Source organism: Oryx dammah, unplaced genomic scaffold (assembly GCF_014754425.2).
Source record: "Oryx dammah isolate SB20612 unplaced genomic scaffold, SCBI_Odam_1.1 HiC_scaffold_19, whole genome shotgun sequence".
In the NCBI taxonomy this organism is placed as follows: domain Eukaryota; kingdom Metazoa; phylum Chordata; class Mammalia; order Artiodactyla; family Bovidae; genus Oryx; species Oryx dammah.
This window is the reverse complement of record NW_024070203.1, coordinates 33,717,943-33,790,031: the sequence shown is the minus strand read 5'-3', so window position 1 is coordinate 33,790,031 and position 72,089 is coordinate 33,717,943.

Genomic DNA, 72,089 nt, shown 5'->3' with positions numbered 1-72,089 from the left:
TGTCCACAGTGCAGATGGAGAAGTGATGAGAAGGAACATCCTGGAAGCAGACTTAGCCTGGCTTCCAAACCTTGTACACCCAACCACGCGGCATCCTTTCTAAAGAATTTGTTGCTGCTTAGTTGCTAAGTCATGTCCAACTCTTTGCGATCCCATGGAATGTAGCCCATCAGGCTCCTCTGTCCATGGGATTCTCCAGGCAAAAATACTGGAATGAGTTGCCATTTCCTCCTTCAGGGGATTTTCCTTACTCAGGGATCAAACCCACATCTCTTGCATTGCAGGCAGAGTCTACCACTGAGCTTCCTGGGAAGACCTCCTAAGGAACAGAATACACAGATACTAAAGCTTCTAAGAAACTCATCTTAGACCCCCTCCCCTCCAACCACCACTGGACCAGAAGCAGCAGACAATGAATATATGAAAGACCTCTCAGTGTCAGGAGATAAAACAGCAGTACTTTTATTAGTAGTGGAAATCATGATTGCAGGCATCTTATAAGAACACAGAGACTAAGTTTCATGTAGAGATGTTTCCCTTTCACAGTCATTTGCAGAAAGTAAGTTTCATTGTATATTATCTCAGATTTCTAAATATTATTGTATCAAATTATACATATGTCATCACTGACTACATTGTAGGAAAGGTGAAGACGGTGGGTTTGTAAGCCAGAGCAATCTGAATTTGGAATCACCTGCATTAACTGGCTTGATGACCTTGAACATGTTATTAAACAGTTCTCAGTCCTGGCTTCTTTTTGCACTTAAAAAAAAAAAAGATGAAAGTGTCCACTTTGTTAATATATTATCAAGTTAGATTGTTTGAATTTGGATTCAGAAGTCAGAAACACAATGAGATATGTACTTTGGGGTACAATGGTGAATATATTTCCCAAGACAAATTATATAATGTTTAAAAGACTGAACAACACAGCAAAGAGCCCATAATTATATGTCCTCAGAGTGGTGGCATTTACTTGTTCTGAGTCAGTGGCAGGTGGGGCACTAGGCTACAGGACTAGAAATGAGAGCAGGTTATTAAAGCTTTTACAGGATAAGGAGGCCAGGAGGGCTCACAGTCCACTCTCTAAAACTCAAAATGTTTTGAGTTTAATGTACATGACTTTCCTTTAAGACTGATAACAGGTCTTTCAGGCAAACATAGAAGGTGAGGTTGGGGGGTGGGAGGAAGAAGTTGTATTTCCACTGTTCTCAGTGAAAGAGAAGCAGTAACTCACTTAAATGCCGGGAAGCATTTACTTCATGACCTGATGTGCATATCTGTTTATCTCTGTACACACAGGCACACACACATACTCACACACTCCAACTGTGCCTCCAGTATGATGCACAAACTTCAAATCCTCCCACTCTCACTGTTGAGCAAAGAGCTCCCGAGGCTGGCATGCCCCTGCTACCCACAGGCTGTGAGGTGCTGACAGGGCCTGGAGGTGGCTGCCACCCCCACCCCCGGGCTTCCATCGGCAGGGTGGTATGCAGGGCAGTGGGCCCACACCTTGGGGGAGATGTCGTGAGCAGGGGCCTGGGCCTGAGGGAGACCCTGGGATCCAGGACTGGACCCTCATTCTTGGCTGTTCCTCCACTGCAACAAAAGTGTGCATGGGAAATCCAGTGATGAATGAGCAATGCAATGGCTTCATGGGAAAGAAATCCTAAAACTCCGTGAATGGTCTGAAAATAACTAAAATGACTTGAACTTACGATGGGGTTGCCAAGAGTCAGATGCAATTGAGTGACTAAACACACACACACAGTACCTTTGAAGGCCCTTAATTTTCACTGATGAAAGTGAAAGAGGAGAGTGAAAAAGTTGGCTTAAAGCTCAATATTCAGAAAAGTAAGATCATGGCATCTGGTCCCATCACTTCATGGGAAATAGATGGGGAAACAGTGGAAACAGTGTCAGACTTTATTTTGGGGGGTTCCAAAATCACTGCAGATGGTGATTGCAGCCATGAAATTAAAAGATGCTTACTCCTTGGAAGGAAAGTTATGACCAACCTAGATAGCATATTCAAAAGCAGAGACATTACTTTGCCAACAAAGGTCCATCTGGTCAAGGCTATGGTTTTTCCAGTGGTCATGTATGGATGTGAGAGTTGGACTGTGAAGAAGGCTGAGCACCGAAGAATTGATGCTTTTGAACTGTGATGTTGGAGAAGACTGTTGAGAGTCCCTTGGACAGCAAGGAGATCCAACCAGTCCATCCTAAAGGAAATCAGTCCTGAATATTCATTGGAAGGACTGATGTTGAAGCTGAAACACCAATACTTTGGCCACCTGATGAGAAGAATGGAATCATTTGAAAAGACCCTGATGCTGAGAAAGATTGAAGGCGGGAGGAGAAGGGGACGACAGAGGATGAGATGATTGGATGGGGTCACCGACTCAATGAACATGAGTCTGAGTAAACTCTGGGAGTTGGTGATGGACAGGGAGGTCTGGCATGCAGCAGTCCATGGCGTCACAAAGAGTTGGACATGACTGAGTGACTGAACTGAATTGAATTTTCACTGCAAACAAGAAGGTGTGAGCAATAGTCACAAATATTTTATTCTGGAGTAAACCTAATCCTTGCCCCCATCTTTATTCCTCTCAGATTTCCTGTGACCAACTTGGAGGGGAGTAGGGGGAGTTGGAAGCCAGCAGGGAGAAGCATCAGCTTTTTCCTGGAGGCATTAGTCCTCAAAACAGGTATTTTTGTCACTCAGAGCTGGGCTGAAAATGGTGCAGCTGGAAATGCCCTTGATTGGGAGAACAGGGAGTGGTCCTGCTGGGTACTTCTGAGTGGTTTCTTAAAAAAAAAAAAATCATTTCCTGAGAGTTACTTTTCCTCCTAAAGCTTTTCTCCTACACTCCTGTGTATCTAGTCTACACTGTGATAAATGTTCATTTGAAAATCGAGAGTAAAATAGTAAAGCAGATGAAAGTGTTAGTCACTCAGTTGTGTCCAACTCTTTGTGATGCTGTGGACTGTAACTGCCAAGCTCCTCTGTCCATGGAATTTCCAGGCAAGAATACTGGAGTGGGTTTCCATTCTCTTCTCCAGGGGCTCTTCCCAACCCAGGAATCGAACCCAGGTGTCCTGCACTATAAGCGGGTTCTTTACCATATAGCCACAAGGGAAGCCTTATTAAAGCACATATTATGGGCTAAACTGTGCCCCCACCCACACAAAAGTTCATGTGGTAAAGTCCTAGCCCCCAGAACTTCAGAAAATGACTGTATTTGGAGATAAGGCCTTCGAAGAGGTGCTTGAGTTAAAATAAAGTCATTAGGGTGACTCTTAACCCAATGCAGCTGGTGTCTTTATAAAGAGAGGAGATGAGGATTCAGACAGACACACAGAAGACAGACCCTGCAAGAACACAGGGAAAAGACAGCCATGTGCAGCCAAGGGGACAGCTGACCCTGGTGATGCCTTGATCTCAGACAACTAGCCTGCAAAACTGTGAGAAAACACATTTCTGTTGTTTAAGCCACTCAGTCTATGGCACTTTGTTATGGCCGCCCTAGCAAACTAATACGGAGAAGGCAATGGCACCCCCCTCCAGTACTCTTGCCTGGAAAATCCCATGGATGGAGGGAGGAGCCTGGTAGCTGCAGTCCGTGAGGTCGATAAGAGTCAGACATGACTGAGTGACTTCACTTTCACTGTTCACTTTCATACACTGGAGAAGGAAATGGCAACCCACTCCAGTGTTCTTGCTTGGAGAATCCCAGGGACGGGAGAACCTGATAGGAGGCTGTCTATGGGGTTGCACAGAGTCGGACATGACTGAAGCGACTTAGTAGCAGCAGCAAACTAATACAGTACATAATAGATCTCAAAATATTTAACTTATAAATAGCACTCTTCAATTAGAATTTAAATGGAAACAAGACTATACAATCAAACCGTGGGACTTTTAGAAAATTCCAAATTTTATCAGGTTTCTTTCCAACAAAATATTAACATTTTCCCCTCAACTTTATGCAGATGTAATTGACATATAGAGTTTCCCTGGTGGCTCAGTGGTAAAGAATCCGCCTGCCAATCTAGGAGGTGCTGGTTCAATCCCTGTGTCAGGAAGATCCCCTGGAGAAGGAAATGGCAACCCACTCCAGTATGCTTGCATGGTGAATTCCATGAACAGAGGAGCCTGGCGGGCTACAGTTCATAGGGTCACAAAGAGTTGAACGCAACTGAAGAGACTGAGCAAGTATGCCTAGGTCTAGGTCATCATTGTAATCACCATGGTGAGGATTGCCAGGGTATTTGCAGCTGTCTTAGACGATGACAATAGCTGCATTATTAAGTGCTTTTGGGTGCCAGCCACTGTCTAAGCAGTTTCTATGCATTAGCTTGTTTAACTCCATGTAGGCCAACTATGTAGGCAATACCACTGGTCTCATTTCTTAGGTGAAAGATTTAAGATTTCAGAAGGCTAGACAACCTGTACAAGCTTATGCTCTGGGGCCCAGTGTCAAAGTTTTATGCAGAGAGCTGCCTCTATCCTTTTTTTTTTTTTTTTGGCTGCACTGGGTCTTTGTTTTCATGTGGGCTTTTCTCTAATTGTGGCACGCGAGCTTAGTTGCTCCACAGTGTGTGGGATCTTAGTTCCCTAACTAGGGACCTTCCCCTGAATTGGAGGGTGAATTCTTAACCACTGGACCACCAGGTAAGTCCTGAGCAGCCTCTGTTCTCTGAAACTTTAATCAACGAGGGTGACCCAGATCCAGAGTCTCACAGGTCCCATCCGGGAGGACACCACTGGTCCTGGGGAGAAGAGCCTTGAGGCCCTGATTGTATTCCATGGCTGCCCTTTACCATGGAAAAGTGTTCATTCCTGAGAATGAGGAAGGGTCTGCATGGACTAGCTGTTGCTGGAGCCCCCGCCTCAGAGGAAATACTTGCTTCTTTCTCACTCTTGTACAATGACCTGAGAGCAAGAAGAAAACCCATCACTCATTGGTTTCAACTATGTAGAAATCAACCTTCAAAAGCACTATCTTCCTTAGATGCTCCCTGATTTGATTCTGGGACTGCCAGACAAAGTACCACAAAATGGGGAGCAGGAAACAACAGGAAATTTGGACTCGGTTGGGAGACTAGAAGTGTGAAGTTGGGATGTTGGCAGGACCAGGCTCCCTCTGAAATTCTGGGAGGCTCCTTCCTTGTCTCTTAGTTTGTGGAGGTGGCTGGCCATTTTAGGTATTCCTTCCTATGAAGACTCCAATCTCTGCCTTGGTCACATGGCCCTCTCCCTCTGTGTCTTTTCTGCCTTCTTGCTCCCCTTGTAAGGACATCAGCACACCAGCAGGTCCACTCTAAAGCACCACCACCCCTTCTCAGCTGGATCTTAACATATGCAAAGACCCTATTTCCAAATTAGATCATATCTGGGGTTTGGGGTGGATATGAATTTTAGGGAGACACTATTTCAGATAAGTAGTTAAATAAATATTTGCCCCAGAATTCTGCGGCGGAGCAGAGCCAAAAGTCTGGGGTCAATTCTTCCCTGTCACAGCAAAGGAAGGGCAGCCTTGGGAGTCAGATGTCAGTTCTTTGCCTACCCAGCTGATGACGCTTGCAAACCAAACCCTGACATCTGACATGGATGGAGGGAGCAGAGAGCAGCAGCGTCAGTACCCGGGTATACTCAGGCTCAGGTTGTCAATGTTTTCAAAGGTTACATTTGAAAGGAAAGGTTGGCTAATTTCCACTCTGATGCCAGTCATCTTGAGAAAGCTGAAGATTTTATTTGGAAATCTGAGACACTTCAGGTCCTCTCAATGCTTGGATATTTTTAACTGTTAATATTCAAAAACAATTGGCAGTATTTCTGTTGCCAACTGTTTGTTGGTTTGTCACCTGTGGTTATATATAAAAAGCAAAGCATCTGTATGGATTTATTTTCACAGTCAGTGACCTGATGAAAAAAGTGAAAAAGTGAAAGTGTTAGTCACTGACTCATGTCTGACTCTTTGCGACCATATGGACTGTAGCCTGCCAGGCTCCTTCTCTGTCCATGGAATGGGTTGCCATGTTCTCCTCCAGGGGATTTTCCTGGTCTGGGGATCAAACCCAGATTTCCTGCATTGCAGGCAGATTCTTTACTGTCTAAGCCACCAGACTTGATAAAAGCATAACAAACAAGGAAACAGGGGGTCATGGCTGAAGTTCACTTGATTCTGTGTTTGAGTCACAAGCCTGTTTGATATTGCTGTGTACATTGTTATTCACTCTCTTTTCAAAAGTCTATTTTATTTAATAAAAACAATGTTTGTTTATTATCTCCAGATTTTTGTGGGTCAGGAGTCCATGCAGATAGCTGTGCCCTCTGCTCATGTTCTCATGAATCCACAGTCAGAGTGCTAGCTGGTCTGCACTCTGGTCCAGAGCCTGAATGAGGAAGAATCCATTTTCAAACTCTTCCAGAATTCACTTCCTTGTGTGTGATGGAGCTACTGAATTTGTTACAATATTGCTTCTGTTTTACCTTCTGATTTTCAGGCCTCCTCCAGCCATGTGGGATCTTAGCACCCTTACCAGAGATCAAACCTGCACCTGCCCCCCTCAATTGGAAGGGGAAGTCCTAACGACTGGACTGTCAGGGCATAGAGCCTTCTCTTAGAAGGAGTTGGTAGGCAGCTTTTTAACATATCAAACAAAGGGAGTTTTACTAGTAGATACAGCTCTTAATCCCATGGACAATATGCTCTCATGAAACCCCTCTCAGTTATCCATTGCATATTGATGGAAAAAACTCATTACAATTTGGTAGAAACTTTTGGTAAGGTCTCTGTCTAGACAACACGTTTGATAAAGAGAAAATCAGGAAAAGCAATGAAATATATATGTCCTAAGAATCTCTACACATTTTCTACAATAAAAAAAGCACATTCTCAGACTCTCTGAAAATGTATTCATTTTCAAGTGAAGTTGAGTTTTCCTGGAACTAGAAGTCTGAAACAAGCCCATCATCTTTTCTGGATTGCTCCTAGTTTCTGTGAGTAAGAGCAAAGTGTTTGCCCTCACTACTGTGAACAACAAAGAGATTTTCTGAGCAAAAAAAAAAAAAAAGAGAGAGAGAGAGAGAGATTTTTACTGCAGAAAGATTTTTAAAAGTTATTTATGTTGAAAGGTCCCTTTGGATTTATGGATAAACAGACTGCAAATTAAACAACTTTACTAGACATGGAAAGAATGTCTACATTTGCCCCCGCATCTCTGTAGACTTGGCTTGGCCTGATGTGTGTTTATTCTTATATAAGCATCACAGTGTGTGTAAGTCGCTTCAGTCTTGTCTGATTCTTTGAGAACCCATGGACCTTAGCCCACCAGGCTCCTCTGTTCCTGGGAATTCCTAGGCAAGAATACTGGAGTGGATTGCCATTTCCTTCTCCAGGGTATGTTCCCAAACCAGAGATCAAAGTCATGTCTTCTGCATTGGTAGGCAGATTCTTTTTGTTTGTTTGTTTAACAGAGGATAATTACTTTATAATATTGTGGTGGGGTTTTTTTGCCATACTTCGACATGAATCAGCCATGGGTGCATATGTGTCCCCCCATCCTGAATGCCCCTCCCTTCTCCCTCCCCACCCCATCCCTCTGGGTTGTCCCAGAGCACCAGCTTTGAGTGCCCTGCTTCATGCATCGAACTTGCACTGGTTATCTATTTTACACATGGTAATATACATGTTTCAATGCTAGTCTCTCAAATTATCCCACCCTAGCCTTCTCCCACAGAGTCCAAAAGTCTGTTCTTTATACCTATGTCTCTTTTGCTACCTTTCATATAGGATCGTTGCATAAAGAATCATCATTACCATCTTTCTAAATTCCATGCGTATGCGCTAAGTTGCTTCAGTTGTGTCCGACACTTTGCGACCCAATGGACTGTAGTCAGCCAGGCTCCTCTGTCCATGGGATTCTCCAGGCAAGACTACTGGAGTGGGTTGCCATTTCCTTCTCCATCTAAATTCCATATATATATGCGTTAATATACTGTATTAGTGTTTCTCTTTCTAACTTACTTCACTCTATATAATAGGCTCCACTTTCATCCACCTCATTAGAACTGACTCAAATGCATTCTTTTTTATAGCTGAGTAATATTCCATTGTGTATAAGTACCACAATTTCCTTATCCATTTGTCTGCTGATGGACATCTAGGTTGCTTCCATGTCCTAGCTATTGTAAACAGTGTTGCAATGAACACTGGGGTACATGTGTCTCTTTCAATTCTGGTTTCCTTGGTGTATATGCCCAGCAGTGGGATTGCTGGGTCATATGGCAGTTCTATTTCCAGTTTTTTAAGGAATATCCACACTGTTCTCCACAGTGGCTGTACTAGTTTGCATTCCCACCAACAGTGTAAAAGGGTTCCCTTTTCTCCACACCCTCTCTAGCTTCTATTGTTTGTAGAGTTTTTGATGGCAGCCATTCTGACTGGCATGAGATGGTACCTCATTGCGGTTTTGATTTGCATTTCTCTAATAATGAGTGATGTTGAGCATCTTTTCATGTGTTTATTAGCCATCTGTATGTCTTCTTTGGAGAAATGTCTCTTTAGTTCTTTGGCCCACTTTTTGATTGGGCTTCCCTGGTGGCTCAGAGGTTAAAGCGTCTGCCTCCAATGCAGGAGACCTGGGTTTGATCCCTGGGTCGGGAAGATCCCTTGGAGAAGGAAATGGCAATCCACTCCTGTATTCTTGCCTGGAGAATCCCACGGACAGAGAAGCCTAGTAGGTTACAGTCCACAGGGTTGCAAAGAGTTGGACACGACTGAGTGACTTCACCTTACCTCACCTGTTTGTTTTTCTGGTATTGAGGTGCATGAGCTTGTATATTTCAGAGATAAATTCTTTGTCAGTTGCTTTGTTTGCTATATTCTCCCATTCTGAAGGCTGTCTTTTCACCTTGCTTATAGTTTCCTTCATTGTGCAAAAGCTTTGAAGTTTAATTAGATTTCACTTGTTTGTTTTGGTTTTTATTTCCATTACTCTGGGAGGTATGTCATAGAGGATCTTGCTGTGATTTATGACAGATGTGTCCTGCCTATGCTTTCCATCTAAAAGTTGTATAGTTTCTGGTCTTACATTTAGGTCTTTAATCCATTCTGAGTTTATTTTTGTGTATGGTGTTAGAAAGTGTTCTAGTTTCACTCTGTTACAGGTGGTTGACCAGTTTTTCCAGCACCCCTTGTTAAAGAGATTGTCTTTTCTCCACTGTATATTTTTGGGTGGATGGATTCTTTAGGGGAAGCACTTTATGCTGAAGGGAAATGTTTTTCCTTGTCTCTTGAGGCCTCTGGTAGCCCTAGACTCTCCTTGGCTTGTGGCAACATAACTCTAATCTTCACACAGTTTTCCCAGTGTGCATGTCTCTGACAACATTTCCCCTTTTTATAAGGACCTCAGTCACACTGGATTAAGGCCCACCCTAATGACCTTATTTTAATGTACCTGGTGGTGGTTCAGTCGCTAAGTTTTGTCTGACTCTTGCAGCCCTGTGGACTGTAGCCCATCAGGCTCCTCTGTCCATGGGATTCTCCAGGCAAGGATACTGGAGTGGGTTGCCATTTCCTTCTCCATGGGATCTTCCCAACCCAGGGATGGAACCTGGGTCTCCTGCATTGCAGGCAGATTCTTTTCCAACTGAGCTATGAGGGAAGCCCTTTTAAAGGACCTACCTCTGTAGAAACTGTATTTCCAAAAAAGGTCACATCTTTTGGTCCTGGGGCTTAGTGCTTGAGGTTGTCTTTATGAGGGAAATAATTCAACCCTGTAGCAGGTAATGCCAGCTATTCTGTCTGAATTCCTATACACACAGTGTTTGCCTTCTCAGCTGCTCACTGTATGAGTTCCAAAGAGGCAATTAGAAAGTCAAGTGCAAGTACAAATGAGATGCAGTAATCATGACATACGGATGACTAACCAGCTCCTTCCTAACAGTCGCTTTCTTCCGTTGTTCTCTGGCCAGATTTCTGGAACTTCATGCAAAGGCCTGAAATAGTTTTAAAACAATACATTCTTCTTCTTTAATTAAGTTTCATCCTTGGGAGAATGTCTTCCATAACTCAAGGTTGTTTACTCATTCTCTGTGCTCAGTGATGGCTCTTAAAGACAGTCCATTAAAGAAGTAGACCTTCACGGCATTCATGACCAGGGACCATGTGACTTTTAATTATGTGGTAATTGCTATCGTATAGGCTTCAAGCTGCTCTGTAACTCAGAAGTCTTATTTTAAATTTAAAAAATAGTTCATCTTTCTATTTCTAAATGAAAGTCAACATGTTGGAAAAGAGTCAAATGAAATCTTTTCATGCCTAAAATGTGCACATAGTCATTTTACATTTTTGAAAATCATTTTAGTCCTGGTAGATGTTTTAACTATAAACTATTTCAGAGTGCATTTTATAGACAACAGAATTCTGGAGGAACAGGATTCAGAAGGTCACTAAATCCATTTTTCTTCCTTTGGGCAGAGTCACCTTGGCTAAAACCTACCACCATGATAGATGATTTTTAAGGTCAAAATGTAAACTCAAATTGCATGGTAATGAACAAGGTCTTACTCCAGAGCTTTGGTCTTCTATGTGTTGGCAGAAATGTGACCTTTGGCATGGCTCTGTGGCTGTGCCTTGAAATAATAAAGACTTTGGCTCCAAGACTCGAAACTATTTTCCTTAGTAGAGGCATTTTTATGTTTCTTCCTTCAAATAGACCTCAAATGATTCTCAAGGAAGGGAAACAAACAATGAAAAAATTCTGAAATATTAATATAGTCCTTATTTTGTGTTGCAAAAGTCATCTTAGGCTTGTGCAACAATGCCTTTCTATAACAGTTTGTGGTAATAAAAGCACCATAAACTACATTATCTCCTTTCGTATGTCATCATTTTCCTTGTGAATATTATCATGACCATTTTCTAAAGGTGGGCACTCTGCTTGTGGAGACTAAGCATGGTTTTGAAGGGCTGACAAAAAATCAGGGCTAGACCTGTATTTCTGGAGTTGTTCTATTATATCTGTAAATTGAAGAAGTATACTCAACTCACAAAGTGGCTGAGATGAATAAATGAGTCCCTAGGATCTAAAACATTACTGGCCATCACAAAGGTGCTCCACAAATATTTGTTGAATAAACAGAATGAATGAAAAAATAATTATTAAGCCTGCCAGGCACAGAGTATGTACTCAACAAATGTTAGCCATTAATATTAAGGACAGATGAAAAACCACTATTTCTTTAAAAAATAAAAACCTTTATTTTGTATTAGTATATAGCTGATTAACAAACAATGTTGACTTGTTGTTGAAAATATGTTCAATAACCATGAGTTGCACTCAACTTTGGGTGGGGCAGAAAAGCCAAGAGAGAGAGCCTCAGTCACGTGCATTCTCCAGTGACAATGTCTTTAGATCAGACGGTCCACGCATCTCCCACAACTGCACTGGCAGGGCCAAGCCTTCTAGCCCCACCTCCCTGTAAGGGTGAAGTGGAACCTCAGTGTTGGAGAGCCCACTTGTCAAAGCCATAGGGAATCATAGTCACAAACGACCCCAATCTCCAGGACCAGTCACAGGAAAGGTGCTCTCCTTATTCACGTTGCTGTCAAGTGCAGTCCAAGTGGATCGTGGCTTGTCTCCAAGCAGTGACTCAGGGACTCAGCAGCTCCCACACTTCAGCTCTGCCCCCAGCCCAGAAGAGGAGCCCCTGCTATTAGGTGAGCACTGGCAGTCTTTTTCACACTACCTAATATTTATTCCAGACTCAAGATGAAAGGAGGTGAAAACATCAAAGTATGATTTATTGTGAGTTATCAGCAGATTGAAATATATTCCTTCTGTTGTTAGTTTAAGTGGCCAAGTGGAAACATTGCTTTATACTTGATACCACACACCAAATACTTAAATTGATCTCAGTGGTCAGTTCTACAAGTATTTGGTTTGTGGAGGTTATACTGAAATGTTGCTGTTGCTATTGTTTAGTTATGCAATAGTGTCCGACTCTTTGCAGACCCATGGACTATACCCTCCAAGTTCCACTGTCCATGGGATTTCCCAGGCAAGAACACTGGAGTGAATTGCCATTCCCTTCTCCAGGGGATCTTCCTGCCCCAAGGACTGAATCCAGGTCCCAGCACTGCGGGAGGATTCTTTACCATCTGAGCCACCAGGGGAGCCCATAGATACCACACAATTAAGGAATGTAGTGTAAGACCTTGCTGAGCCTCACTGAGGGATATCCAAGGTCTGATACTGCACCAAGGGGCCAAAAGTGTATGTTTAATGACACATGAGCTTCCATTCACTCTTAAACACAAATGGTTTGCAACCTTTTATAATAATAGTAGGGCCTTATATAGAAAAATGATATCAAAGAAAAGTTTTTCTATTACTCTACAAAGCTGAGGACAGAAGAAAGAAAAGCTCTTCATTATCTTTCTTTATCAGATGTTGTGATTCATTGCAGCTACCAGCTACAACCAATACTTTCCTGCATTTAAAGAAATTCTTACTTGGTGTAAATATCCAACATTTAAAATTTTCCATTCTGTTTCTTCTCTTTAAATCTTCCGTTCTGTCTCTTCTCCTTTGTTTTTAAACAAAGTTTGTGTCAATTTGAAAATATGGTATCATTAAACCAGCCACTGGATTTCATTGAGAGTTTTTGACATCATAATAACTTAATGGAAAGAATATCAATCAAATGTTTATCAGTCAGCTTAATTTAGATATTGTGAAAACTCAGTGAAAAATAAAATACAGTATTATAAAGTAAAATAAAGTAAAAAAAAATTAGGATGTGTCTTTTGTTGGCTGTCTTTATTGAACAATTGTACAAATAGGCATTCATTGTGGTGGCTGAAGAAACCCTGAATTATCGGAAAAGATTGTGTTTAGGTGGAACCACTTAGCAAATAAATGTCAGGCCAGTTCAGTATGGTTTGCATTGTCTGTCCCATTAGGTTTCAGATACTTTGACATCTACAGACTTTGAGAAACTTTGTCTTACTTTTGTTGATATTTCTGTAGAACCCAGAGTAGAGTTTGTGCATGGGTACTGAAAACTATAAAACACAAACATGAATGGAAACAAGATGTTTTGAATCACAATTGTTTATTTGGAAACACAAAGCATCTAGTTCCCATTTTTATTTTATCTCATCGTCAGACCCAGGAGGTTTGGTGTTGAGAGCGTCTCTGACAATTCTGTTATGTGTACATCTGACGCACAATTTCACACCCAGAAAATGAAAAACTGTTGTTTATTAAGTACGAGACAATGTGTTAGAAATTTTCACGCGTGTTATCTTATTCAATCATTAGACATTTGATGCTAAAATGTTGGTAATATTATTCTCCTCACTTGAGGGGGAAACTGAGTTTCAGAGAGTTTAAGTAAATTTCCTGAGGTCACAGAGATAATTGGTAAATCGGAAACTGAGCATGGCCTCTAAAAACCAGTTCTCAGTTTCTAAACATTCTCTTGTCTTGAGACTGTTCTCCCAAGGCATTTCTGACTGAACTATTTCCCCCCGCCACATCCATAGTCTTCCCCTTCACCTCAGTCTCTGTCTAGATGTCATTTGCTCTGAGTAAATTTAACAACCCCCAAGATGGGCACGTGGTGTGGTCAACATGGAATGGACATGTGGCTTGGAAGAGAAATAAACTTCTGCCACCATGAGCCACTGAAGTGTTGGTGTCATTTGATATCAAAGCATGATTTAGCCTGTCCTGATGGATAAGAAAGCTCCTCATATCCACACAGTGGCAGATTTTGGATTCCAATACAGATCTACAAGAATCCAAAATGAATGCTCTAAATCCTATAAATGAAGCTATGAGACGAATCAATTTAGGGCCTTTGTGATCTCTCTTGTACCCTAGAAATTATATTGGTAATTTCGATAGTGTCAAAGAGGTCAAGACTGTGAGTAGAGTTATGAAAACCAGTTAATCATAGTGATTCTCTGTTTAACAGCTAATGGCCAAGATCGATTCAAAACGACCTTTGTTTTGAGTGTGAAGAAATTTAGACGTTTATTTTGTGCGAGTGTGATTCTGTAGGAGAATTTTCACCTTTAATTGTTTACTGTGCACGTGTGCTCAGTCACTTCAGTCATGTCCAGCTCTTTGTAACCCCATGAACTATAGCCCACCAGGTTCCCCTGTCCACAGGATTCTCCAGGCAAGAATACTGGAGTGGGTTGCCATGACAAATTCCAGGGGATCTTCCCAACCTAGGGATTGAACCTGGGTCTCCTGCATTGCAGGTGGATTTGTTACCAACTGAGCCACCAGGGAAGCCTTTGTATCTCAAGTAAATAGCATTTATGATAGTAGGTTATTAAGAAAATAATGGTACAATTTTGATGAGTTGAAAATTGTAAATTTAGGATTTGTAGCAAGAATTTATAGCCCTATATCAATCTTAGAATTAAACTAGATCTTGAGATTCAAATACCAGTCCCTTTCACTTAATAATATGATTTAAGGATGTTTCTCAACTCCTATGACTCAGTGCCTTAAATTGCAAATTTGTAATTGGATAATATTATGTATTGTGTACTTGTAAGAGTAAAAAGAAAGAATACTTAGGAAAGCACTTTTATATTGTAAACATTATGAAAGCAGTAAAGTTGTATATTAAAATATTTTCTTTAGACTCAGAGACATAATAAAAAACACTCCCAAATTTCAGTCTAAAATGGAACTGGAAATAAGAAATGAATCTCAAGCATTTGCCCACAGGAAAATGAACTTTATTGAAATGTAATTTCCCCTAAATGCCTGACTTATGGAAAACTGGAACATAAATATCCTGACTACTGAGCATCCAGAAGAATCTCAAGCCATCCTCACTCAAGTCTATGAATTTGCTACTTGGACCCCTAACTGGGTTCTTTGCATGCCTTCTGCAATAATACAACCCTCTTCAAACCAAACAGCTTGTGTTTCCCAAACTACAATTCCTCTGCTATTCCTGAAAAAATTCAATTTCTGGTAATTTGAAACAAATGAACAAAAAACCCTCCCTGAGAGTATGGAACAGTGGGAAAATTAGAAATGTTGAATAAAAAGAGAGAAATGAGAAGATGAAACTGAAGAGATGAGGCGCAATCAAATCTTCGTTCCTCACAGTCACACGGAGAGGTCTGGGCTACATCCTGAGTACGTAGGTACTTCACTGAGGGTCTCTCTTCTGGCCCTGTTGGGGCCACAGGTCAGATTCATGTTTTCTGAAGTTTATTCTAACTGCACAGTAGAGAATGGAGTTGCTGGCTAGTGGCTTTCTCTATATGTTGGGTCTTCTTTGCTATTGCACTCAAATCGGACAAGTGGTAGTTTCTGAAATGTTAGTTACAATGTGGAATCTGAAATCATTTCAAACATTTATACTCTCTAGTATTGAAATTTATCACACTTTTAATGGCAAAAGACTAAATTCAAACCTCTATTGATATACATAGACCCATGGTTTACCTCCAAGCCTATTTAACTTGAAAAGCACAAACATGAGAACAGAGTGATGGAGTTTGGAAGGACATTTGACCATCAGAGTAGCCCCAGCACCTTGGCTTGAGGACCTTCCACAGTGTGAAGGTGGCTTTACATCCCTTCGGTGTGTGGAGGCCCAGGTGAGAACCACCAAGCTCATCACACTTATGAGAATACAGGTTACAAAACATGTTCCACTTATTCATATCTGTGCTGTCTCTCTCTGTGCAGCTGACAGTCTGGGTATGGACTCCACAAGAATCCCCCCAAATACCTGCCCCACACCTGGCAAAAACACCCACATTGTATGCGCTATCGGCTTGTTTCAGCCACTCCAAACCCATACCTGAGAGCATAACGTTTCGATCCTCTCAAAGGAATAGCACATCATTAGTGCACTTGATGATCTTGTTGATACTTTCATAGCTTCCAACAGCAATGGCAAATGGATTTTTAGAAACAAAATGTTCCCCACAGACTATGACTATCAATCACTTCATTTTAAAACCTAAAAAAAAAAATCGTAATACATTCTCCGGCTTAGAATTTTGTCTTTTAATTATAAGTAAGTAAACATCAGCTAATGTTGACCAGTCCATACATAGCTTTGAACAAATAGATTCTGTTCAGTTTAGTTTAGTCGCTCAGTTGTGTCCGACTCTGTGACCTCATGGACAGCAGCACGCTTCCCCATCTATTACCAACCCCTGGAGCTTGTTTAAACTCATGTCCATTGAGTCGGTGATGCCATCCAACCATCTTATCCTCTGTCTTCCCCTTCTCCTCACGCCTTCAATCTTTCTCAGCATCAGGGTCTTTTCTTTTCTTTTTTTAAAAAATATAAATTTATTTATTTTAATTGGAGGTTAATTACTTTACAATATTGTATTGGTTTTTCCATACATCAACATGAATCCGCCACAGGTATACACGTGTTCCCCATCCTGAACCCCCCTCCCTCCTCCCTCCCCATACCATCCCTCTGGGTCATCCCAGTGCACCAGTCCCAAGCATCCAGTATCATGCATTGAACTGACTGGTGATTCATTTCATATATGATATTATACATGTTTCAATGCCATTCTCCCAAATCATCCCACCCTCTCCCTCTCCCACAGAGTCCAAAAGACTGTTCTATACATCTGTGTCTCTTTTGCTGTCTCGCATACAGGGTTATCATTACCATCTTTCTAAATTCCATATATATGAGCTAGTATACTGTATTGGTGTTTTTCTTTCTGGCTTGCTTCACTCTGTATAATAGGCTCCAGTTTCATCCACCTCGTTAGAACTGATTCAAATGTATTCTTTTTAATGGCTGAGTAATACTCCATTGGGTATATGTACCACAGCTTTCCTATCCATTTGTCTGCTGATGGACATCTAGGTTGCTTCCAAGTCCTGGGTATTATAAAATAAGTCAGCTCTTTGCATCAGGTGGCCAAAGTATTGGAGTTTCAGCTTCAACATCAGTCCTTCCAATGAATATTCAGGACTGATTGATTTTAGGTTGGACTGGTTGGATCTCCTTGCTGTCCAAGGAAATTTCAAGTCTTCTCCCACACCACAGTTCAAAAGCATCAATTCTTCAGCTCTCAGCTGTCTTTATAGTCCAACTCTCACATCCATACATGACTACTGGGAAAACCATAGCTTTGACTAGACAGAACTTTGTTGGCAAAGTAATATCTCTGCTTTTTAATATGCTGTCTAGGTTGGTCATAGCTTGTCTTCCAAGGAGTAAGCGTCTTTTCATTTCATGGCAACAGTCACCATCTGCAGTGATTTTGGAGCCCCCCTTCCCAAAAAATGTCTGTCACTGTTTCCCCATCTATTTGCCATGAAGTGATGGGACTGGATGCCATGATCTTTGTTTTCTGAATGTTGAGTTTTAAGCCAACTTTTTCACTTTCCTCTTTCACTTTCATCAAGAGGTTCTTTAGTTCTTCTTCACTTTCTGCCATGAGGGTGGTGTCATCTGTGTATCTGAGGTTATTGGTATTTCTCCCAGCAATCTTGATTCCAGCTTGTGCTTTATCCAGCCCAGAGTTTCTCATGATGTACTCTGCATATAAGTTAAATAAGCAGAGTGACAATAGACAACTTTGATATACTCCTTCCCTGATCTGGAATCAGGCTATTGTTCCGTGTCCAGTTCTAACTGTTGCTTCTTGACCTGCATACAGGTTTCTCAGGAGGCAGCTCAGGTGGTCTGGTATTCCCATCTCTTAAAGAATTTTCCACAATTTGTTGTGATCCACACAATCACCAGGGTTCCCTGGTGACTCAGATGGTAAAGCTCTGCAATGCAGGAGACCCAGGTTCGGTTCTTGGATTGGGAAGATCCCCTGGAGAAGGAAATGGCAACCCATTCTAGTACTCTTGCCTGGAAAATTCCATGGATGGAGGAGCCTGGTAGATTACAGTCCATGGGGTCTCAAAGAGTTGAACACGACTGAGCAACTTCACGTTCCTTCATTCACACAATCAAAGGCTTTGGCATGGTCAATAAAGCAGAATTAGACGTTTTTCTGGAACTCTTGTTGCTTTTTCTATCCAGTTGGATCCAATACCTTCCCATGGACATTGGCAATTTGATCTCCGATTCCTCTGCCTTTTCTAAATCCAGCTTGAACATCTGGAAGTTCACAGGTCACATACAATTGAAGCCTGGCTTGGAGAATTTTGATTGCTCTGTTGTAAATTTAATATGAATGTAACTATTAGTGAGAGGGAGCAGATTTTTTTTAAACTTTAACATTTTTGTTACAGAAGAAAACAATGCTTTTAATATAACTTTACCCAATCATTCCCTTTAAATTTTCTGTGATAACTTATTTTTAGTGGGTTTCTTGTAAATAGTCTGAAATTAGATTTTTCTTTTTGTTCTGTTTTACCCTGTATTGCCAACTTTGTTTACAAATGCGAGGGTGTATTATATTTTTAGTGGTGCAAAATATGCCAAAAATAAATAAATAAGTAAATAAATGAAATAAATTCACTGTAAAGAGATCCAAAAGAAAGATCAAGGCTTCTGTGAGATACATGGAGATATGCCTCATGGGTCACTTTCAAACTCTTAATCAACTTCTCAGTCTGTAATGTATGAAGACTTCCTGAATTTGCTGCTCTTACATCCATTTTCATGTCAAATGAAAGCAACAGCATCCTTCTTGTTGTTTTCTCAGCCCTTGGACTCATTTTTAAATCCCCTTTTCATCTCATCCCCTCCATCCCCTCTGCCAGATAATCCTCCTGGTTCTCCCTGGAAGTGTTTCCCAACTCTAAGCTTCTAATCTCTGTTCCTACTTTGATCCTGTCCACACCACCAGCACCTCTCACCTGTGCTGCTCTATCACGTGGTCGGCCACTCTTTCTACCAGGACTCTGTTCTCACCCTACCTCTCGGGGGTCTGTTCTCTACACAACAATCTTTTAAAAATATAAGCCAGAATCATGTTGCTCTTCTATTTAAAACTATTCATAGATCTTATTTTGTTCACTTAATTGTTAAATTGCTCTTCAACTGCTAAAATATAAATCCAGGAGAGTGGAAATGTGCATTTCTTTTGTTCTGTGGGGCTTCCTAGAACAGAACAGTGCCTGTCACATAGTTGGCACTCAAGAATATCGGGTCAAGACCTTGATAGTCAGTTGTTAGTGTGAAACGCTGTTAAGAAGCACTCCAAATATTATCAAAAGTGTTAAAAGAATTTGAACTGCTGAGTCATCAATTGACTTTAACATTAATATTAAAAGCAAAACTCAGCCTTAGAACTCACTAACATGGGTTCCCAACAATGTGGGCAGAGAAGGACTACTACATCACCAAGTACCCTAGGGGTGGGAAAGCACTAGGGCAGTATGTTTCAGAAGTTTGATTCCAGAAAAATATTCTAAAATGATGACAGCTAAGGAAGCCAGTGTTTGCTATAACCAGAACATGAGCTTGGAGCAGATCTATATTCAAATTGCAGTGATACTGATCAGCTGTGTGATTCTGAGATGGTCTTTCACATCTCGGCATTCGTATCAGGCTTCTAGTCAACTCACCAGTTTTAAAGAGAATTTCTTCCTTAGAAAGAGGCAGAGAGTTTCAAGGACAATTTTGAAAGTCCTCAATTCCAATCACAGTTTTCTTTGTAAGGCAGCTAGGAAATGAGATGTAAACAACAGCAAATTCAAACTACCATTCGAACAAAAGAAGTGGCCTGAATGGAAACTGTAATTGCTAGTGAAAACCTTCTATTAAGTAAATATGCTGCTTTGTCAAAATAACATAGCAAAAAGATTTAAATATTTTCTTTCTTCTTTTATTTTGAAATCTCATAGTTAAAAAAATTCAAACTATTACCAGATGAATAACTGAAAAACATTCTCTGAAAGAGATGATATTTCATCAATCTGATGAAAATTTGAGCTCCTATAAATAAGTTCCTTAGCTGGGATAATAGGCATTTTAGGAGGAAAGCTTAGCTAGGAGATTTGATAGTTAGAAAGCTTGACTGTGAACAAAATTATTTTTGTACAATTAATTTTCTCTGTATTAAAAAAACTCTGCCTACTAATATGATTCAGGAACTCCTAACTATAAAAGAACTAATCTTTGCCAAAGTTCTTTTAAAAGTCAGCTTGGGATGTGAAAGACATTTTGTTCTAGAAAATAGTTACATATCTATAAAACTCACAGAAACATATGTAATCACTTGAATGACTTATGTTAAAATTTTTTTTAATGTACATGTTATTCATCTCTGTGGTTAAATTTATTCCTTTTTATTCTTTTTGATACTATTATAATTGGAATTTTTAAAATTTATTTTTCAGATAAAAATGTATAGAAACACAACTGATTTTGTATGTTGATTTTTATCCTGCAACTTTACTGAATACATTAACTAGTTATAACAGGTTTTTTGCAGTGTCTTTAGAGTTCTCTGTATATAGGATCATGACTCCTGGATGTTGCAGGGAAAGTCTTAGGTGTTGTGTTGGACTCCTACCTGGGTATTTCCTGAGGAGATAAGGGTCAGATTTACGATTAACACTTTATCATGGAGGGTGTCATCTCACACACTAGAAAAGTAATGCTCAACATTCTCCAAGCCAGTCTTCAACAATATGTGAACCGTGAACTTCCAGATGTTCAAGCTGGTTTTAGAAAACGCTGAGGAACCAGAGATGAAATTGTGAACATCAGTTGGATCATCAAAAAAGCAAGAGGGCTCCAGAAGTCATATATTTCTGCTTTATTGACTATGCCAAAGCCTTTGACTGTGTGGATCACCACAAATTGTGGAAAATTTTGAAAGAGATGGGAATACCAGACCACCTGACCTGCCTCTTGAGAAACATATATGCAGGTCAAGAAGCAACAGTTAGAACTGGGCATGGAACAACAGTCTGGTTCCAAATAGGAAAAAGAGTTTGTCAGGGTTGTATATTGTCACCCAGCTTATTTAACTTATATGCAGAATACATCATGAGAAACTCTGGGCTGAATGAAGCACAGCTGGAATCAAGATTGCTGGGAGGAATATCAATAACCTCAGATATGCAGAAGACACTACCCTTATGGCAGAAAGTGAAGAGGAACTAAAGAGCCTCTTGATGAAAGTGAAAGGGGAGAGTGAAAAAGTTGGCTTAAAGCTCAACATTCAGAAAACGAAGATCATGGCATCTGGTCCCAACACTTCATGCCAAATTGATGAGGAAACAGTAACAGACTTTTTTTTTCGAGGGGGTGGGGAGCGCTCCAAAATCACTGCAGATGGTGATTGCAGCCATGAAATTAAAAGATGTTTACTCCTTGGAAGACAAGCTATGACCAACCTAGACAGAATATTAAAAAGCAGAGACATTACTTTGCTGACAAAGGTCCATCTAGTCAAAGCTTATGGTTTTTCCAGTAGTCATGTATGAATGTAAGAGTTGGACTATAAAGAAAGCTGAGAGCCAAAGAATTGATGCTTTTGAACTGTGGTGTTGGAGAAGACTCTTGAGAGTCCCTTGGACTGAAAGGAGATCCAACCAGTCCATCCTAAAGGAAATCAGTCCTGAATATTCATTGGAAGGACTGATGTTGAAGCTGAAACTCCAATACTTTGGCCACCTGATTTGAAGAGCTGACTTATTTGAAAAGATCCTGATGCTGAGAAAGATTGAAGGCAGGAGGAGAAGGGGATGACAGAGGATGAGATGGTTGGAGGGCATCACTGACTCAATGGACATGAGTTTGAATAAACTCTGGGAGTTGATGATGGACAGGAAGGCCTGGTGTGCTACAGTCCATGGGGTCACAAAGAGTCAGACACAACTGAATGACTGAACTAAACTGAACTGATAGAGGGTGTTCCATTCTGAGCAAAAGTGACTTTGTAAACCAGAGTATCTGGAGAACTTAGTCAAAATCAGGAGAACAAGTGTGATTCCCAAATATGTCATAAAATTTTCCTCTTTATCTTCATTCTGATAAGCAACAACAACAACAAAACTGAAGTAAGTGCTTCACAGCAGAGTGACCAAAATAGGGCTTTTTCCATTTTGGCTCCCTGATGTATCAATACAGAAACAATACAGGCTCTCAATAAACACTTGTTAAATGAATGAATGATTGAATGAATTTCTTCAACATCAACCTTAAGTCCTGTATTTTTAATCTAAAAGAAGATTGAAAAATGCACAAAGTCTAGAATATATGTGGAGAACAAAGTGCATCAGTGGGGTGTAACTGGTATAATACAACTCTACAACGCAAATTTAAATAGGGAGTAAGGATCTGAATTGGAGAAGGAAATGGCAATCCACTCCAGGACTATTGCCTGGAAAATCCCATGGACAGAGGAGCCTGGTAGACTACAGTCGATGGGGTCACAAAGAGTCGGACACGACTGAGCAACTTCACTTTCACTTTCAAGGATCTGAATGCTAGAGTTTACCTACATTATTTTATAAATGTAGTCAGTCAGCTCACCAAGACTCTAAACACACAGAAGTTGATGTAGAGAGATGTATGGAAACAGACATATACACCATTTCTGCCCCCCCAAAAAAGTGGACTTGCTGACCACCTTGAGATGGTTGAGACCTGAAGTTACTACATAGTTTTTTTTTTAATTAGGCTGTCTTTTTTTTGTTATTTATGGTAGATTTTTAATGTACAGTCTGGATATGAATCCTTTGATGAATGGCTATGTAGTTCTTGTTTAGTTGCTCAGTCATGTGTAGCTCTTTGTGACCCCATGGACTGAAGCCTGTTAGGCTCTTCCATTCATGGAATTTTCCAGGCAAGAATACTGGAGTGGGTTGCCATTTCCTTCTCTAGGGGACCTTCCCGACCCAGGGGTCAAACCTGCATTGGCAGATGGATTCTTTACCACTGAGCCACCTGGGAAGCCCCATAGCATTTTGGACCGAAAAATCTTAATTAGTCAATTTTTTGTTTGTTATTGCTTCAGTCAGTTCAGTCGGTCAGTCTTGTCCGACTCTTTGTGACCCCTTGAATCTCAGCACGCCAGGCCTCCCTGTCCATCACCAACTCCTGGAGTTCACTGAAACTCATGTCCATTGAGTCGGTGATGTCATCCAGCCATCTCATCCTCTGTCGTCCTCTTCTCCTCCTGCCCCCAATACCTCCCAAAATCAGGGTCTTTTCCAATGAGTCAACTCTTTGCATGAGGTGGCCAAAGTATTGGGCTTTCATCTTCAGCATCAGTAATTCCAATGAACACCCAGGACTGATCTCCTTTAGGATGGACTGGTTGGATCTCCTTGCAGTCCAAGGGACTCTCAAGAGTCTTCTCCAACACCACAGTTCAAAAGCATCAATTCTTCAGTGCTCAGCTTTCTTCACAATCCAACTTTCACATCCATACATGACCACTGGAAAAACCATGGCCTTGACTAGATGGAACTTTGTTGGCAAGGTACTATCTCTGCCTTTCAATATGCTATCTAGGTTGGTCATAACTTTCCTTCCAAGGAGTAAGTGTCTTTTAATGTCATGGCTGCAATCACCATCTGCAGTGATTTTGGAGCCCCAAAATGAAGTCTGACACTGTTTCCACTGTTTCCCCATCTATTTCCCATGAAGTGATGGGACCAGATGCCATGATCTTCATTTTCTGAATGTTGAGCTTTAAGCCAACTTTTTCACTCTCCTCTTTCACTTTCATCAAGAGGCTTTTTAGCTCCTCTTCACTTTCTGCCATAAGGGTGGTGTCATCTGCATATCTGAGGTTATTGATATTTCTCCCAGCAATCTTGATTCCAGCTTGTGCTTCTTCCAGCTCAGCATTTCTCATGATGTATTCTGCATATAAGTTAAATAAGCAGGGTGACAGTATACAGCCTTGACGTACTCCTTTTCCTATTTGGAACCAGTCTGTTGTTCCATGTCCAGTTCTAACTGTTACTTCCTGACCTGCATATAGATTTCTCAAGAGGCAGGTCAGGTGGTCTGGGATTCCCATCTCTTTCAGAATTTTCCACAGTTCATTGTGGTCCACACAGTCAAAGGCTTTGGCATAGTCAATAAAGCAGAAATAGATGTTTTTCTGGAACTCTTTTGCTTTTTCCATGATCCAGCTGATGTTGGCAATTTGATCTCTGGTTCCTCTGCCTTTTCTAAAACCAGCTTGAACATCTGGAAGTTCATGGTTCATGGATTGCTGAAGCCTGGCTTGGAGAATTTTGAGCATTACTCTACTAGTGTGTGAGATGAGTGCAATTGTGCGGTAGTTGGAACATTCTTTCGCATTGCCTTTCTTTGGGATTGGAATGAAAACTGACCTCTTCCAGTCCTGTGGCCACTGCTGAGTTTTCCAAATTTGCTGGCATATTGAGTGCAGCACTTTCACAGCATCATCCTTCAGGATTTGAAATAGCTCCACTGGAATTCCATCACCTCCACTAGCTTTGTTCATAGTGATGCTTTCTAAGGCCCACTTGACTTCACATTCCAGGATGTCTGGCTCTAGGTGAGTGATCACACCAGCATGATTATCTGGGTCATGAAGATCTTTTTTGTACAGTTCTCCTGTGTATTCTTGCCACCTCTTCTCAACATCTTCTGCTTCTGTTAGGTCCATACCATTTCTGTTCTTTATCGAGCCCATCTTTGCATGAAATGTTCCCTTGGTATCTCTAATTTTCTTGAAGAGCTCTCTAGTCTTTCCCATTCTGTTGTTTTCCTCTATTTCTTTGCATTGATCGCTGAGGAAGGCTTTCTTATCTCTCCTTGACATTCTTAAATGTATTCAAACAAACCAAAAATCAAAGGATGGAACCATTTATTAAAAGAAAAACAAATTTCTGTTGACTTTGGCAAACAATGTATTATATTAATGGCACAACAGCCCTTACCTGTAAGAAGGCTGCATCTGGGCTGTGTCAGGGCAAGGTCTCCACCTGTTTGCTTTTTCTAGACACATTCTGGCTGTGAATGTGTCCATTTTCTAGCCATTTATTTTTATTTTTATTCATTCTTATGAAAAATGCTTTTTAAAAATACATTTTTATTTGGCTGCACTGGGTCTCAGTTGTGGACCCTTGCATTGTGAACTTGGAGTCTTATCCTCTGAACCACAGGGAAGTCCCTCTAGCTATTTATTTTTCAAGTATTATCACATTCAGTTAGCAACTCAACTGATGGGAACATGGCATATTCATTTGAATTCCATCTGCATAATTTACTAACCAAACTATTTTTATGCAGTGATATAAACTTTTGCTTGAAAATAATTTGAATTCATTATAAAACTGTTTATTGAATTATACAAATACATTAAGTTTAAGACCAAAATGTTTATGGCCAATAAAACTGATTATTATTTCCATATCAGTTTAAGGTAATGCATATCTTTTAGAGAAAAAGATAATAAGTCATTTTTATGACCTTTCAAATGTTGTATAATGTACATTTTGATGGAGAGTCTGTCCTACTAACAATCAGTGCAACTTCAATCAGAGAGCTTAATCCTGCCTCCATTCCTTCTCATCACCACCCCCATCAAACAGCAACACGAAGATTAGCTTCATTATTAATTTTATTTAAAGTCCCTGAATGCATTTTTTCCAATGATAAGGTTTTAAGAGAGCAGTATGAAGATTCAGGTTTCAAAATCACCCCTCTTTTTTTCCTGGGAGCCATTAGCTCTTTTCATAGTATAATAATGGAAAATTGCCTTAGTGACATACATCTCTGGGAATCTGTGTCCTTAGAATTTTAATATTATTAGGGCACAGAACATCACAACCAAATATTTAGGGCTTATCTTTCCATCCAGTATTCAGTTTTCTTAGTGAAGTCTTTGTGAAAAGTGAACACGTTCAAAAAGATGTATCTTTTTGCTGAGAAGAGAGACTAGTGACAAAATCTTCAAGATCCTGTGTCAAAATGATACTTTAATCTATCCCCTGTTGGACTTATAATAATTATATATTTCTGTCCTTTATAGAATGAAATATATCCTTATTTTTAATGCATATATTTAAAAATCTGATACTACCAATTAATGATATATTCCAGACATGCTTAAGACATGCTCAAGAATTGCTCTTGAAAACAACCTGAAAAATAAACAAGATGCCTTTTAAAAAAAAAAACTGGAAAATACCTGAAACCCTGAAAAGTTATTGGAAATGTGTAGTAATAGTTTAGAAGTATGGAAAAATGCGACAATAGCATAACTGTATCAGAGAAGTTTTGGAACAGAACTGACAAAGTTTACACCCAGAAGTGTAAAAGTATATACACCTATGTGAAAACCCCAAATCTCTTGCTTGCCAAAAAGGGGACAGGATGTTCTTTGGGACACATTTTGGCTCCAGGAAGCCAAGGACAATTAGGATGCATGAAAAATCACACAGTTAAGTCACATTTGCAGGAATCACATATCTGTTTGTCCTGATGAGAGAGGCCAAGAGACACATTCACGATGAACGGCATGTATGGAGCTCACCGAATTGCTGTTCAGTTGTTGCTGTTGTTGTGAGAACATCAAAGCTCCATTCTCATAGCAACTTCAATGTACAATGCAGTGCTGTTAACTGCAGTTGCACGTCCTGCACCAGATCCTGGAACTTAGTCATCTTATAACTGAAAGTGGTACCCATTGACCTACACTCCCATTTCCCTCACCCGTAGGTCCTGGCTATCACCATTTACTTTTTGTTTTTGAGTTCTATGTTTTGTTTTGCTTAAAATCTTTGGTTTTGGCTGCACTGCACAGCGTGTGTGATCTTAGTCCCGTGACCAGGAATTGAACCTATGCCCCTGGCAGTGGAAGCTCAGAATCCTAAAAACTGGACTGTCAGGGAATTCCGTCAATGTTTTTTTTTTTTTTTTTTTTTTTTACTTCACACATAAGTGAAATCATGGTGAATTTGTTTCTCTGTCTGACTTCTTTCACTTACTATAACATCCTCAGGGTCCAGCCACATTGTTTCAAATGACAGGATTTCTTTTCGTCTTCTGGATTAATAATTATACTCTGGGGTGGTCCTAAGATGGCAGAGGAATAGGACGGGGAGACCACTTTCTCCCCCACAAATTCATTGAAAACATTTGAACGCTGAGTAAATTCCACAAAACAACTTCTGAATGCTGGCAGAGGACATCAGGCACCCAGAAAGGCAGCCTATTTTCTTCAAAAGGAGGTAGGGAAAAATATAAAAGATAAAAAGAGAGACAAAAGAGGTAGGGATGGAGCTCCGTCCTGGGAAGGGAGTCTTTAAAAAGAGAGAAGTTTCCAAACACCAGGAAACACTCTCACTGGTGAGTCTGTGGTGAGCCTTGGAACCTCAGAGGGCAACATAACTGGGAGGAAAAATAAATAAATAAATAAATAAATAAATAAAACCCACAGATTACGTGCCCAACAGCAACGCCCAGCGGATAAGTAGTGCAGATGCTCACATCCACCACTAGCAAGCGGGGGCTGGACAGGGAGGCACAGGCTGCATTGCTTAGGGTAAGGACCAGGCCTGAATGCCCTGAGGGCAATCTGAGGGAGCTAACTTGAGACAGCAGCCCAGACTGTAGGATAGCTATCCCATGAAAAGCCCTAACCTAAGACACCACCAGGCCCATTCACAGAACAAAGGACTGAGCAGAGCTAGACAGCTGCGGACTGGCCCATCCCCCACCGGAGACAGGCAGGTGAGGGCAGCCAGAGTCAGAAGGGGGCAACCATGGCCCCAGAGAAGCATCCTCTACCAAACTGCAAGCAGGCTTCGTTGCTAACCAAGACTTCTTGGGATTCTGGATGGACAACATCCGCCAGGTGGGTTGCAGCCAGGGATCAGCTCCCCAGAAGAGACACACGGCACACCTGAGAAGGCACGTTGGTTGTACACCCAGAAAACCGAGTGACAGGAACCAGGGAGGTGATAAGTCTCAACCTCCGACTGGGGGTGACTGTGCTCGCCAAGCACCTGGTCACCTGAGCTGCTAGGACCTGGGAAGGGCACAAAACGCAGGCCCAACCAAGTCTGCACCTCTGTGGAGTACCTGAGAACCTGAACCTGAGCGGCTTAGACCTGGGAAGTGCATACAACTCAGGGCCCACCTCAGACAGTTCCTGGCAGAGCAACCTAAAGCCTAAGCAGTGTAGACTGGGAAAGCATACATGCCGTGAGCGGGGGCAAACCCAGTGCGTCCCAGACACTGCAAGCACACGCCAGTGATATTTGTTTGCAGTGTTCCTCCCTCCCCACAGCACAACTGAACAAGTGAGCCTAAAAAAGTGACTACCACCACTCCCTTGTGTCAGGGCAGAAATTAGACACTGAAGAGACCAGCAAACAGAAGAAGCCAAAACAAACAGAGGGAATCGCCTTGGAAGTGACAGGTGCAATAGATTAAAACCCTGTAGTTAGCACTGACTACATAGGAAGGAGCCTATAGATCTTGAGAAGTATAAGCCGGATCAAGGAAATATCTGAAAATGAACTGACCCCACTCTGTCCACAACAACACCAGACAAAGTCTTAGATATATTTTTACTATTATCATTTTTTAAATTAAAAAAAAATTTTAAGTCCTCTATTATCCTTTATTTTCATTTTTATAACCTACTATTACTTTGCAAAAAAAAAAAGACTGTATTTTTTAAAGCAAACTTCATATATACATATATTTAATAATTTTGTGACTTTATTTTTTTCTTTAATATTGTATTTTAGAGAATCCAACCTCTACTCTAGATTTTTAATCTTTGCTTTTTGGTATTTGTTATCAATTTTGTACCTTTAAGAACCCAATCTTCAGTACCCATTTTTACTTGGGAGCAAGATTACTGGCTTGACTGCTCTCTCCCCCTTTGGACTCTCCTTTTTCTTTACCAGGTCGCCTCTATCTCCTCCCTCCCCCTTCTCTTCTCTACCCAACTCGCTTAATCTCTTTGTATGTTCTGGACTGTGGAAAACACTTAGGGACCTGATTACTGGCTAGATCTGTCTCTCTCCTTTGATTCCCCCTTTTATCCTCCTGGCCACCTCTGTCTCCTTCCTCCTTCTTCTCTTCTCTGTGTAACACCATGAACATCTCTGAGGGATCCAGACTGTGGAGAGCACATAGGGAAGTGATTACTGGCTAGCTTGCTCTTTCCTCTGATTTCTCCTCTTCTCCTCCTGGTCACCTTTATCTCCCTCCTCCCTCTTCTCTTCTCCATGTAACTCTGTGTACCTCTCCAGGTGTCCCTCACTGTGGAGAGACTTTTCATCTTTAACCTAGATGTTTTATCATTGGTGCTGTATAGATGGGGAAGTCTTGAGGCTACTGTAAGAATAAGACTGAAAACCAGAGGCAGGAGGCTTAAGTCCAAATCCCAAGAACACCAGAGAACTCCTGACTCCAGGAAACATTAAACAGTAGGAGGTCATCAAATGCCTCCGTAACACTGAAACCAAGCACCACCCAAGGGCCAAGTTCCAGAGCAAGACATACCACGCAAATTCCCCAGCAACACAGAAACATAGCCATGAGCTTCAATATACAGGTTGCTCAAAGTCACACCAAACCCACTGACATCTCAAAACTCATTACTGGACACTTCACTGCACTCCAGAGAGAAGAAATCCAACTCCACCCACCAGAACACAGACATAAGCTTCCCTAACCAGGAAACCTTGACAAGCCACTGGTCCAACCCCACCCACAGTGAGGAACCTCCACAATAAAGAGGAACCACAAACTGCCAGAATATGGAAAGGCCACCCCAAACACAGCAATATAAACAAGAGGAAAAGGCAGAGAAATACCCAGAAGGTAAAGGAACAGGATAAAGGCCCAGCAAACCAAACAAAAGAGGAAGAAATAAGGAATCTATCTGATAAAGAATTCCAAATAATGATAGTGAAAATGATCCAAAATCTTGAAAACAAAATGGAGATACAGATAAATTTGTAACTCCAAAATGAAGTTACAGCCTGTAGACAAGAATTGAGAAGATGCAAGAAAGGTTTAACAAGGACCTAGAAGCAATAAAAAAGAGTCAATATATAATGAATAATGCAATAAATGAGATCAAAAACACTCTGGAGGGAACCAACAATAGAATAACAGAGGCAGAAGATAGGTTAAGTAAGGTAGAAGATAGAATGGTAGAAGTAGATGAAACAGAGGAAAAAAGAAAATGAATTAAAAGAAATGAGGACAACCTCAGAGACCTCTGGGACAATGTTAAACACCCCAACATTCGAATCATAGGAGTCCCAGAAGAAGACAAAAAGAAAGACCGTGAGAAAATACTTGAGGCAATAATAATTGAAAACTTCCCTAAAATGGGGAAGGAAATAATCACCCAAGTCCAAGAAACCCAGAGAGTCCCAAATAGGATAAACCCAAGCCAAAACACCCCAAGACACATATTAATCAAATTAACAAAGATCAAACACAAAGAACAAACATTAAAAGCAGCAAGAGAAAAACAACAAATAACACACAAGGGGATTCCCATAAGGATAACAGTTGATCTTTCAATAGAAACTCTTCAGGCCAGGAGGGAATGGCAGGACATACTTTAAGTGATGAAAGAAAATAACCTACAGCCCAGATTACTGTACCCAGCAAGGATCTCATCCAAATATGAAGGAGAAATCAAAAGCTTTACAGACAAGCAAAAGCTGAGAGAATTCAGCACCACCAAACCAGCTTTCCAACAAAAATGCTAAAGGATACTCTCTAGAAAAGAAACACAGAAAGGGTGTATAAACTTGAACCCAAAACAATAAAGTAAATGGCAATGGGCTCATCAGTTCAGTTCAGTTCAGTTCAGTTCAGTCACTCACTCATGTCTGACTCTTTATGACCCCATGAATCACAGCACACCAGGCCTCCCTGTCCATCACCAACTCCCGGAGTTCACCCAAACTCATGTGCATTGAGTCGGTGATGCAATCCAGCCATCTCATCCTCTGTCATCCCCTTCTCCCCCTGCCCCCAATCCCTCCCACCAACAGGGTCTTTTCCAATGAGTCAACTCTTCACATAAGGTGGCCAAAGTATTGGAGTTTTAGCCTCAGCATCAGTCCTTCCAACGGGGTCATACTTATCAATAATTACCTTAAATGTAAATGGGTTGAATGCCCCAACCAAAAGACAAAGACTGGCTGAATGGATACAAAAACAAGACCCCTATATATGTTGTCTACAAGAGACCCACTTCGAAACAAGGGACACACACAGACTGAAAGTGAAGGGCTGGAAAAAGATATTCCATGCAAATAGAGACCAAAAGAAAGCAGGAATAGCAATACTCATATCAGATAAAATGACTTTAAAACAAAGGCTGTGAAAAGAGACAAAGAAGGACACTACATAATGATCAAAGGATCAATCCAAGAAGAAGATATAACAATTATAAATATATATGCACCCAACATAGGAGCACTGCAATATGTAAGACAAATACTAACAAGTATGAATGGGGAAATTAACAATAACACAATAATAGTGGAAGACTAATACCCCACTCACACCTATGGATAGATAAACTAAGCAGAAAATTAACAAGGAAACACAAACATTAAATGATATAATAGACCAGTTAGACCTTTGATATCTATAGGACATTTCACCCCACAACAATGAATTTCACATTTTTCTCAACCACACACGGAACCTTCTCCAGGATAGATCACATCCTGGGCCATAAATCTAGCCTTCAGTTCAGTTCAGTCGTGTCCAACTCTTTGCGACCCCATGAATTGCAGCATGCCAGGCCTCCCTGTCCATCACCAACTCCCGGAGTTCACTCAGACTCACGTCCATCAAGTCGATGATGTCATCCAGCCATCTCATCCTCTGTCATCCCCTTATCTAGCCTAGGTAAATTTAAAATTTTTTCAATAATTCCAAGCATCTTTTCTGACCACAATGCAGTAAGATTAGATCTCAATTACAGGAGAAAAAGTATTTAAAAATCCACCATATGGAGGCTGAACAACATGCTGCTGAATAACCAACAAATCACAGAAGAAATAAAAAAAAAAAGAAATCAAAATATGCATAGAAACGAATGGAAATGAAAACACAACAACCCAAAACCTGTGGGGTGCTATAAAAGCAGTGCTAAAAGGCAGAGGAACCAGAGATCAAATTGCCAACATCTGTTGGATCATGGAAAAAGCAAGAGAGTTTCAGAAAAACATCTATTTCTGCTTTATTGACTATGCCAAAGCCTTTGACTGTGTGGATCACAATAAACTGTGGAAAATTCTGAAAGAGATGGGAATACCAGACCACCTGACCTGCCTCTTGAGAAATCTGTATGCAGGTCAGGAAGCAACACTTAGAACTGGACATGGAACAACAGACTGGTTCCAAATAGGAAAAGGAGTACGTCAAGGCTGTATATAGTCACCCTGTTTATTTAACTTCTATGCAGAGTACATCATGAGAAACACTGGGCTGGAAGAAGCACAAGCTGGAATCAAGATTGCCGGGAGAAATATCAATAACCTCAGATATGCAGATGACACCACCCTTATGGCAGAAAATGAAGAGGAGCTAAAAAGCCTCTTGATGAAAGTGAAAGAGGAGAGTGAAAAAGTTGGCTTAAAGCTCAACATTCAGAAAACGAAGATCATGGCATCTGGTCCCATCACTTCATGGGAAATAGATGGGGAAACAGTGGAAACAGTGGCAGACTTTATTTTTCTGGGCTCCAAAATCACTGCAGATGGTGATTGCAGCCATGAAATTAAAAGACACTTACTCCTTGGAAGGAAAGTTATGACCAACCTAGATAGTATATTAAAAAGCAGAGACATTACTTTGCCGACTAAGGTCCGTCTCATCAAGGCTATGGTTTTTCCTGTGGTCATGTATGGATGTGGACTGTGAGAGTTGGATGTGGACTATGAGAGTTGGACTGTGAAGAAGGCTGAGCGTCGAAGAATTGATGCGTTTGAACTATGGTGTTGGAGAAGACTCTTGAGAGTCCCTTGGACTGCAGGGAAATCCAACCAGTCCATTCTGAAGGAGATCAACCCTGGGATTTCTTTGGAAGGAATGATGCTAAAACTGAAGCTCCAGTACTTTGGCCACCTCATGCGAAGAGTTGACTCATTGGGAAAGACTTTGATGCTGGGAGGGATTGGGGGCAGGAGGAGAAGGGGACGACCGAGGATGAGATGGCTGGATGGCATCACTGACTCTATGGACGTGAGTCTGAGTGAACTCTGGGAGATGGTGATGGACAGGGAGGCCTGGCATGCTGCGATTCATGGGATGGCAAAGAGTTGGACACGACTGAGTGACTGAACTGAACTGAAGGGGAAGGTTCATAGCAATACAAGCATACCTCAAGAAACAAGAAAAAAGTCAAATAAATAACCTAACTCTACACCTAAAGCAACTAGAAAAGGAAGAAATGAAGAACCTCAGGGTTAGTTGAAGGAAAGAAATCTTAAAAATTAGGGCAGAAATAAATGCAAAAGAAACAGAAGAGACCATATCAAAAATCAACAAAGCCAAAAACTGGTTCTTTGAGAAGATAAATAAAATTGACAAACCTTTAGCCAGACTCGCCAAGAAACAAAGGGAGAAAAATCAAATCAATAAAATTAGAAATGAACATGGAGAGATCACAACAGACAACACAGAAATACAAAGGATCATAAGAGACTACTATCAGCAATTATATGCCAATAAAATGGATAACTTGGGAGAAATGGACAAATTCTTAAAAAAGTACAACTTTCCAAAACTGATCCAGGAAGAAACAGAAAATCTTAACAAACTCATCACAAGCACAGAAATTGAAACTGTAATCAGAAATCTTTCAGCAAACAAAAGCCCAGGTCCAGACGGCTTCACAGCTGAATTCTACCAAAAATTTAGAGAAGAGCTAACACCTATCTTACTCAAACTCTTCCAGAAAATTGCAGAGGAAGGTAAACTTCCGAACTCATTCTATTCGGCCACCAATACCAAATACCAATACCAAAACCTGACAAAGATGCCACAAAACAAGAAAACTACAGGCCAATATCACTGATGAACATAGATGCAAAAATCCTTAACAAAACTCTAGTAAACAAAATCCAACAACATATTAAAAAGATCATACATCATGACCAGGTGAGCTTTATCCCAGGGATGCAAGGATTCTTCAATATCTGCAAATCAATCAATGTAATACACCACATTAACAAATTGAAAAATAAAAGCCTTTGACAAAATTCAACATCCATTTATGATAAAAAAAAAACCCTCCAGAAAGCAGGAATAGAAGGAACATACCTCAACATAATAAAAGCTATATATGACAAACCCACAGCAAACATTATCCTCACTGGTGAAAAATTGAAAGCATTTCCCCTAACGTCAGGAAAAGGATAAGGGTACCCACTCTCACCTCTACAATTCAACATATTTTTGGAAGTTTTGGCAACAGCAATCAGAGCAGAAAAAGAAATAAAAGGAATCCAAATTGGAAAAGAAGAAGTAAAACTCTCACTGTTTGCAGATGACATGATCCTCTACATAGAAAACCCTAAAGACTCCACCAGAATAGTACTAGAGCTAATCAATGAATATAGTAAAGTTGCAGAATATAAAATCAGCACACAGAAATCCCTTGCATTCCTATACACTAATAATGAGAAAATAGAAATTAAGGAAACAATTCCATTCACCATTGCAAAGAAAAGAATAAAATACTTATGAATATATCTATCTAAAGAAAAAAAAAGACCTATATATAGAAAACTATAAAACATTGGTGAAAGAAATCAAAGAGGACACAAATAGATGGAGAAATATACCGTGTTCATGGATTGGAAGAATCAATATAGTGAAAATGAGTATACTACCCCCAAAGCAATCTATAGATTCAAATGCAATCCCTATCAAGCTACCAACGATATTTTTTCACAGAGCTAGAACAAATAACTTCACAATTTGTATGGAAATACAAAAAAAAAAAAAAAAAAAACAAAACACCTTGAACAGCCAAAGCAATCTTGAGAAATAAGAATGGAACTGGAGGAATCAACCTGCCTGACTTCAGACTATACTACAAAGCCACAGTCATCAAGACAGTATGCTACTGGCACAAAGACAGAAATATAGATCAATGGAACAAAATAGAAAGCTCAGAGTTAAATCCACACACCTATGGACACCTTATCTTTGACAATGGAGGAAAGAATATACAATGGAGCAAAGACAATCTCTTTAACAAGCGGTGTTGGGAAAACTGGTCAACCACTTGTTCAGTTCAGTTCAGTTCAGTCACTCAGTCGTGTCCAACTCTTTGCGACCCCACGAATCGCACCATGCCAGGCCTCCCTGTCCATCACCAATTCCCAGAGTTCACTCAGACTCACGTCCATCGAGTCAGTAATGCCATCCAGCCATCTCATCCTCGGTCGTCCCCTTCTCCTCCGGCCCCCAATCCCTCCCAGCATCAGAGTCTTTTCCAATGAGTCAACTCTTCCCATGAGGTGGCCAAAGTACTGGAGTTTCAGCTTCAGCATCATTCCCGCCAAAGAAATCCCAGGGCTGATCTCCTTCAGAATGGATTCGTTGGATCTCCTTGCAGTCAAAGGGACTCTCAAGAGTCTTCTCCAACACCACAGTTCAAAAGCATCAATTCTTTGGCACTCAGCTTTCTTCACAGTCCAACTCTCACATCCATACATGACCACTGGAAAAACCATAGTCTTAACTAGACGGACCTTTGTTGGCAAAGTAATGTCTCTGGCTTTGAATATACTATCTAGGTTGGTCATAACTTTTCTTCCAAGGAGTAAGCGTCTTTTAATTTCATGGCTGCAGTCACCATCTGCAGTGATTTTGGAGCCTCCAAAAATGAAGTCTGACATTGTTTCCACTGTTTCCCCATCTATTTCCCATGAAGTGATGGGACCAGATGCCATGATCTTCGTTTTCTGAATGTTGAGCTTTAAGCCAACTTTTTCACTCTCCTCTTTCACTTTCATCAAGAGGCTCTTTAGTTCCTCTTCACTTTCTGCCATAAGGGTAGTATCATCTGCATATCTGAGGTTATTGATACTTCTCCCGGCAATCTTGATTCCAGCTTGTGCTTCTTCCAGCCCAGCGTTTCTCATGAGGTACTCTGCATAGAAGTTAAATAAGCAGGATGACAGTATACAGCCTTGATGTAATCCTTTTTCTATTTGGAACCAATCTGTTATTCCATGTCCAGTTCTAACTGTTGCTTCCTGACCTGCATATAGGTTTCTCAAGAGGCAGATCAGGTGGTCTGGTATTCCCATCTCTTGAAGGATTTTCCACAGTTCACTGTGGTCCACACAGTCAAAGGCTTTGGCATAGTCAATAAAGCAGAAATAGATGTTTTTCTGGAACTCTCTTGCTTTTTCCATGATCCAGCAGATGTTGGCAATTTGATCTCTGGTTCCTCTGCCTTTTCTAAAACCAGCTTGAACATCTGGAAGTTCATGGTTCATGGATTGCTGAAGCCTGGCTTGGAGAATTTTGAGCATTACTCTACTAGCGTGTAAGATGAGTGCAATTTGCGGTAGTTGGAGCATTCTTTCGCATTGCCATTCTTTGCGATTGGAATGAAAACTGACCTTTCCCAGTCCTGTCACCACTGCTGAGTTCTCCAAATTTGCTGGCATATTGAGTGCAGCACTTTCACAGCATCATCCTTCAGGATTTGAAATAGCTCCACAGGAATTCCATCACCTCCACTAGCTTTATTCGTACTGATGCTTTCTAAGACCCACTTGACTTCACATTCCAGGATGTCTGGCTCTAGGTGAGTGATCACACCATCGTGATTATCTTGGTCATTAAGATCTTTTTTGTATAGTTCTTCTGTGTACTCTTGCCACCTTTTCTTAATATCTTCTGCTTCTGTTAGGTCCATACCATTTCTATCCTTTATGGAGCCCATCTTTGCATGAAATGTTCCCTTGGTGTTTCTAATTTTCTTGAAGAGCTTTCTAGTCTTTCCCATTCTGTTTTTTCCTCTATTTCTTTGCATTGATTGCTGAGGAAGGCTTTCTTATATCTTCTTTCTATTCTTTGGAACTCTGCATTCAGATGTTTGTAAAAGAATGAAACTAGAACACTTTCTAACACCATACACAAGAATAAACTTGAAATGGATTAAATATCTAAATGTAATACCAGAAACTATAAAACTCCTAAGGAGAACATAGGTAAAACACTCTCTGACATAAATCACAGCAGGATCCTCTATGACCCACCTCCCAGAATATTGGAAATAAAAGGAAAAATAAACAAATGGGACCTAACTAAAATTAAAAGCAAAGGAAACTATAAGCAAGGTGAAAAGACAGCCTTCAGAATGGGAGAAAATAATAGCAAATGAAGCAACTGACAAACAACTAATCTCAAAAATATACAAGCAACTCCTGAAGCTCAATTCCCGAAAAATAAACGACCCAATCAAAAAATGGGCCAAAGAACTAAACAGACATTTCTCCAAAGAAGACGTACAGATGGCTAACAAACACATGAAAAGATGCTCAACATCACTCATTATCAGAGAAATGCAAATCAAAACCACAGTGAGGTACCATTTCACAACAGTCAGAATGGCTGCGATCCAAAAGTCTACAAACAATAAATGCTGGAGAGGGTGTAGAGAAAAGGGAACCCTCTTACACTGTTGGTGGGAATGCAAGCTAGTACAGCCACTATGGAGAACAATGTGGAGATTCCTTAAAAAACTGGAAATAGAACTGCCATATGACCCAGCAATCCCACCACTGGGCATACACACCAAGGAAACCAGAATGGAAAGAGACATGTGTACCCCAATGTTCATTGCAGCACTGTTTATAATAGCCAGAATATGGAAGAAACCTAGATGTCCATCAGCAGACAAATGGATAAGAAAGCTGTGGTACATATACACAATAGAGTAATACTCAGCCGTTAAAAAGAATACATTTGAATCAATTCTAATGAGGTGGATGCTATTATACAGAGTGAAGTAAGCCAGAAAGAAAAACACCAATACAGTATAATAACACATATATATATGGAATTTAGAAAGATGGTAATGATAACCCTGTATGCAAGACAGCAAAAGAGACACAGATGTATAGGACAGTCTTTTGGACTCTGTGGGAGAGGGCAAGGGTGGGATGATTTGGGAGAATGGCATTGAAATATGTATATTATCATATGTGAAATGAATCGCCAGTCCAGGTTCAATGCATGATGCAAGGTGCTCGGGGCTGGTGCACTGGGATGACCCAGAGGGATGGGATTGGGAGAGAGGTGGGAGGGGGGTTCAGGATGGGGAACACATGTACACCCGTGGCAGATTCATGTCAATGTATGGCAAAACCAATACAATATTGTAAAGTAATTAGCCTCCAGTTAAAATAAATAAATTTATATTAAAATAAAAAATAATTATACTCCAATTTAAAAAAAAGAAAATGAATTTAAAGCTTAAAAAAAATTTTAAGAACCCATTACTTTTATGTGTGTGCATAGATATTTACTTTGTACCTGAAGTCCTCAAGCTGCCAAGTCATCTGTTATGCTACTTGCTTTGTTGTTATTTAGTCTCTGAGTGTAACTCTTTTTCGACCCCATGGACTGTAGCCCCGCCAGGCTCTTCTGTCCATGGGATTCTCCAGGCAAGAATACTGGAGTGGGTTGCCATTTCCTTCTCCAGGGAATCTTCCCAACCTAGAGATTGAACCTGAGTCTCCTGCACTGGCAGGCGGATTCTTTACTGATGAGCCATCAAGGAAGCCCATGATCTGCTTACAAAGGTCAAAAATACATTCAAGGAAAAGATTTAAATTAAGTAATTTACCATGTAGTAATTAGCATTTTAAGCATATGGCATCTTTATGTTCTTTGACAGAAGGTAATCATTTCTGTTTATTATTTAATTTGCCTCAAGTCTGAGTCAATCAACTATAAACTGGAATGATTCCATATTAGTCTCTTCATGAAAATGGAGATTTCAGGTTGTCACTATGAACCCACTGGCAGGGTCAAGACCACTATGCCAGCACAAGCCACAGAATGAAAGCTTTGACTGATGAAATTTGTGAAATATTCAGGACAATATTGGCAATATTTACAGGTGTAGTCCTCTAAAGTTTTTCTAAAATTAAAAATTTCTAACATTTTTTAGTAGCTCAAGAAAAGATGGCTCCTAATGACTGTCTTTGCAGAATATGTCTACCATGAAACAAAGTCAACTCTGAAATTTACATGAGATGGGTCACCTGCTGCCAAAATAGCAAGACTCTCTGATGCTCAGGTGTTTTGTTTTTAAGGTTTTTTTTTTTTTTTTTTAATGTGGCCCGTTTCTAAAATCTCTATTGAATTTGCTGCAACATCGGTCCTGCTTTGTTTTGACTTTCTGGCCCCAAGTTGTGCAAGATCTTGGCTCCCTGACCAAGGATCAAACCTGTGCACCCTCTGCATTGGAAGGCAAAGTCTTAACCACTGGACCACCAGGGAAGTCCCTGCTCAGACATTTTGATTTATCTTCTTTGTAACTGCACTCACTTATGCCCCGTGTCTGATGAAATTAGTAAAATCTTCAAGAAACTGAGGAAATAACTTAGAATTGGCTTAATCATTATGGAGACACTGCATTCTGAATAACTGCTGATATATTTTGGCCCCTTGGCCCGATTACTCTTGCATACAAGACAGATAAGATGAAACAGATGAAAATAAAGATGATTAATACTTTAAAATCATGATTCAGAGAAGAATCTAAATAATGTCTTCTTCCAAGTCTGTTTTCCTATTTAGAATTATGCCTTGATGAATAGTCCTCAAAAAAGCCTGAAATTAAGTTGTCATAGTCATATCATGATTGCTTGCTCATAAAAGAAAAAAACGTGATGAACAGATACAAGAATGTTAAAGTTTGTTTTACAAAGAATTTTAACCAAATGAGATCAGATTATTAACCTTTAGTCTCCCCCTCCCAGTTTTTTAAAGGCTTTATTTTTGGCTGTACAGGGGCTGTGTTGCTGTGTAGGGGCTACTCTCTAGTGATGCATGGGTTTCTATTGTGGTGGCTTCTCTGGTTGCAAAACATGGGCTTTAGGGCACACAGGCTTTCAGTAGTTGCGGTGCACGGGCTTAGTTGCTCTGCGGCATGAGAAATCTTTCTAGACCAGGGATTGAACCAGTGTCTCCTGCATCGGCAGGCAGATTCTTAACTACAGTCCAGTCTCCCCTTTTTGAGTGTCATATATTACAGAAACATTGTTAGGTTCTGTCTGTAGATTTATGGAGGGTTCTTGGACATGTCATTCCAGTACAAAAATGTGATGGGAGCTATGAAACAGTCAACAGCTTTCTAAAATATTTGGACCTCATTTTGGGGCTGACTGTCAGGGGAAAATACTCATAATCACAAACCTCCACCAGTGGATTCCTTAGCTTTGGCAGAATCGCTGTGCTCAGGTACCCAGGGTTCACCAGGCACTCCTCTGTGGGGTTTCTGTCCTGTTGGAAGGTGGTTAGACATGGTATCTGCCCACAGTTACACCCAGTTTGTATGAGTTTCTAATAGATATTGGACATTAACCCCTTACCTGGTGGCTCAGATGGTAAAGAGTCCACCTGCAATGTAGGAGACCCAAGTTTGATTCTTGGGTCGTGAAGATCCCCTGGAGAAGGGAATGGCAACCCACTCTTGCCTGAAGAATCTCATGGACAGAGGAGCCTGGTGGGCTATAGTCCATGGGGTCATAAAGAGTGGGGCACGACTAAGCCACTAACACTTTCACTTTCACCCCTTTACCAGATATGTGGCTTGCAAATATTTTCTACCATTCCTTAGATTGCCCTTTCATTTTTTAAAATTGTTTCTTTTGCTGTCCAGAAGCTTTTCAATTTGATGCAGTCCCACTTGTTTAATTTTGCTTTTGTTGTTAGTGCTTTTTGTGTTGTTCCAAAAAAATCATTATCAAGACCAATGTCAAGGTGCTTTTTCCCTGTGTTTTCTTCGAGAAGTTTTTCAGTATCATTAAGTCAATTTTTGTGAGTGGTGTAAGATCGGATCCAAGTTCATTGTTTTTTGCATGTGGTTATCTGGTTTTCCTGGCATCTCATGTTGAACAGGCCAGAACTGGATAGTTTTAATAATTGCAGCAAGCTCTGGGCTGCAGGTTGGTCCCCAGCTGTCCAATACCTGGGATGACTTGGGGAAGGGGGAATACTGGTTTGGGGGGTGAGAGTTTGATACAAGAGATGGTTGGGATGTGAGCTCTGATTGGTTGGTTTCTATACCAAAGGCAGGCTTACAGAGGAGTCCTTTGCTATCTATATATTTGAGGGGGTAGTCCCTCCAGGGTTAGCAAAGCTCAAATTCCAGAGCATCAAAAATACAGAAAGGGGCTTCCTTGGTGCCTCAGTGGTAAAGAATCCCCCTACCAGTGTAGGAGATATGGGTTCAATCCCTGATCCAGGAAGATCCCACATACCGTGGACCAACTAAGCCCATGTACCGCAAATACTGAGCTTGTGCTCTAGAGCCAAGGAGCTGAAACTACTGATCCCTTGAGCACGAACAGTCTGTGCTCTGCAACAGGAGAAGCCACAGCAATGGGAAGCCTGTGTACTGCAACTAGAGAAAAGCCTAAGAAGCAACCAAGACCCTGCACAGCCAATAAATAAATAAATAACATTTAAATTTTTTTTTTTTTAAAAAGGAAACAGAAAACATTTTTTCCACAGGTTTATTGGCTCAGTTCTTTCTTCCATTCATTTTCTTAGTATATTTTTATATTGATTTACAAAACATTTCATGCAAAGATGGGCACAATGAAGGACAGAAATGGTATGGACCTAAAAGAAGCAGAAGATATTAAGAAGAGGTGGCAAGAATACACAGAACTATACAAAAAAAGATCTTCATGACCCAGATAATCACGATGGCATGATCACTCACCTAGAACCAGACATCCTGTAATGCGAAGTAAAGTGGGCTTTAAGAAGCCTCACTACAAACAAAGCTAGTGGAGGTGATGGAATTCCAGTTGAGCTATTTCAAATCTCCAAAGATGATACTGTGCATTTAATATGCCAGCAAATTTGAAAAACTCAGCAGTGGCCACAGGACTGGAAAAGTCAGTTTTCATTCCAATCTCAAAGAAAGGCAATGCCAAAAAATGTTCAAACTACCGCACAATTGCACTCATCTCACACGCTAGTAAAGTAATGCTCAAAATTCTCCAAGCCAGGCTTCAACAGTACATGACCCATGAACTTCCAGATGTTCAAGCTGGATTTAGAAAAGGCAGAAGAACCAGAGATCAAATTGCCAACAACCGCTGGATCGTGGAAAAAGCAAGAGAGTTCCAGAAAAACATCTATTTCTGCTTTATTGACTATGCCAAAGCCTTTGACTGTGTAGACCATAACAAACTGTGGAAAATTCTGAAAGAGATGGGAATACCAGACCACCTGACCTGCCTCTTGAAAAATCTGTATGCAGGTCAGGAAGCAACAGTTAGAACTGGACATGGAACAACAGATTGGTTCCAAATAGGAAAAGGAGTATGTCAAGGCTGTATATTGTCACCCTGCTTCTTTAACTTATATGCAGAGTATATAATGAAAAACGCTGGACTGGATGAAGCACAAGCTGGAATCAAGATTTCCAGGAGAACTATCAATAACCTCAGATATGCAGATGATACCACCATTATGGGAGAAAGTAAAGAGAGCTAAAGAGCCCCTTGATGAAAGTGAAAGAGGAGTGTGAAAAAGTTGGCTTAAAGCTCAACATTCAGAAAATGAAGATCATGGCATCTGGTCCCATAGCTTCATGGCAAATAGATGGGGAAACAATGGAAACACTGAGACTTCATTTTGGGGGGCTCCAAAATCACTGCAGATGGTGACTGCAGCCATGAAATTAAAAGATGCTTGCTCCTTGGAGGAAAAGTTATGAGCAACCTAGACAGCATGTTAAAAATCAGAGATATTACTTTGCCAACAAAGGTCCATTTAGTCAAGGCTATGGTTTTTCCAGCAGTCACGTATGGATGTGAGAGTTGGACTATAAAGAAAGCTGAGAGCTGAAGAATTGATGCTTTTGAACTGTGGTGTTGGAGAAGACTCTTGAGAGTCCCTTGGACAGCAAGGAATCCAACCAGTCATTCCTAAAGGAAATCAGTCCCGAATATTCATTGGAAGGATTGATGTTGAACCTGAAACTCTAATACTTTGGCCATCTGATGCAAAGAGCTGACTCATTTGAAAATACCCTAATGCTGAGAAAGATAGAGGATAGGAGGAGAAGGGGACGGCAGAGGATGAGATGGTTGGATGGCATCACTGACTCACTGGACATGAGTTTGAGTAAGCTCTGGGAGTTGGTGATGGACAGGGAAGCCTGGCGTGCTGCAGTCCATGGGGTCCCAAAGAGTCTGACATGACTGAGTGACTGAACTGAACTGACAAAAGTTCTTCAGATGTATATGCAGTGACCATTATGTTTGTTGAAAACATTTTCTCAATATGAGCTTAGATTTCCTTACATTCCCAAGAAGATGCTAAAAATAGCACAGGAGAGAAGAATCAATGTTTCATAAAATTCTAATTTCTTAACTGGCTTAAAAATTGAGATATCAGGTGAGTGGTTAAATAGCCCACAATTTCTAATTTCTTTGTTTTGAAAAATACATGTTTTTAAACTGATGGTAATATGCTCCTAGAAAATACAATATAGGCATGACATTTGCTTTGAAATATTTTAAGATGGTTTAGGACAGAAATTTCTAGTCATTTTTGCTTTGAAGTTTCCATCCTGGTCATTTCCTCCCTCTTCAGAGAGTGGTGGCAGAAATAAGAGTAAGTATTTCTATATGGTAGTGAGATTTCAAGATGATTTTCACTGGTTTCTAGAGTAATGAAAAACACAAGGCATGAAAGATTAAAAGAGTGAATGTTCCTTTCTTCCATCAGTCTCATCAGTCAGCAGTTGGCTTTGAAGCATCTTTATCCAATTGTCTGGAACCCCGCTGTCAGGCCTCAGGCTCTGGCCTTCAGTTCCTCTCCAACATTGCTTTGAAAGTGGGTTTTTCTCCCTATGTCACCAGGATGAAGCCTTCAATTTTCTGCTTCCCTTTTTCAGCAGAAGTTTGCACCTCTCATTGACATAGCAGCTCACAGGCCTCTCTCTGTTTCTCTTCCCTCTTGGACTAGTCTTGAGTGCAGAGCGTACAGCTCAGCAATTAAATGGTCTTTTCAGATTTCAGTGTGCCAGTTGGAGAGGAGGAAAGGCTGGTTCCTACTGCTCAGGAATGTTAATGGAATTCGGATTCTTCCAGTGAGCCAGCAGGGTGTGTGTTATTCTCTCAGTGCTATCTGACTCTTTGCGACCTCATGGACTGTAGCCCACCAGGCTCCTCTGTCCATGGTATTTCCCAGGCCTGAATACCGGAGTGGGTTGCCATTCCCTTCTCCAGGGGATCTTCCCGACCCAGGGATTGAACCCAGGTCTCCTGCATTGCAGGCAGATTCTTTACCATCTGAACCACGAGAGAAGCTCCCAAGGCGGGGAAAAATATCAGGTGATGAAGAAGGCAAGTTTTCCTTTATGAAATAATATAATTCTGTTGATGTAACCAGAGCAGTTCTGTGGAGAGCACAATGTAGGCATCCTGGAAGGAATTTCAAGAGCTTAAGAACAGCGCTTTGGGAGAAGAAAACTTGAAAATCCCTATTCACAAGCAAGGTTTCATCAGACCATGAAAACGTTACCATGTGTTCAAAGATATACCTTTACTTTTCTCACACATTAGCATGCCAAGTTGAGGAGCATCTTAAGTCACAGTGAGAAGGAAGATAAGATCAAGCACTTTGTCTCTATCTGAGTTCTGTTTCCCTCCTGCTGTCTATTATCCTCTAGATTTTACCTGAGTATGATGTCTTCCATGAACAGTTTTCTGATACCCAATAATCTGTCCTCACCTCCTTTCTCAAACAAAACTTACATCTACTTTTCATTATATGTTAAATAATGGGATTATTTATTGCCTGTATCCCACACTGACCTGCAAATTACATGAGAGCATGACAATCAAGAAATATTTGTTGATTGAAAGAAATGATGACTGAATAAATGGTGAGTAAATGCTTTACCTAATATCTGAGAAAATAATTGCTCTCATAGCTACTGAGCAAATTTCCTTTCCTTCAGTCTTTAGAGGAATGACGTTAAGAGTTTCCTGGGATTTCCCAGAGAGCACAATCCCCCTAAAAATTGTTACTGGTTTATAATGAGCAAGGCACAGGCTCTAATTCACATTCTGCCCATAACAATCCTACAACCTTGGTTTCCAGCAGACTTGCTGGGTCTTTGCAATCTTGTCTACAACATTTTGGTCAATAATTTTGCCAAAAAAGGCTTAACTCATTAACTTGGGTTAATAATTTGTATAATCATGTTTGAGGCCTACCATATCCTTCTTTCTGTGTGCCCATCCTAATCTGAACAGGTGGGTTTCTTGCCAGGGTTCAGCTATTAATTCCCTGAAAGCTGCCTGTTTATTTAATTCTTATAATATGACTTCTATCTCTCTATGATATTACATTATAGTTCAGAGAAACTGCACACAGTTATATGTCTTCAATTAGCTGGAACTCGCTGATGCTAAAGCTTTAAAGATTTGTCTAAATTCCTGACATTCCATGTCAATCAATTCACGACTAACTAAAGATTGAAAAAGAAAGAAAAAAGAAAATAAAAAGAAATCCATGAGGAAGGCTGTATTTAAAGACATTCTGCATTATAATGGGTATATTTGTAGTGTCAATTTTGTAATAGGAATGATGCTTAACTCATTGACTTGGAATCTTATATCTTTGAGGAATTTTTAGTCTTTCCTCCATATAGTATCTATTATGCATTACTTCTATAACCTAAATATTTTCTAGCTCAACCTCATGTTTCATCCCCTACCCCAGGTACCATCTTTTTAGAGAGGCTCTGTCCACTGCTGGCCCTCCACTCATCAGTCCCACCATCCACACATGAGTCCCCACAGCGTGCCCTGCATTTTCATTTAGCATTTATCATCGTCTTGTATGCTAGAGACTTTTAGTATAGGAAGAAAGAAAATAAACCTAATAAGTAAAGTCTGTAGCATACAAAAGTGAAGTGAATTAGAATGTAAGCCCTGCAAAAATATAATTATTCATTGTCTTTGTTATTTTTGTTTCATAATGCATCTTAGTTCCTAGGGAAAAAATACCTGACACATAGTAGGCATGTGATAAATACTTGTTTAAATGAATATATTTTAACTTCTAAAAGAAGCATGTTCTTATTTTAAATAATGTAGCCATTCTAGGAGGAAAGTACAAGAATTTTGTAAGTTTTCAGTTAGAAAACAACGGAGTAGAGGAAGGTGAATCTCATACTAATAAATTGCTCAGTTAGTCAGTCAGCAAGCACTGTTTGAATCCACTTTGGAATAATCACTTTGCCAAGGCTTTTATAAGGGGTACAGAGGAATTTTTAAAATTAACTACCTTGTAATCTAGTTGAGGACACAAAAGCAACAGATTTGAGAGGATTCGTACACATTGTCAGCTATTGTATAATTGTCTGGCTCAGACAAGTATATTGATTGAATTCAGAGAACAGGACAAGAGCAGCAGGTGGAAGATCTGACTTGAGCCTTGGAATATGGGTAAAATTTGGATGAACCTTGAATCCTCACTATGATGTTACAGAGTAGGAATTGTTCACCTTTATGAACAATGTTACATGGAGCCCCAAAGGGGTTAAGCAATGAGTTCAAGCCTATAAAAGTAGTCAGTGGTGAAGCCAGAGTTTAAATCTATCTCCTTAATAGGAGATAGTAGACTTGGGCTAAATCAGAGAGGCTCTGTTGAGAAACAGAGACCCAAGGGAATTTTCCTAGTGGATGAGTTCCATGACAAAAGCAATTCTAAAGGTGTCAGATTAGTGAGAGATATTTGCAATATGATATTATAAGGTAATTATTTTAAATAATTAAGTTGCTTGTTTTTTACATTTATTTTTAATTTAATGATAATTACTTTATTATATCATACTGGTTTCTACCATACATCAACATGCATCAGCCATAAGTATACATATGTCCCCTCCCTCTTGAACCTCTCTCCCACCTATACCCCACCCCACCCCTCTAGGTTGTCACAGAGCCCCAGTTTGCATTCTCTGAATCTTACAGCAAAAAATAATTAAGTTGTTTATTGCTATGCATTAAATTGGGCTTCTCTGGTGGCTCAGATCATAAAGAGTCCACTTGCAATTCAGGAGACCAGGATTCGACCCCTGGGTTGGGAAGATTCCCTGGGGATACCCACTCCCGTATTCTTGCCTGGAAAATTCCATAGACAGAGGAGCCTGGTGGGCAACCAGGGGCTTGGAAAGAGTCGGACATGACTTAGGAACTAACACTTTCACATGCATTAAGTTCATCCAGTTTAAGACTTTATTTTATGCTAAATGATAACACAGGAAATAGACAAGACTGAGGAGGTATGGCTGCCTGGGTATAGGGGATGGCATAGGATCACTCAGAGATGACCCTATATTTTGAACCTAGGTCCCTAGGATAATGATGCTACAGTTGTAGAGACAGGAAAATACAGAGAAGCAGCTAGGTACATGTGGGTACATTTATCCTAGCTAGCTGAGGATAAATTCAGTTAATATTATGGAACTAAAAGTTGCTTCATCTATTTTGGCTATTTGGGGTCTTTTGAAGTTCCATACATATTTTAGGATGATTTTCTCTTTTGCTCATATAATTGGAAGAATAAAAATAAACTGCCTGATGCTACTGAAAATCAAATTCTAAAGAAAAAGTAAAATGAAGTAAGATAAGAACTTTGTGAATGTCTCTCGTAGCAGAAGCCAGGGTGAGGGTCCAGAGACTACAGCTTCGTATCAAAACAGGCTTTAGTTTGTTGCTAGGACTTTAAACTGCCTTCAGAGTGTCGCATCACCATGTCATCATCGTCAACATCGTTACTTGGAAAAGCCTGATTTCAGGGCTGCCACCTAGTTAATAAGGCAAAACCCTGAGTTCACAATAAGAGGGTAAGTAATTAAAAAGAAGAGGGCAGCAGAGGATGAGATGATTAGATAGCATCACCAATTCCATGGACATGAGCTTAAGCTAACCCTGGGAGACAGTGAAGGACAGGGAAGCCTGCAGTGCTCTAGTCCATGGGGTCACAAAGAGTCGGATACAATTTAGCAACTGAACAATAACAAGGAATTTAAGATAGCAAAATTTTGGACACATGATATAACAAAATAATCTTTTTCTCTCTGTATTTAGAAACATCTTTGGAAATGTAAACACTAAAGCAAATCCTTAAGTGTAGCTCAGTTGCCTTTGATGAGAATATTGGACTATGAAATTGCACAGGAGGTACCCAGGGTGGCCCACATGGTGTTTCTCTTAGAAACTCTTTCTGGTTTAGTGTTGTCCACCCTCTGGTTCTGTAACTTCTCTAGCCCTCTGTTCCCATGAGATTAGCAATTTTGCAGAAGATGCCTTAACATGTGAGCAAAGGAAAGGGAATAAAACTCCACTAAGGCAAAGCCATGACATGACTGCGCAGCACATGCTAAAACCAATGGCAGAGCCAATGGGGAGCACAGCCTTTAATTCTTTTTCCAGATTTTTTAAGGTCCACTCCCTCAGGGGCTTTTCCAAGTGGCTCAGTAGTAAAGAATCTATCTGCCAATGCAGGAGACACAAGAGACACAGGTTCAATCCCCTGGAAAGGGAATGGCAACCCACTCCAGTATTCTCGCTTTAAGTACTTCTGGTAAGAACTGTATCCCAGCCATTGCAGAAAATAATAATAATAATAATTTTGTTTCTTTTTAAAAATTTTCTTTTATTCTTACTAGTATCATTTACTTCACTGTATGATTAGCATATACTGTAGTCAATTATTTTCAAGTTGTCTATTTCTGAAGGCCTAAACACACAATGGCATCACCAACTCGATGGACATGAGTTTGAGCAAGCTCCATGAGTTGGTGATGGATAGGGAAGCCTGGCGTGCTGCAGTCCATGGGGTCGCAGAGAGTTGGACATGACTGAGTGACTAAACTGAACTGAAACACACAATTGCTGCCAAATCAGACAGAGTTTTATTCCCTTTCCTTTGCTCACATGTTAAAGCATCTTCTGCAAAATTGCTAATCTCATGGGAACAGAGGGCCAGAGAAGTTACAGAACCAGGGAGTGGACAGATTTTATGAGCCTTGGGCTGCAAAGAAAGAAAGCATAATCCCTGGAATCTCTAGCCTCTGGATTGTCAATCATTCCATCATAGGCCAAAGACAGGATGAACTGAAAGCAGTACAATCAGTGCATCTAATCAGTGAATAGCCCTTGGAAGAAAGTTACAGTGGAGGTTTTGGAAGTGAGGCAGGTGCAGTCATGTGGGGAACAGGTTGCTGGATAGAAATTCATCTTTCTGGTTATAGCGATGGTAGCATAAAACAGGAAGGTAAAGTTCCCCTGAGGAGACATAGAAATCCAACTCAGGCTTAATGATACTTTTTTTGGCGACGTTAGCTATTATATAATCTGAGTCTCAATACAATTTTCTGTGGTCAGGTGTGTGTTCTGTGCTCAGTCTCAGTCACATCCAACACTCTGTGACCCTATGGGCTATAGCCTGCCAGGCTTCTTCATCCATGGGATTTTTCAGGCAAGAATACAGTTTCCATGATACAGAGAAGGAGTACTGAGATAGAAAATAGCTGGGTTTCAATTATATTAGTACCTACGCCAGGGGCTAGATTCCAGGTCTCTTGATTATTAGCCCAGCATTCTTCTGTATACCAACGTTTGCGATCTGATTGAAGACATAGTACAAGCACAAGAATGACATGATGGGTCAGGGTGGCATACCCCTGTTCTGGCTCACAGGGACAGAATGAAGGGGAAGACTAGGAAACAAAGCTGTTCATTTGTTCAAAAATTACCACAAACATTTATTGAGCATTTTCTACAGTGAGTGTCTATTGGAGCCGACATTTGAAACATGAGGCTTTGGGCTTCTAAAGGATTCGTTACTTGGTCTGGTAAAAAGAGTCCATTAAAAAGGTCACTAACCAAATTATCCAAGTGTTAAATGAGAAGTACAGTAAGAAGGTCCATGAGATTGCACAGAAGGCCCTAATGAGAGTAGGTGATGCCTTGAAGGGTGTACGGAAGGCAGACAGGGGAATTTCCCCTGTGCTGCAGTGGTTAAGAATCTACCTTCCAGTGCAGGGGATGTGGATTCAGTCCCTGGTTGGGGAACTAAGATCCTACATGCAAGAAGCAACAAGGCCTGCCCCACAACTACTGAACCTGTGCCCCACAATGAAGACCTAGTGCAACCAAAATTAAAAAAGAAAAATAATAGAAGGCAGTCAGGAGAGAGAATCTGCAGGTGGGGGTGAGATTCCCAAGGCTAGGATAGATTTTACTTGACGCTCAAAGGGAGCAATCTTGGTGTTAAACATGACCTAGCCAGTTTGCTTAAAGCAGTTACTCTAGATTTCAGTACAGAATTTTAGAAACCTGAGTGAATGAAGTACTATTGTCAACCAGCCTTAATTTCCTGGATAATTTAATCAAATATCTTTATTCTATGCTGTATAAACAGTGTCACTCCCTAACAAGGTTTAATAAGCCTTTCTTTTGATAATTAATAATGATCTACTAGAAACTAATGTTACCAGGATTGCTGGTTTTGCAAAAATGACTAGTGGAAAAAAAATCATTTGTCACAGGACATTATAATAATACACACTGAAGTGCTCTCATGATTTTAATACCCCTAAAGTAGTCACACCTTTAAACAAACTCAAAAGTGAATACAAAGTTGGGGGACAGGGGTGGTGTAGGAGTGCAGTGTAGACGCTCACACTGGCTACTACCAGGCAGGAGCATCGCATGCATGTTTTTCTTTCTGAGGTTTTCATTCCTAAATTTTGCTTTAACTTATCTCTGAATTGCTCCAATTACACCCAATGTTAACTATGCACAACCCTTGGGTGCACACCAGGACCAATTTATGGTACTCAATTTGTTATTCTATGTATTTCCTATGTTGGGATTCCCCAACCCCTGGGCTGGTGGAACTTTTAAAAACAAACATAAAAAGAATACAAACTAACTCTAGGATAGTGGAGAACTATAGGTAGGGAGCGGCGGCTGCCCGAGCGCAGGAGGGCCAAGAGGAGCTACTTCACGTTCAAGGTCAGGAGGGGCGACTTCATCCAAGGTAAAGAGCAGCAGCTGCACTTTGCTGGAGCAGCCATGAAGAGATACCCCAAGTCCAAGGTAAGAGAAACTCAAGTAAGATGGTAGGTGTTGAGAGAGGGCATCAGAGGGCAGACACACTGAAACCATAATCACAAAAAACCAGTCAATCTGGTCACACTAGGACCACAGCCTTGTCTAACTCAGTGAAACTAAGCATGCCATGTGGGGCCACCCAAGACAGATGGGTCCTGGTGGAGAGGTCTGACAGAATGTGGTCCACTGGAGAAGGGAATGGCAAACCACTTCAGTATTCTTGCCTTGAGAACCCCATGAACAGTATGAAAAGGCAAAATGATAGGATACTGAAAGAGGAACTCCCCAGGTCGGTAGGTGCCCAATATGCTACAGGAGATCCGTGGAGAAATAACTCCAGAAAGAATGAAGGAATAGAGCCAAAGCAAAATCAACACCCAGCTGTGGATGTGACTGGTGATAGAAGCAAGGTCCGATGCTGTAAAGAGCAATATTACATAGGAACATGGAATGGTAGGTCCATGAATCAAGGCAAATTTAAAGTGGTCAAACAGGAGATGGCAAGAGTGAACGTCGACATTCTAGGAATCAGGGAACTAAAATGGACTGGAATGGGTGAATTTAACTCAGATGACCATTATATCTACTAGTGTGGGCAGGAATCCCTTAGAAGATATGGAGTAGCCATCATGGTCAACCAAAGAGTCTGAAATGCAGTACTTGGATGCAATCTCAAAAATGACAGAATGATCTCTGTTCATTTCCAAGGCAAACCATTCAATGTCACGGTGATCCAAGCCTATGCCCCAACCAGTAATACTGAAGAAGCTGAAGTTGAACGGTTCTATGAAGACCTACAAGACCTTTTAGAACTAACACCCAAAGAAAGATGTCCTTTTCACAATAGGGGACTGGAATGCAAAAGTAGGAAGTCAAGAAACACTTGGAGTAATAGGCATATTTGGCATACATATTTGGAATACAGAATGAAGCAGGGCAAAGGCTAATAGAGTTTTGCCAAGAGAATGCACTGGTCATAGCAAACACCCTCTTCCAAAAACACTAGGGACAACTCTACACATGGACATCACCAGATGGTCAACACCGAAATCAGATTGATTATATTCTTTGCAGCCAAAAATGGAGAAGCTCTATACAGTCAGCAAAAATAAGACCGGGAGCTGACTGTGGCTCAGATCATGAACTCCTTATTGCCAATTCAGACTTAAATTGAAGAAAGTAGGGAAAACCACTAGACTATTCAGATATGGCCTAAATCAAAGCCCTTATGATTATACAGTGGAAGTGAGGAATAGATTTAAGGGACTAGATCTGATAGACTGAGTACTTGATGAATTATGGACAGAGGTTTGTGACATTGTACAGGAGACAGGGATCAAGACCATCCCCATGAAAAATACATGCAAAAAAGCAAAATGGCTGTCTGAGGAGGGCTTACAAATAGCTGTCAAAAGAAGAGAAGCAAAAAGCAAAGGAGAAAAGGAAAGATATTCCCATTTGAAGAGTTCCAAAGAATAGCAAGGAGAGATAAGAAAGCCTTCCTCAGTGATCAGTGCAAAGAAATAGAGGAAAACAACAGAATAGGAAAGACTAGAGATCTCTTCAAGAAAACTAGAGATACAAAGGGAACATTTTATGCAAAGATGGGCTCCATAAAGGAAAGAATGATATGGAACTAACAGAAGCAGAAGATATTAAGAAGAGGTGGCAAGAATACACAGGAGAACTGTACAAAAAAGATCTTCATGACCCAGATAATCATGATGGTATGATCACTCACCTAGAGCTAGACATCCTGGAATGTGAAGTCAAGTGGGCCTTAGAAATCATCACTATGAACAAAGCTAGTGGAGGTGATGGAATTCCAGTCGAGCTGTTTCAAATCCTGAAAGATGATGCTGTGAAAGTGCTGCACTCAATATGCCAGCAAATTTGGAAAACTCAGCAGTGGTCACAGGATGGGAAAAGGTCAGTTTTCATTCCAATCTCAAAGAAATGTTCCAACTACCATACAATTGCACTCATCTCACATGCTAGTGAAGTAATGCTCATAATTCTCCAAGCCAGGCTTCAACAATATGTGAACCATGAACTTCCAGATGTTCAAGCTGGCTTTAGAAAAGACAGAGGAACCAGAGATCAAATTGCCAACATCTGCTGGATCGTGGAAAAAGCAAGAGAGTTCCAGAAAAACATCTATTTCTGCTTTATTGACTATGTCAAAGCCTTTGACTGTGTGGACCACAATGAACTGTGGAAAATTCTTCAAGAGATGGGAATCCCAGACCACCTGATCTGCCTCTTGAGAAACCTATATGCAGGTCAGGAAGCAACAGTTAGAACTGGACATGGAACAACAGATTGGTTCCAAATAGGGAAAGGAGTATGTTAAGGCTGTATATTGTCACCCTGCTTATTTAACTTCTATGCAGAGTACATCATGAGAAACGCTGGGCTGGAAGAAACACAAGCTGGAATCAAGATTGCTGGGAGAAATATCAATAACCTCAGATATGCAGATGACACCACCCTTATGGCAGAAAGTGAAGAGGAACTAAAAAGCCTCTTGATGAAAGTGAAAGAGGAGAGTGAAAAAGTTGGCTTAAAGCTCAACATTCAGAAAATGAAGATCATGGCATCAAGTCCCATCACGTCATGAGAAATAGATGGGGAGACAGTGGAAACAGTGGCTGACTTTATTTTCCTGGGCTCCCAAATCACTGCAGATGGTGATTGCAGCTGTGAAATTAAAAGACGCTTACTCCTTGGAAGGAAAGTTATGACTAACCTAGACAGCATATTGAAAAGCAGAGACATTACTTTGCCAACAAAGGTCCGTCTAGTCAAAGCTATGGTTTTTCCAGTAGTCATGTATGAATGTGAGAGTTGGACTGTGAAGAAAGCTGGGTGCAGAAGAATTGATGCTTTTGAACTATGGTGTTGGAGAAGACTCTTGAGGGTCCCTTGGACTGCAAGGAGATCCAACCAGTCCATCCTAAAGGAGATCAGTCCTGGGTGTTCATTGGAAGGACTGATGCTGAGGTTAAACCTCCAGTACTTTGGCCACCTCATGTGAAGAGTTGACTCATTGGAAAAGACCCTGATGCTGAGAGGGATTGGGGGCAGGAGGAGAAGGGGATGACAGAGGATGAGATGGCTGGATGGCATCACTGACTCAATGGACATGAGTTTGGGTGAACTCCGGGAGTTGGTGATGAACAGGGAGGCCTGGCGTGCTGTGGTTCATGGGGTCGCAAAGAGTTGGGCACAAATGAGTGACTGAACTGAACTGAACTGAACTGATAGGTAAGGAGAGAGGAAAGATATGTAGTGTTAGGATTTATTTATATAATATTTATATCTCAAAAACTGAAGTCAAATGTGATAAGAAGTTATCTTTGCATGTATAATTTAATACATATTATATTGCTATATATATATGAAAAATATTATAATAATAAAATAGATATGAAATATTGGGCTCATGCCCAAACATGAAATCCTTTGACATCATTATATCTTTTCCTCCTGCAAAACTTCCTAGTTAATAATCCCTTTACTCCAAGCTTCAGTTCAGTTCAGTTCAGTCGCTCAGTCGTGTCTGGCTCTTTGCAACCCCCTGAACCACAGCATACCAGGCCTCCCTGTCCATCACCAATTCCCAGAATCTACCCAAACCCATGTCCATCGAGTCAGTGATGACATCCAAACATCTTTTCCTCTGTCATACCCTTCTCCTCCTACCCTCAATCTTTCCCAGAATCAGGGTCTTTTCCAATGAGTCAACTCTTCGCATGAAATGGCCAAAGTATTGGAGTTTCAGCCTCAGCATCAGTCCTTCCTATGAACACCCAGGACTGATCTCCTTTAGGATGGATTGGTTGGATCTTCTTTCAATCCAAGGGACTCTCAAGAGTCTTCCCAGCACCATGGTTCAAAAGCATCAATTCTTCGGCACTCAGCTTTCTTTATAGTCCAACTCTCACATCCATACATGACTACTGGAAAAACCATAGCCTTGACTAGATGGACCTTCGTTGACAAGGTAATGTCTCTGCTTTTTAATATGCTGTCTAGGTTGGTCACAACTTTCCTTCCGAGGAGTAATCATGTTTTAATTTCACAGCTGCAATCACCATCTGCAGTGATTTTGGAGCCCAGAAAAATAAAGTCAGCCACTGTTTCCACTGTTTTCCCACCTATCTGCCATGAAGTGATGGGACTGGATGCCATGATCTTCGTTTTCTGAATGTTGAGCTTTAAGCCAACTCTTTCACTCTCCTCTTTCACTTTCATCAAGAGGCTCTTTAGTTCCTCTTCACTTTCTGCCATAAGGGTATTGTCCTTTGCATATCTGAGGTTATTGATATTTCTCCCAGCAATCTTGATTCCAGCTTGTGCTTACTCCAAGCTTCAGTAAGTGCTTATTCCACTTAGAAGTTAATTGATTCTTCCTCTTAATATCCACACTTGAATTCAAGATCCTTTTATGTTTCTATTCTTTATCCCAAAGTAGATGAGGAGAGTGCTGGGTCTGGGTAAGAATGATGAATTTGAAGCACCTGATCACTAGAACAGAAAAGCCCTGTGAGAGTTCTATAAAAGAAGTTTAATAGTTGGAAGTATAGAGAAGTAGGTTTTGAAGAGAAAGGATATTTCAGAGGAGATATTTTATTATTATTATTATTTTTGTTCTTAAAATTATTGAGGTGGGTGAACTGATGATTGATCTTGATGTAATAGATCAAAACAAAACAAGACCTAAATATCCAAGGCTCTCGGTGTTTCAATTTTGACAAACACACTGTAATTCTTATAAGTATGGAAGATTTTAGATATTTCCTTATGACTGAATGTTTAAACATAGTGAATTCATTGCTTTGCAGAATAAATTAGGGTTAAGATCATTATCTAAAAATGGTTTTTCCATAAAAATGGAAATTTACAACTTACTCTAAGAATTTATTGGAAAAGTTCTTTCTAAACAATGTCAGAGAGAAAAATTTATTCTGTGTCCTTCTCCTTTTACTGTATACAGATTTAATGAATTAGTATTTGAACATTTCAATGAAAGATATATACGGTCACATGTATTATTCAGATCTTCTTTGCAATTTATCAGTTTGTAAAATTGATATTTATATAGCATTTAAGCATATTTTAGCTTGAAAGATTCATTTTTCTGGAATTGGTTGTCAGCCCAGCAAGGGTGCTATGAGGCTTTCTCTCAAATACATTAATAAGTACAAGGGGAGGGAAAAAAATCATGACTGTATTCGCAGTGTCAGGACATTCTGGCTGGCATAGAATAAAACACTAAAATAAACATGAAAGCAATAAAATATCTAGACGTCAGGATTCTAGTCAATAAGTATTTTCAGAGTAGCATAAGAAAACTACTATTTTCAACACATATAAATCTGCTTGATGAATACACTCAAGGGTTCAATTTTAAAGTTCAAAGGAAAAATAAATTTTTAAGGATGATCAAACCACATGATGATTTTATAAACTTGAAACCCAGGGGAAAAATTAATTCTTCAACGATTAGAATGTGTAGGGGAAGAAAAATCTCTTTCCTTTTACCCTCCTGGATTCTTCAGTTGGGGCCCTGCAAATTAGACAGACAAAAGACAGATTAAGAAGAGAAAAACAAGTTTATGAACGTGTGCAGTGTGCATACACGCAGAGACCGCAGTGATGAAAAACGCAGAAGGGCAGTTAGAACTGAGCTTCTATAACATCTTAAAAAAGACCTATACATTTGTGGAGAGGTGACAAGACAAAGGAAAAGGTTTTCAGCTTCCAAGGGTGTCAAACTGAGGGCAGATAAATATGGGGAGAACTCATGGAGTGAGGTCTGTGAAGGTGCATCTCTGCAAAGGGGATTTGTGGCAGATAGTATGATGGCTCAGAATTTTCTGCTTTTAGTCTGATAAAGGAAGTTCAAAAAGTTTTCTTTTTTTCTTTTAACTTTTTGGCCACATGTCACTCCCTACAGGACCTTAGTTCCCAGCCCAGGGGTAGAACCCACGACCCCTGCAGGGGAAGTGCAGAATCTTACTCACTGGCCCACCAGGAATGTCCCAGAAGTTATCTTTCTGCATCTCTTGACTCTCAAATGTCTTCAGCTAAAAATAATCCATATGCCATCTCTTTCACACATGGTAACATGTATGTTTCCGTGCTGCTCTCTCAATTCATCCCACCCCCTCCTTCCCCCGCTGTATCCACAGGTCTGCTCTCTATGTCTGGGTCGAATGGCAAGTTGCTGTGAGACACGGGGTGCTCAGCCTGGTGCTCTGCGACAACCTAGAGAGGTGGGATGTGGTGGGAGGTGGGAGGCAGGTTCAAGAGGGAGGAGACATATGTATACATATGGCTGATTCATGATGATGTATGGCAGAAACCAATATGACATTGTAAACCAATTATCCTTCAATTAAAAATAAATTTTGAAAATGTAATCCATATGCCAAAATAGCATATTTTGAGGTGGCATATTTTGATTTCATAAAATGCCTTTAAATCAGTTTGAATCCTAACATTGATCATAATATCTACTCTTAGCCTAATATGAATCCTAATGCTATGAAGTGATATTTGCAGATTATTATGCTTCCTCCTATGGACTGTAGTCTGCCAGGCTCCTCTATCCATGGGATTATCCAGGCAAGAATACTGGAGTGGGTTGTCATTCCCTTCTCCAGGGGATCTTCCCAAACCAGGAATTGAACTCGAATCTCCCAAAAATAGAAGTCCTCTGTAATAATATATGTCTTACAAAATTTTTGGTGTTATGTTCTTCAAATTCTGCAGTCATGCTTGAGGTCAGGGACACATTCATTGGAAGGAGTGCTGATGCTCTGTCTCAATGGTAAACATCTGGGGGGATTGAGACTTTCAACAGTGCTCCAAAAATGCTTCCTCTCAGTGTGTCCCTCCCACTGACCCCACCCCTCAGACACCAGCACATACTTCAGGTGTACCACTGGAGCCCTGCCCTCAACTGCAGTGGAGACTCAAGAAGGTAGAAAGGGTGCTCCCCTGTGAGACAGACCACGCAAGAAAGACAGGACCTTTAGGAGGACCTCTGAAATCGTGCCAACATTGGCAGCTTCCCACTTTGCCCATAAATATTGCTTGCAAAATGAACACATCCTTTTTCAGAACCACAATTGACCCCTCGAGAAGTGATTTCACAAGTCCAAGACAGGAGTAGTCGTTTTCTCTGTTGGCTATGTATCTGAGGATTGACATTTCAAAGCTCTGACCCACAGTGTCTCGAATATCTTCAAGCAAGGCTTTTACACACCATCAGCAGATTTCTCTTTCCTTGGAACCTAATCTCCAGTGGTGCTTGGTGGTCTTTAATCATAAATGGCCGATGTTGGCCGCCAGCCTCTCACCAGGTGCTCTGCCTAACTCATCCACCATCTACCCTGGTAACTACTTCAGTCGTGCTGGGAGCTGTCAGCTAACTGAAGCCAATTAGTTTTCCAAATAATTGGCCTGAATGAAATTTTCCATCTGCATTGCATTTAATAGAAATAAATACCCTTTCTTTGCACCACCAAAGACTTTTATTTTTATCTCTATTATAGCATTTCTGTCATTCTGTCTTAAATCATATCAAGCTGTTTTCAGACCTACCTCATCAATTCCTCAAGGGTAGGTATGCTTCTTATTCATTATTTTTTCCCCAACACCTGGAATATGGTATCTGCTATATGATAAATGTTTAAATGTTGTATCATAAAAGAAATAACTTTCATCCTTTGAGAGAGCAAGATAATATGAAGGGCTCTCGGTGTGCATGTGGTATTACATGGAGGTGAATTTAAAATTCAAGTGTTTTAAGAATAAAATCAAAAGGCATTCTCACTGCCTATAGAGGAGAGAAAGGATTTGAATGAGATGAGCTGTCAGTGGGGAAGACGTCTCTGATTGTTCTACACTCTGGAAATGAACAAGTGCTGGAAACATTCCAGTGAGAGCATCTGAGTGGTGGCCCCGACAGAGCCGCTTTCAAAGCAGAAAGAAGATTTTCTCAGGTTGAGCTGAGCTTCCTTGAAGAGCTCCAGGTAGCAAGACCTCCGGACTCACTTCAGCATTCCTCTTGCAAGGGGAGGATGTTACTGTGTAATAGGAGCTGATGAAATGGTTGGATGGCATCACCGACTCAGTGCACATGAATCTGAGCAAACTCCAGGAGATGGTGAAGGACAGGGAAGCCTGGTGTGCTGCAGTCCATGGGGTTGCAGAGTCAGACACAACGTAGTAACTGAACAATGACAACAAAGATAAGCAGGAAGGGGCAAGGATTCCACTTGGCTCAGACTCAAAGCTTGAATCAATTTAAGAGAGCAGCTCAGCTTAGCCAGACTATGTGACGAGTGGATTCTAGGGGCCGTGTTCTCCACCTGCTCTGCTGTTTCAATTCCCTGTGCTGAACAAACACCTCCACGTCTTTGCTCTTGTGGTATTTTATTCATTTTCCTTTGCTTACATTGTCAAGGTTCCTTCTGGAAAATGCTAATCTCATGGGGACAAAGAGGCTAGAGACATTTCATAACCAAGGGAGTGGACAGAGCTAAGCAGGACAGGACTTGAAAGAAATCAAGGGTCTTTTCCCCCTCAGTCCCCTCTCTCAACCAGGAAGAAAGAAGTGCTCAGAGACACGTGGCCTGGTCTGCTTATGTCTCACTGGTAACAAAGTCCAGTCTTCACTGAATTAATGTAAGTTGATCTTTTCAAATATCTTTTCTCTGTCAATAGGGCTTCCCTGGTAAAGAATCTGCCTGCAATTCAGGAGACCTGGGTTTGATCCCTGGGTTGGGAAGATCCCCTGAGGGAAGGCATGTCAATCCCTGTAGATAAATACCTGGTCATGTCAACTTTAAACTTCTGTGGGTAAGTGAAAATTTACTATGTTAAAAAATATTTTCTTAGCCCACATTGTCGATTTCATATACATTTAGCAGAAGGAAAGGAGAAAAATTTCAAAATGTTTGGTTGTTTTTGACAAAGCTTTTTCAAAGCTTTAAATATTACTTTAAATACAGTCTTTTATCACCCTTTTCCCATTTTCATACTATCTTACTTCATTTCCCAACAAGTCGGGTGATTTTCTACATTTGCCTAGAACTAAAAACTCAGCTTAAAATTTCCGGGGACCTCTACATTCTTGCAAGTACCAAGGTCAAGAATATACAAAGGATTTTGCTCTTGGTGTTTTTGCCTCTAATTAACCTGCTTTTGTCGGTTTAAGGAAAAATCTCAAAGACCTTATACAGCTTCTCCTTTTGTTTCAAAAAAATGGCATGATTGCTTGCAAAGAACACTTGTTTTGCAAACTGGCTGCAAAATCTTTCTGTGCAAATGATGACAAACCAAACCTGGATCTCTCAAGGCAGATTTTAGACTTTTTTGTTTATTTTTTGCTCTGAAATTGGTACACCGGAAGCTGCTCAAGAAGAGAAAGCTATTGGGCAAAGTTCTTGCTCAGGAAGGTTTCATGACCTTTGGTTACAGAAAGGACCTCTCTGGAGCCCAGAGTGGTTTTGTCAGAGATAAACAAAGTGGGCGTTAGTTAAGGTGGTGAAAATGCTTTCTTGTCCCTACTGACGGTCGAGAAAGAGTGAAGCCCTGTTCTGATTTGTGTAGAGTGATGGGGTGGTGGTGTTTTTCTTTTAATTTTTTCAAAATTTATTTTTAATTATTTAATAATAGCAATTAAATAAAGCATTCAGAAAACAAAGATCGTGGCATCTGATCCCATCACTTCATGGGAAATAGATGGGGAAACAGTGGAAACAGTGTCAGACTTTATTTTGGGGGGCTCCAAAATCACTGCAGATGGTGACTGCAGCCATGAAGTTAACACTCTTACTCCTTGGAAGGAAAGTTATGACCAACCTAGATAGCATATTCAAAAGCAGAGACATTACTTTGCCAACAAAGGTCCGTCTAGTGAAGGCTATGGTTTTTCCAGTGGTCATGTATGGATGCGAGAGCTGGACTCCGAAGAAGGCTGAGCGCCGAAGAATTGATGCTTTTGAACTGTGGTGTTGGAGAAGACTCTTGAGAGTCCCTTGGACTGCAAGGAGATCCAACCAGTCCATTCTGAAGGAGATCAGCCCTGGAATTTCTTTGGAGGGAATGATGCTGAAGCTGAAACTCCAGTACTTTGGCCACCTCATGCAAAGAGTTGATTCACTGGAAAAGACTCTGATGCTGGGAGGGATTGGGGGCAGGAGGAGAAGGGGACGACCGAGGATGAGATGGCTGGATGGCATCACGGACTCGATGGACGTGAGTCTGAGTGAACTCCGGGAGTTGGTGATGGACAGGGAGGCCTGGTGTGCTGTGATTCATGGGGTCGCAAAGAGTCGGATACGACTGAGCGACTGAACTGAACTGAATTGCTTTACACTATTGGTTTGATTTCTGCAGTACATCAACATGAATTAGCCATAGGTATACATATGGCCCCTCCCTCTTGAACCTCCCTCCCACTTCCCACCCTTTCCCACCCCTCTAGGTTGTTACAGAGCCCCAGTGTGAGTTCCCTGAATCATACAGCAAATTTCCATTGGCTATCCTGTTATGCAAAGTGTAGTAACTCAGAAAGAGAAAAACAAATATCGTGTATTAATGAATATATGTGGACTCTAGAAAGATGGTTCTGATGAACCTGTCTGCAGAGCAGCAATGAAGATGCAGAGGCAGAGAACAGACTTGTGGAGACAGGGTGTTTTAAAGGGAGGATGAGAGAATGAGCAGGGCCAGGGGACCTCAGCAGAGTCAGGGAAGGAAACATCCCAAAGTCTTGGTCGATGTCACTGCCATCTGGCAGTGTGTCTGCCAGCTGACGCTGAGAAAATGAGGAATTTATTCTCCCACATAGACTGGGAGACTGAGGACCTAGCCTTCCTGATTTTTTCAAAGAATGGCTTTCAGGTCCTTGAGAAAGGCACTGCTGAGCTGTAGGAGATGGATACGCGTCTCAAAAGGACAGAGGAAGGATTCACAGCTATAAACCCTTTTTAGTGAAAGATGTAAGGAAAAGGAGGTCAAGGACCACGTGTTAGCTAACACACAAAATAAATTCTTTTGCCAGCCCAGAGCACCTCCAGACAGGAGCTCAGAAGGGGCTGGGTCTTACTGGAGCTGCAGCCTTAAGCTGCTGGAGGTCAAGATAAAGTCCAATTCAGCCTGGAGCCAGGGGGGTCTGAAGGAGTGATCACTGTCCTGAGTTCTCTGGTTCTGGGTTCATCCGAGGGATCCAATGCTTTGGTTTAGACTCATTAAAAGAAAGAAAAAAACTTTCTACAGGATCATAAATCTAAGCTCCTTGTTTTGTTTTTAAACTTTTTACTTTATATCAAGGTATGTGTGTATGTGCACTCAATCGTGTCCAACTCTTTGCAACCCTATGTACTGCAGCACGCCAGCCTTCCCTGTCCTTCACTGTCTCCCCGAGTTTGCTCAAATTCATGTCCATTGAGTCAGTGACGCCATCCAACCGCCTCATCCTCTGTTGTCTCCTCCTCCTGCCCTCAATCCTTCCCAGCATCAGGGTCTTCCAGTGAGTTGGCTCTTCACATCAGGTGGCCAAATATCACAGCTTATACACTACTGTTGCATTATACTCTTTTATTTTATTTTATTTTATTTTTCATTATACTCTTTTAAACCACCCTTTAAAATTATTCTTCTGTCTTAGGATTTATGCTAACCTGGAATAGACTTTTAAACACTCTTTGATTAGTTTTGAAGAAAATCAATCACTTCTGAAGTCAGCTCAGTCCTTTACCCAATATCTCAAAATTACTTATTATTCAATTAAAACATTCTGAAACACATGTAAATGGCCCCAGAATTTTAAAATATGTTGCTGATAATGGCTCCCTATGAGTCAAGCTGTCACAGAAATGACTGCCACCTAAAATAAATGTTTCCCCACAGGCGTTTCAAGTCACTAGGCTGAAACAGTGGGTTTCAGACTCTGACTGCTCCAATGTGCAGTGTTTTGGAAAAGAAACTTCCTTTTTAGACAGCCCGAAGCACCACAAAATGTTCAGAAGAGTCACGTTTTAGGGCACTGTTAATGATCTTTAAAAGCCCATTTGCAATCACAGAAGGCAACACATGACATTTATTTTGTAAATTAGCAAGATGCCTTCGCTTCTCGTGCATGTGTAAATGCGTGTGTTTGCATGCACATGTGTGTTGTAGGTGTGAGAGGGAGACAGAGATGGGAGGAGCAGGCAGGGAAAGGAGGGGGAGAAGCAGAAGAGGCAACATGTGAAGATACGACCCCTCCCTTCCCTGGAACGTCCTTCTCTGGTCCCTGCAGGTCCACTTGCCATCCCCTTGGACGTTGCTCTATGACTCCAGTGTTAACCTGAGCTGCTCTCTCTGGCTGTCGGCTGAGCCAGCCAGCACCCAGCATTGATGGATCGGAGGTGCTGGAAGAGATGCATCAGCCTCTGTGGCCTGGCCGCCTCTCTGCTTGGATATGGATTGGCCACGGCACCCACTGGGCGGTCCTTTCCTACTGCTTCACAGGTTCCCCTCACCTACACCTAGCATCTCCAGGATATTCTCTATGACTGACTGATGGAAAAGCACATGCCTTTATCTGGAAGAACCTCTCTCATATACTGTTCTGGCCAGAAGGGCACACCCATCTTTCTATGGCACCTGAAACATGGCTATGAATGGAAGTCATGACAGTGGGCAGAGCTGTAGGCAGGATGTCTGGAGACCAGTCCATGTGGAAGTGATGGTCTGCCACATGGATCTGCTTGATTTATGGACAGCAGCTCTTAGGGGTGCCTCGGTCATGGAGGTTGTCAATCAATCAAAACCATTTCTGAAGTTTGATATAAACCTTCCATTAGCCATGACAAGTCTGTGGGGAAGTGACAGAGAAGCAGCCTGTCATTCTCTCCAACATAACACAAACTTAACAGTGATTCCTCTTAAGGAATTCCCTTGTAGTTCAGTCAGTGAAGAATCTGCCTGCAATGCAGGAGGCTTGGGTTCAATTCTTGTGTTGGGAAGATCCCCTGGAGAAGGAAATGGCAACCCTCTCCAGTATTGCCTGGAGAATCCCTTGGACAGAAAAGCCTGGAGAGCTACAGTCCATGGGGTCACAAGAGTTGGACATGACTTAGCAACTAAATCACCACCTCTTAAGGAATAATTCTGAATGAGGAAATAAACTTTGTAGTACATATCGGGTAAACTTTCATTATGCATTGGTGGTTTGGTTTTGTACTCTTTTATTTCTCTTTTCTTTCCTTTTAAAATGTATTTCTAAAAGTATTTTAAAAGCTTATTGGTAAATGAAATTTGTTTAAAGCAAAACCCCTCTTTTCTCTCAGTTAATCTGAAAATTGACCAACTGAAACCGAGAAGTAAATGAGCAAAATCTGACATTCAACTGGCCAGTGCGTCACTGCTGCAGCCAGTTTAAAGCTCCCCAGGACCAGGGTCAGGTATGGCCAGGGTTAGCACAGGATGCCAAGTCTGAGTGAGGAGCCAAAGAGGGTTCAGGAGAAAGCACAGCATCTGTTTTGACAGGAATTAGAAGTCACTGGATACCAGGTGAGAATGAAGCAGGTGCAGACTGCCTCCTGTAGGAACCCTGGGGTCCAGAGCTTCCTTGGCAGCTCAGACCTTCCCTCCAGGGCATCCTCAGTTCAGCTTCCAGGCACAGCTAGAAGCCGAGCATCCACTGAGTGGTACCAAGAAGATGTGGTCCCTGAAGTCATTCTGTGTGGGGCCAACACACAGGACGAGTTAGGAGAGCCTATACTGGGAGCAGGGAATTTGGGTCTTTGTGGGTAAAGGTTTGGTTTTTTTTTTTTTGGTGTGTGGGGGGGTGTAAAATCTTTTGGTAGAAAATAATTAGCAACATCTAGTTAAAAAAAAAATCTCAGCAGTTACAAACCTCTCCCCTAGCAAGGAAGAACACAGATTGAAAGGGAGGGAAGAGCTTTAATGAGTTGTTTGATGGATAGGTCTGCTTGCCTGTGAAGATAGTTTCCTGCCTCAGGGTAAGTTAGTTCGTAAGATTTGTTAGAAATTACTTGTAAGTTAGTTACAATATTTTTTCAGAGCGTGAGTCCACAAAAACTAGGTATTAGCTGCTTTTTTTTTCTTAAAAAAAAAAAAAAGTTCCCTGGTGGCTCAGCCAGTAAAAAAATCCACCTGCAATGCAGGAGATACAGGTTCGACCCCTGGGTTGGGATGGCTACCTTCTCCAATATTCTTGCTTGGAGAATCCTATGGACAGAGGAGCCTGATGGGCTATAGTCTTTGGGTCTTTGTGGGTAAAGGTTTTTTTGTGGAATCCTGAAGAGTTGGACACGACTGAAGCAACTTAGTATGTACGCAACCTGTCTTTACAAAGTATCTCAATTTAAAATTGTAACTGTTTTGAGAATTATTTTTTAGAGGATAATTGGCCTAGTTCATGAAAATGACTGTTTTGAATGGGAAATAGTCTCATCTTTTCCCTGATATAATTGAAATATCTGTTAGAGCAATATTGCTGAAGTCTAAAGATTCTTCCATTTCTTGACAAATTATTTTCTGAAACTGGCAGGTAATGGTAAAATTGCAGTGACAGAGATGGAAGAAATCTGCTATTCTTCCTGTCTCAATTTCCTTGCAAGTTCAGAAATAAAATGCTACAATTCTGACAATTTCTTATTATAATATGAAACAGATAGGATGTAACAAAAATTGCTCATGTCCCCATATTGAACTGATAAATTATTGATTGTCTTTTACCATGGATCTTGGAATATTCATCTAACTTTCACAGAAATAAAAGCTCTTTTATTATTTTTAAATGGCTGTCGTAAGACATCTGTGTTTGCATGAATCTGATGTATTTGTATACAAAAAGATCATCTTTTATTTCTCATTCAGCAGCCTGTGGAAATCCTCAATTTAATATAGTCTTCTTTGCTGAAAACTGGAATACAGATACAAAATGTTGATAGATTTCATGAAGGAGAGAGATGACAAAACTCAGACTAATGACTCATGCTCACCATAAATTCCGTGGAGCAAACACCATGAGAAGCACTTGAGAAGGGTGTGTACTGATATGATCTCCTGCTGCACAAATGATGACACGTCACCACTTAGAACTGAAGACTTCCCTTGTGGCTCAACTGGAAAAGAATCTGCCTGCCATGCTGGAGACTTGGGTTCGATCCCTGGGTTGGGAAGATCCCTGGAGAAGGGAAAGGCTACCTACTCCAGCATTCTGGCCTGGAGAATTCCATGGACTGTATAGTCTATGGGGTCGCAAAGAGTCGGACACGATGGAGCAACTTTCACTTTTAGAACCAAAGACAGTTCCAGCCTAAGATACCTTAAAACGTCCATGCTCTTGACTTGTGCAATAGTACAATAGAGATTTTTTATCAGGCAACACAGGTGTGAGTCACAGATAATTAAGTGGTTAATTATCTTATGGCTGGGCAGATAATCTGAATTGGACATTTTAGCTCTCCCTGAATTTGCTACTGATTAGCAGGAAAATCAATCTGAGTTTCAAGATCAGACCTTAACTGATACATTTAGAATCTTTTAGTTGTTCATTAAATACACAAATGGGTCAACACGTATATTGTGGTTGCCATGAAATCATCAAAGGTTAAGACAGGAAGGGCCTTAGAAATATCCGGATTCCATCCCCTCATTGCTGCCAGGAGTGTGACTTACCCGACGTTGCCTATGAGGTGATGGACAAGGAGGACGAGAGGCTATGTCTTATTACCAAGTGACCAGGAAAAATTAACAGCAGAAACATTATAAAAGTGGGAGAATTTGTTTAATCTTTCTTTTTTTTTTATCCAAATAATGCAAATAATGGATATTTCAATTTTGCAACATGTTTCTCAGTGGCATTTCTAGTTCGTACTTTTCATGTCACATCATTATGACTTGCCAACAACAGGTTCCACTCAGAATGTAAACTAGCAGGTGATTTAGAACAGGAGACCGCTGATGGACACAAAGGCAACTTTCTGCAGCCCTGGGTGGTGCAGCGAAGGGCTGGGTTTTGTTTCTCTTTACCACAGTGCCGGCGGGCAGAGCACATGGTCCAGGCTCACACTGGGGTCAGCGTTACCACGTGCTGATGGCTGTTGTGCAGATAAGGTGGTTCTTTGCTGTACAAAGGCTGAGGGTGGTTCCTAGACCATCCCGGGGTCTTCCCTGGGGCCCCCATACAGTGCATCAGGACCTCTCCCCACTGCCCACACCTGTCGGGGATTCTCGAATCCTCTTACCCACCTCCTCTGGACACTTAGAGTAAGAACATGGTCTAAAGGCCTTTGATACGACTCCTCTTGACAGAACCACTGAATCAAAAAGGTGCTAAATTTCTCACTGACTCCCATTTTTGAAATGACCTTTCTAAATCAGAAACATTACAGGCAAGAATTCAACCAAAGCTCCAAGACATTTGTTTCCTGGACTGAGACAGACGTGTAATAATAAGATTCAAACTGAGAACAATCCAATACCCATTTCCAAGCATATTCACACTTGCTGGAAAGAGATTGATATGGACTGAAAGTAATAGAGGAGATGCAAAGCCAAAATTGGAAAATAGGCAGTGACTCTTTATTAACGTATGCATTTATCTCTCTTTTCTTTTTCATTTATCTCTTTATTTCTAATATGTTTTGCTGTTCCTCAGATTTATTGTATTGAGTTATTTTTTGTTCAGCTGCACAATCCTTAGGGTTAGCTTCCAGAAAATGTTTTAAAAATAGTCTCTTCTCTCTGTGATTTGCTGCATTTGAAAACCTGCTGCATTTTAAACAAAATCTCATTTGTAATTAAGACGGGACAGGAAATATCCATCAATTAGTAGGAAGAAGGTCACATGTTGCACTTAGAGACCAAGGTTACTGTTTATTAACTCTGTGATCTTTGGTCCCATCTTACTCATTTACAAAGTGGAGATAATTATAACATTGCTATAATTGGATGAAGATGAGCACTGTTTATGTGAAGTGCCCACCACAGAGCATGTATTTAATTCATTTTACATTGGAGAGTGTGGTGCATGGAGCCAGGAGAGTTTCCCAGGGAACCAGAAGGGAAGGGAAGGATGGAGGCAGGATTCTGTGCCTACCGGTCTCCAGGTCCAGCCCCTCCAGGTGGCAGGGGAGGGATGTAGGGGGTGCGTCTGAGTCCCCCACATGCCTTATTATGCTCCCCCATTGCCCCGCGCTCTAGACCCAGCAGGGGTGAAGAAGGGAGACAAAGACCCTAGCAGCCTCAGGTCCCTAGGACCAAAGGAGCCTCTGTGTCCACTGTCCCCCAGCTGGAGTTCCTCAGAGGCAAACCCTGAGGCCCCAGGCAAGATTCTGTCCTGGGACTGGTGCTTTCAGAGTCATCAGAAGCTTTGGGCGTGTGTCATGGAGGGGATGGGATGTCCCCAACACTCCATCTCTAGGGACAAATGCTGCTCTGGGAGCTACAAATGAAACCAATATGCACTTTCTCACAACCCATGCACTTTAAATATTTAAATCTTTTCCACTGGTGGGAAGACGTGTGATTGTTTCATGTTTAGTTCTTGCCAGTAGACAAATAATCATCATTTAAAACTGAATATGTTAACTATTGACAGATTTGTTTAATAACTGCACCCCCACAGTGATGCCTGGGAAGGTGTATGTTGTCTCTTGCCAAAATCAGGCTGGCCCTCCCAACAGGCCACCTTGAGATGAACCCTAATAGCACCATCCAGATTTCTTGTTGCCTTAAATGGATTTAGTAAATTATTTTTGAAAAGTCTGAATGGCTTCATATCACACATGTAGGTCAAACACCTCTCTCTGTGTGTCTCTCTATCCCTCTCTCTCCTCTCTTTTTAAAATTAAATATATATATATATATATATATATATAAATTTGGCCACATGACATGTAGGATGTTACTTTCCTGACCAGGAATCAAACCCATACCCCCTGCATTGCAAGCTCAGTGTCTTAACCGTTGGACTATCAGACAAGTCCCTCTCTCTTTTATTTAATATTTATAATCATCTACTTTGGACAAGGACCTTTGTTAGGCATGGGGAATACAAGATGAATAAGATACACCCAGTAACTCCAACCTGAAACCACAGATGGTCTTATCAGCACCTCCCCAGGTTGGTATGATTCTAGAGAACTGAGAATGCCAGCCCCATCCCCACCCCAAGCCCCTTAGAGAGCACAAAAGCTGGCCAGGACCCCCAATAGCATGTCCAAAGTTGTCTTGATGGGGATGCTGAGATGATGAGGTGGGAGAGCTCTCACCAACTGTTTGCTTAAAATGGCAACTGTGGGATATAGTGACTTTAATGAAAACCAAAATTAAATAAAGAGAGGGCTGATAAATGACCTGCATGAATGTCTCAGTGTAGAAAATTCATCAGGGCCAATCAAGTTCAAAACAATAAATAAAACATCTTTCTGCCTAAAGAGGCGTGGTGATGATTCAAACCATCTGGGTGAGGGCCTCACCTGCCCACTTCCCCTCCTGTATAGACATATTCAGTAAGGAATTATCTAACAACTGGAAGACTTTTAAAAACTGGTGTTTTGAGTTATTTTCTTCCAGACCAGCAAGCCCATGAGGTAGAGAGAAAATGAAAGGTACAGAAAGACTTCAGGATTCAAATTCATATCCATCTGACTTGCTGAAACATCAACACAAAAACAAAAGCCACAATAAGGAATAAATTCAAAGATGAATTTCTTGGAAACTAGAGAATTTTGCCTCTGGGGTTTTGTTACAGACCTAAAGAATGCTGATGGAGTCACTCAAATTTCAGTTTCAGTTTTTATCCTGCCATGAGCCACCATGACTATTAGGTAGACCAGATGTACAGAGTAGCTTCAGGCAATGGAAGGGGGACTGGAAAAATGTTTGATATTAATACCATATATTATCTTCTGATTTCTGTACAAGTATGTTTCAGACTCTCTAGAATATTCTTTAATCATCATAGAATTTTCTTTCTTTTTCTTTTTTGAAAAGTTTTATTGGAGTATAGTTGATTTACAATGCTATAAGTTTCTGCTGTACAGCAAAGTGAATCGATTATACATATACACATGTTCATTCCTTTGCAGGTTCTTTTCCCATATAAATTACTACAGAGCAGTGAGTAGAGTTCCCTGTGCTATATAGTAGGTCCTTATTAGTTATCCATTTTATATATACTAGTGTGTATATGTCAATCCCAAGCTTCTAATTTATCTCTCCCCACCCCACCCCCCATTTTGCCTTTGGTAACTGTAAGTTTGTTTTTGAAATCAGCAAGTCTGTTTTGTAAATAAGCTCATTTATGTCATTTTTTAAAAATTAGATTCCACATATGAGTGATATCATATAAAATTGTCTTTGTCTGGCTTACTTCACTTAGTACAATCATCTCTAGGTTTGTCCATGTTGCTGCAAATGGCATTATTTCTTTTCTTTTTTTCCCTCAGAGCTTTCTAAAAGATGGGGCAGAGTCTGGGTTGAAGGAAAAGGGTGGAGAGTCCTGACTGTGAAATGTTTTCTAGTGGATGAAATAAAGAAAGTCACGTGTTTTTTTAGAATAAATTCAGTAAAATATAAGAATAACATTATTTATTTCTGAAAGGCTTATTTGAAATTTTTTCTCCCCAAAGTGTAGGTTGTCAGCTGCATTATTTTTCAGGTATGTTTCAGTTTGAATGATAACTGCCTGCTTGCCTGTCACTCTCATCATCAAACAACAATGCTCCTTGGGACCGAACCAGGAGAGACCTTAGCTGGGAGCCTCTCAGCCTGACACGGGACCGGATGCTGGGAGATGCTTCTTTCACAAATGGGGTTCATTCATTTATCTTCCCCACTGCATGGAAAAACCTGGGATCAGGACACGAGTAGTTTAGATTGCTGCTCAAACTGTGCTTTGGTGCTATTTAAACTGGCCCCAGGAGCACTCATTTATGCTGTTGTTTCCTTCCGCAAGAGTGCAGACTTGCTTGACAAGCTGAGTATCAGGCACAGGCCAATTTATGAATGTTTAGTCTACTTTAAGTAATGATTGTAACTTTAAGTAGTAGGAAACCATTTAAATCTGTATCAAATAGGCTTTTTTCCTAACTGATATAGTACAGTCTATTCATGCAGTAAATCTCATTAGTAAATACTACTACAAGTGCTAGTCTCTGGAAGGATCCATGAATAAACTGTATCAAAAAAGAAGTGAAAACTAAAACCTCTCATTGTTCTAAAACAAGTGATTAATGGGAGTTCCCTGGCAGTCCAGTGGTTGGGACTCTGAGCTTTCACAGCCATAGCCCTGGGTTAAATCCCTGGTCCTGGAACTAAGACCCCAGAGGCCCAGAGGCACAGCCAAAAATAAAAGTGAAATAAAGTAAAATATGATTAATTAGTGCAATTTAAATGGACTGATTTGGAAATGAAAAAAAAAAAAAAACTGTCCCAGTTCTCATTACCTGAAAAAAAGAACATTATACTGGTACTATCAGTTCAGTTCAGTTCAGTGGCTCAGTCGTGTCCGACTCTTTGCGACCCCATGGACTGCAGCACACCGGGCCTCCCTGTCCATCACCAACTCCCGGAGTTCACTCAGACTCGCGTCCATCAATTCAGTGATGCTATCCAGCCATCTCATCCTCTGTCATCCCCTTCTCTTCCTGCCTTCAATCTTTCCCAGGATCAGGGTCTTTTCCAAT